At 39.8% G+C, this 72,089-nt stretch overlaps 2 pseudogenes; both read right to left on the bottom strand.

Annotated features, from left to right (window-relative positions):
• Nucleotides 1–22,350: 22,350 nt before the first annotated feature.
• Nucleotides 22,351–23,352, bottom strand: LOC100455784 (G protein pathway suppressor 2-like; annotated as a pseudogene).
• Nucleotides 23,353–46,412: 23,060 nt separating this feature from the next.
• On the bottom strand, nt 46,413–46,902 carry LOC100455417 (ATP synthase subunit d, mitochondrial-like; annotated as a pseudogene).
• Nucleotides 46,903–72,089: the final 25,187 nt, after the last annotated feature.

Raw genomic sequence — 72,089 nt, 5'->3', positions numbered from 1 at the left:
TTCAGAAAAAGATCCATCTGCTGGCAATTGAAGGCTGGACAATGTGTACTGAAGAGGCAAGGGTGGGGATTCGGACAGTCTACTGGCAGGATCCACTACAGGATTATTAACAGTGGATTATTTCAGTTTCCTCAGCAGACCAGACCAATGTGCTGATAGTAGGGAGTGAAAAGATAGAACAGATTTTATGAGCTTGTATAAAGGAATATTTTCAGGGATTGGTCTTAAAGACCCTTGTCTTATAAGGCAACCAGGGATTTTGGCCATTTAATGACTTCGGAGTTAGCCTCAAAAGAAATGTTATCCCACATGCATTATTCTTAATACAGTAGGGAAAATAAGTATTCACAAGATCAATCTTTTTAAAAAAAGGATCTGGGGAAAGGTGGAATAAACACACTAATGGAATAGTAGTGTAACGTACAGTCATGGGCCATATAATGCCATTTTAATCAACAACCGTCCACATATACAACAGTGGTTCTACAAAATTATAATGGAGCTAAAAATTCCTGTCACCTAGTGATGTCATTGCAGTCATAATGTCATAGCACAATTACTTAAAAAATTAATGTAACCTAAGTGTACAGTGTTTATAAAGTCTACAGCAGTATACCATAGTGTCCTAGGCCTTTCCATTCACTCACTCAGTGAGTCACCCACAGCAATTTCCAGTCTCGCACTCAATTCATGGTAAGTGCCCTAGGCAGGAGTACTATTTTTTATCTTTTGTATCATATTTTTACTGTACCTTTTCTGTTTACATATGTTTAAATACACATATACTGACCATTGTGTTACAATTGCCTACAGTTATGTAGCACAATAACATGCTGTACTGGTGTGTAGCCTAGGAGCAACAGGCCATACCATATAGCTTAGGTGTATAGTAGGCTGTACCACGTAGGTTTGTGTAAGTGCACCCTGTGATGTCCACACAATGATGAAACACATTTCTTTCTTTCTTTTTTTTTTTTTGAGACGGAATGTCTCACTCTTTTGCCCAGGTTGGAGTGCAGTGGCGCGATCTAGGCTCACTGCAGGCTCCTCCTCCCGGGTTCACGCCATTCTCCTGCCTCAGCCTCCCAAGTAGCTGGGACTATAGGCGCCTGCCACCATGCCCGACTAATTTTTTGTATTTTTAGTAGAGATGGGGTTTCACCATATTAGACAGGATGGTCTCGATCTCCTGACCTCGTGATCCGCCCGCCTCGGCCTCCCAAAGTGTTGGGATAACAGGCGTGAGCCACCGTGGCCAGCTGAAAGACATTTCTAACAACACATTTCTCAGAATGTATCCTTGTCTACACAACTGTACCTCAAACTCCAGACTTGCTCGTTTTAGCCATTCTGTCCTTTTCATAGAGATGAAACAAAAAATAAGAAATAATGAAAATCAAGAAACATTACCTAGGAATAAATGAAAAAAAATTAAAAGTACATTCTAACAGTTTGTTCAAATATTTCCAGCAGGAGCTTTTGAGAAAATCTCCCCCAAGTCTGATAATCAAAAAATAGAAGCATGAGCAAATAATATACTGAGGCATTAATTCAGTCTCATTCTCATAGCTGTAACAAAAAGAATGAGAGGTATTTTCCCTTTTCTTCACCCCTTGGCTCATCAGCAAGACAGAACAGACTTTAAAAGAAAAGAATATAAAAGAAAGAAAAAGGAAAGCCGGGCTCCTTGAAGAATGGACCTGAGATGTCCAAGAGGGAAAGCATTCCAGGTGTCAGGGAGCAGTGCAGGTGGTGATGGGACTGCAGTGGAGGTGGAAGTGGGGGTCGGTGGGCAGGACTCCCGCAATGTAGGGGAACACAAGGTGGAGCAGAAGGGAATGCCTCTGAGGGTCCAAAGGGCTTGGGGAATGAGCATTTCTTTGACAATCACAACGAACTAAAGATTAAAGACTCTGTCCCTTGATTTTTTTTCTGGCAGTTAAAGCCCTGTGGGACTCTTCATGATGTATGAGAGAGGGAGGGACTTCTAGAGACACTACTGAAAATATTCCACCACCTCTAGTGGGTGGCAGCTTAGCCAAATCTTTTCAATTTAGAAAAAAAAAAAAAGCTGATTCTTGCAGCAAATTCATACCTGCAACAGAAGGAATAACTAAGACATACCCTATACTTAAAAAAAAACCCCGCTTTTTTGCAATTATGTGCTGAGAAGCACCACACCTGGGAGGGCAATGAGTGATATTTTGCCAGGTTTATGGCTGGAATCATCCTCCCCATGACTATTCTCAGACTTTGTCCATCAGTGTAGGTGCCTAGACATTCTCAGCAACCTAAGAAGATTTGATTTTCCCCACTCTTCTTCTGAATTATTTTCTATCCTCTAGAAATTGACACGTGAACAAGAATGGGTACACATGACCAAGGAGAATGGAGATCTTTTAAAGGTATATATTTGAAAATAATGAGAAAGGATGAAGAGAAAGCAAAGCACAAAGGTCAAGAAGATAAAACAGAAGAGGAGGATGAGAAGAGTAGAAAAGGGAAGTGGAGGAAAAGGTGAAGAGTAGAAAGGCAGAGGAAGAAGAGAGGGAAGAGAGGCTAGGCCAGGTGCTGTGGCTCATGCCTGTAATCCCAGCACTTCAGGAGGCTGAGGTTGGAGAATCACTTGAGGCCAGGAGTTCAAGACCAGCCTGGGCAACATAGCGAGACCCCACCCATCTCTACAAAAAAAATTTAAAAGATTATCCAGGTGTGGTGGTGCATGCCAATAGTCACAGATTCTTGGGAGGCTGAGGCAGCAGGATCACTTGAGCCCAGTTTGAGGCTACATTAAGCTATAATTGTGCCACTCCATTCCAGCCTGGGCGACAGAACAAGACCCTGTCTCAAAGAATGAAAGGAAAGGAGGGGAGGAGAGGGGAGGGGAGGGGAGGGGAGGTGAGGGGAGAAGGAAGGAAGGAAGAGAGAAAGGGAGGAAGGGAAGGAGCGAAGGAGGAAGGGAGACAGTCTCAGTAAATACTATATATGCTTGAATATACAGAGCTCCTCTCTTCCATTAGTTGAAGAAGCCCCAGTAGTATATTTGGGCCAATTTGGTTAACTAAATTTTTATAGACATAAGTGAACTAGCCATATGTCTCCTTATAATATTAATTTATGTAGTGACACAGACACATTTAAAATCACTTTAAAAATAATATACAAATTTATAAATATTGCTTGCTCTTACTTTGACATTTCATTTAGTAAACTTTGTACATTCAATTTTGATAGAAGTATCTTTGTTATCAATAGAGCCACTTTTTGAGTCATCCTATGCTATTTTCAGGAAGGACATTCAACATTAAGGTTTATAACTCGGGAATGATGCTTTGATGCCATAAGCAGCAGAGAAACCTGCCATAGCTCAGAACATACCTGAGAATCATCCAGTGACCCTCACAGGCCAGGAGAGTCCAGGTGGGACAGATCTCACAACAGGCACAGTAAAACAAAGTCCATCTAACAGGTAGATTGGGATCTCATCATGGCAGGAAATATGAGTCTTTTATTTAACAAGCATTTGATTGCTCCATGACTGGCAATTTTTTTTAGACACTAGGGAAACTTTAATAAGAAGCAAAGATGACAATCTCTATACTCATGGAGATTGTGTTCTAACAAGAGGAAGAAAACAACAAAAATTAATAAGTAAAGCACATAAAAATTTAGATAGTGATAAATACTATGGAGAAAAATAAAGGAAGGGCCACACAGTCTCTGGGCCCTTGAAAGAAGCAAGAGAATGCAGAATGCGCCATGTTAGTAACTGGAGGAACAGTATTTTAGGCAGAGGGAACAGCAAGTGCAGATGTCCCGAGGCAGAGCCATGCTTTGTTTGAAGAACAGCAAGAAGGCCAGTATTGTTGGTGAGGGTAAGTGGAGAAGGAGATGGGTTTAGGGGGTTATCTGCGAGCCTGATTACAGTGTCTTGGATACTGCGAAGACTTCTATTTTTTTCTCTGAAGGAAAGGGATTGTGAGCAGAGAGTGGGTACGATCTAACTTATGGTTTTACAGGATCATTCTGGATGCCATGTGGGGAATGAACTTAGTGGGGAAAATGTGGAAGAAGGTAGACCAGTTAGGAGACTCTTTCAATAATCTGAGAAAAAGGGCTGGTAGCTTGGACCAAGAAGTGGGCAGTGGAAGTTGTAAAAAGCAGTAAAGAAGGTGGGGAAAAGTAGCAGAGCCCACATGCAGAGCCAGAATCAGAATTGTAACTGTTGAGTCGGGGCAACTTGACCAAAATATGAAAGAAAACTCAGGGTCAGTGTGTCAGAAACCCTGGGAATCCACTAACATCAACATCAACTGAAGCCTGCAGATAGCACGCCCCACTCACAACCCTGCAGCCCTGATATCTCTTTATACACCTTGTATTTGAAATGATCCAGGCATTATAAAAAATGAAAATGCTATTTTGAGGGAAGAGGGACCTTTACCATTATTGAAGACTTGAGAATTGGAATTCAAGTTGCCAATCACTGTCTTCTGCTAAACATTTCTAAAAAGGAGACAAAAATGTGATTCCACAGAACACTGAGCATTATCATTCATTGAATCTGTGAGATTTGTGAATTGACAAAACTAAACACATGCAGTGGACGGAAATGGGGAAGAGCTATGCGCTGATACTTTTAAATGCCACTGTGTTTTGCTATGAATGTTTCTAATTACAAGACAAACAGAAGTGTGCACCGGAGGAGGAGCATCAGCCACCAGATGGCACTATTTCCCTGAAATACCCAATGGTACCCAAAATCACCAGGATGACATACTCTCCAGGATTCTGCAATACTCTCCAGGCTAGAAAGGAGAGTCTTTCATTATTATTAACATCTCTTCTAAAGACAGGGCCTAGAACCACAGAGGCGAAGCTTCTGTCTATTCTGAGGCAATTTGGTTCCCCTGGCACAGGATGGCCTGAAGGATTCTGTTTTTCCCAACAAAGCTCTTAAACGAGTTTAATGCAGGAGCTCTTAATCCCTATGGCAGTCTGGTGAGACTTCTGAACTCCTTCTCAGCATTGTGATTTTAAATGCAAAAAATAGGATGCATAGGATTGCAATGGAAGCCACTTATATTGAAATGCAGCTACTGGAATATTTAAGCAAATGCAAGACATAGTAATATATGTGCTTCTTTATTAATGCAGTAAATAATAAAAGCCAGAGGCAGGCCTCCTATCCATTGTAATTTTGAAATAGCAATAAGCAAAAACAATATTTCAAAATATCTTCAACAACTATAATGTGATGTTGTGGCTTACAATCATATTTTATAAACTTTAATTTTACTTAAAAGTTAGTAAAAAATAAAGGTGTATTTTCTTTTCTCTTCTCTCTTTCTCTTTCCCTTCCTCCCTTCTTTCATTCCTTTAAAAAATATTTTCACCGGCCAGGCATGGTGACTCACGCCTATAGTCCTAGCACTTTGGGAGGCCAAGGTGGGTGGATCACCTGAAGTCAGGAGTTCGAAACCAGCCTGGCCAACATGGCGAAACCCCGTCCCTACTAAAAATACAAAAAATTGGCCAGGCACAGTGGTGGGCGCCTGTCATCTCAGCTACTTGGGAGGCTGAGGCAGGAGAATCACTTGCACCTGGGAGGCAGAGGTTGCAGTGAGCCAAGATCGTGCCATTGCACTCCAGCCTGGGCAACAGAGAGAGACTCTGTCTCAAAAAAAACAAAACAAAACAAACAAACAAAAAAAAATTATATATATAATGTTTATAATAATATATGTATTATATATTTAGAATATATATATTCTATATATATATATTCTAAATATATGTATATATTTAGAAATGGTTTCTGTCCATGAACCTCTTGATTTCTGTCCATGAATCTCTTGAATATTGGAAGACCTCATGTTAATAACCTTTGGTTCAGTGCCTTTTTAATGACTGTATCATACATTTTTGCCAGCTGAAGAAAGTAAAGCCTCCCTCAAGCTGGCCACACTCAAAGAAGAAATGAGTTAATTAAAGAGATCTTTTTTTTTTAAGTTACATTTTTTTTAAAAAAAGGTCAGGTGCAGTGGCCCACACCTGTAATCCCAGTGCTTTGGGAGGCTAAGGTGGGAGGATCACCTGAGGCCAGGAGTTTGAGAGCAGCCTGGCCAATATAGCCAGACCCTGTTTCTACAAAATATTAAAAAATTAACCTGGTACGGTGTCTCATGCCTGTAGTTCCAGCTACTCGAAGGGCTGAGGCACAAGGGTTGCTTAAGTCCGGGAGATCGAGATTACAGTGAGCCATGATCACACCACTGCACTCCATCCAGCCTGGGCAACAGAGTGGGACCCTGTATCTAAAACAAAATAAAAAACAACCTCCAACCCCACAAAACCATCTGCATTTTATACTGTCTCTCTACAAAATGTTTGTTGTGGGTCATGAGTAAATTTTTATTGCTATCAAATAGAATACACATATTTATATATATATGTAGCTAAATATTTATATATATATAGCTAAATACTCTAGAAACTGGGATAAACTATAAATATAAATATATGAGGAAGAGAAGAATACGTGTTAACTAACTTTCAATAGTACAAATGAAAGTAATTTTGTTATTAATAATTTCTTTGTAAATTGTCTTACTTTCTCATCATGAACAACATGGGTAAGAATATTAATCATTTTACCTTTGTGTCTCATGGCCCAGGCAAATCAAAGTTGTAGTTTACTGAGATAATATGCAAATGAGATCATGGAACTGCTGCTAGTGGGACTTTTTTAACCTCATGAGTAACAAGATACTGCAAGCAAGAACTTCACATCCTTTACATTTTCTAAGATGGGAAGAAAATAAACTCTACAAACTGCAGATTGGGGAACTCAGTCTTCGTTCCCAAGAGTGTACGAACCTGGAGAAACTGTTAAGAGACGCTGATGCCAGTAGGTGGCGCCAGCAAGCAGTCACCGAGGACAAATCCCAGCACAGTCACTCCACTCTTTTTCTGGAGCTTACTAGACTGGAGTGGCATATTAAGAGGATGTGTGAGTCCTCTGAAAGCTGTCTGAGGATCTTGTTAACGGTATACTTTCTCACAAGTGAAGAGATGTATGCTAAGCACAAATTAGGTGAATTCAGAACATTTAAAAATAAATGACCGGCCATTCTTGTATCTTACTAGTTTGTAAGATCTGCCATCCTCTCCTTTTTTCTGTGGGAAACCAGTCTTCTAGACTCACACTGGCATATGAACTTGTTTTCATCAAATGAGTTAATAGGAATGAGAGAGTTGATTTAGGAAATTTTTGGCTACATTGAGGGAAGAAGTTGAATGTCTTCAATGAAAGAGATGATGCATTTACTCTCTTCTGGGTGAGGCAAACCAACCTGGAAAGTTGTACTCTGTTTGGAAAATCACATTTTAAAATTAGATACAGACAAATTGGAACACCTCAAGCAGAGAGTTAAGGATGCTGACGATTCGGGATATGTATAGGAAATAGTACAGAGGATTTGAGATGTTTCAACGTGAGAAGGAGCATGGGTCATGACAGGGAGGGGGATAAAGCGTGTTGCTCACAGGTTGAGGCTGAGACATAGAAGACTGTACAGTTTAGACAGTAAGTGCAGTCACTAGTCTAAGACCACAAATGAAGGGGAAATAATTAGGTTCAACAGCAGAAGAGCATTCAGTCACAAATGTTCTGAGAGGAAGATATGTTAGCATCTCTAGTGGTGAGTTCTAATTCACCAGAAGTATGCAAGCATAGGCAAGCCCCAGTTACACCTTTTATGAATTTGGGGAAGAAGATTCAAGTATTGGATTAGTGGTAGGTAAGGTCAAAGTTTCTCATACACCAACTAGTCTAGGGATTGATGGTAGTTTATTTAAAAATTTTTACTGGCTGGGCACGGTGGCTCACGCCTGTAATCCCAGCAATTTGGGAGGCCGAGGTGGGTGGATCACCCGAGGTCAGTAGTTCAAGACCAGCCTGACCAAGATGGTGAAACCCCGTCTCTACTAAAAATACAAAAAATTAGCTGGGCGTGGTGGTGGGAGCCTGCAATCCCAGCTACTCGGGAGGCTGAGGCAGGAGAATTGCTTGAACCCAGGAGGTGGAGGTTGCAGTTGGCCAAGATCGCACCATTGCACTCCAGCCTGGGCGACAACAGCAAAACTCCGTCTCAAAAAAAAAAAAACTTTTTTTTTTTTTTTTTTTACTATGTCCCTGGAAAGAAATAGGCAGCATGGTTCATAAATCTAAATTTATTCAATGTAAACGGCTATCATTTATTCTAAAATTATTTACTTCTTACTTTGTGAGGGTGACACGCCTTTTCTTTGTATGAAATAATCGTCGGTGATAGATTGTAGTATGTTTGTAAATATACCTTACCTGTTGGAATGAAGTTTGGAAATACTCTATTGAACTCCCTAATTTTTATTGAAATATAATAATAAAAATTGAAATGTAAAAAATTAAAAGATCACTTATCTTAGTGATCTTTAGGGTCCTTTTGGTCCTGAGATGCTGTGATTCTAGACACTAATTATTCAGCATCCTTAAGGAGTGAGAGTCTGTTCCATTTGATTTGTCTTCCCAGTCAGCCTGGAGTGGGGCTGGCACATGTTAGGCCCTGCCTTCCTTGCTCACTCCTTCTATGCTCATCACTGTCTGGCTTCTCTTCACACTTTTACCACATAAATGTGTATCCCTAAATACTATCATTTATGCTTTGTGTGTATTTGGCCTTTATAAGAACAAAATCATAGAAAACGTGTCCTTTTGTTTCTGTTCTCTTTTGCCCAACACTTGAAAAAAGAAGATCGATCTGGATTGTCGTGGATAGCTTTTATTTTGTGGCGAAATATAGCCAGAATATAGCACATTTATCAATTTTACTTTGATGGACACCTCTTCTACTTTTGGCTATTTTGAATAATGCTTCTCCAACATTCTTATTCATATCCCCTGATGCAGAGTAGAGAAGACTTGATAAGTAGAATATTTTATATTAAATATAACCTTTGTGAAAATCAAGTATCCTTTCCATGCACAACCACTGACCCAATCCTTATTGCCCAAAAGGGACCCATGATGGAAATTCTTTCAGCCTGTTCACAAAACCAGGGAACACATATCCAAAAGTATCAAATGTATTGTTTGAAATATGAAGAGGTCAATTTGCTGATTTTCCCCCTACTTCAGATATGTCTGCCTGAATTGGGTCAGCCTCTCTCTCTCTTTTGTTTTCAGGGTTCAGTTTTTTTTCTTTTAATTCTTATTTGGAAAATGACTAGCATATACAAAAAAGGTACAAAAATATACAGCTTACTGAATTAGTGTAAGGTGACCATCTGGGTAACTACTGTTCATGTCAAGAAATAAACAACATTTTCGGCACCCTAAAAGTCCCCACGGGAGTCTCCTGGCTGTTCTTTGCTCTTTACTTTTGTATTGAATCTTCAACAATTAAACATAGATTTATCTGGTTTCATTCTTTTCTCTCCTTCCTCTTCCCCCTAACTGCTTGCTACTAGGAAGTCTTTATCTAAATTTATTTTATAACAGCATACTTGCTTATGTAATTCCTGTTAGTTTCTTTCAGGCTCAAAAAATCTGGTATTATAAAAAAATTATTCTCTCAAATTTTTTCAGTAAAAAATGTTTTTTTCTACATATTTAATAGGGTAGAAAAGAGAACGGAGAATAAATGAACTTAATGGATCATTCAAAGTAACTTTACATGTCATGTGAATTTAAACAAGATGATTAAACCAGCAGAGCGCCAGAGTGCCACCATGCCTTCAGCTTTATCACAGCTATGCCAGTCTCGTTATTGGTACTGGTCACCTCCTCTTTCTCTCCTCCCAAAGTTTCCTCCCCTATTTGGTCATATTTGGCCTCTTTTCTGTATATACCAAGTACACTCATTCCTTTTCTTCTAAGTTTTCTATCAAGTCCCCATTTCAGATACTACACTAAAATCTGTATCAGTGATAAGACCCACAACTCTTCCAATGATACTTGCATTTAAATAATTATCAAAAACATCCAACAGAATTTTATAAGCTCTAAATAGTATTTATATGCAGGTTTTATATAAAAATATTGATGTAACTTACCATTAAGAAAAATGGGGTAAATTTTGCAGAAGAGAGACCTATCCCATGAGTCAACCTTTAGGAATGCTACACTGAAATATACAAGCTGAGCATCCCCAAGGAAATCTTGATAGGTACAAAGAATATGGAGATTAATCATTTTATTCTCTCAAACAATGTCCCAAAAGACAAGAGAGAAATCTGTTAAACATAAGAAATCACACCAGGCCTAGTGGTAAAGAAACTTTAAATATAAATCATATTAATACACTTGATATTGTAAACATTTCTAACAACAGGGAGGCAGGAGTGTGATATGGCTTGGATCTGTGTCCCTGCCCAAATCTCATGTCAAATTGTAATCTCTAATGTTGGCGGGGCGGGAGGCGGGGGGGCGCTGGTGGGAGGTGGTTGGATCACGGTGGTGGATTTCTCATGAATGGTTTAGCACCATCCCCTTGGTGCTGTTTTTGTTATAGTGAGTGAGTTTTTTCAAGACCACGTCGTTTAAAACTGTGTGGTACATTCCCCCTTACTTTTTCTTGCTCTGGCTCCTGCCACGTAAGATACCTGCTTCCCCTTTGACTTCTGCCATGACTGAAAGCTTCCTGAGGACTTCTCCAAAAGGAGAAGCTGCTATGATTCCTGTACAGCCTGTAGAAATGTGAGCCAATTAAGCCTCTTTCCTTTATAAGTTACCCAGTCTCAGGTATTTCTTTATAGCAATGCAAGAACAAATGAATACAGAGTGGGAAGGATCTACACAGGGAAGATTTGATTAATGATATATTGATGATATCAAGAGCAACATGTATAAAGAAAATGTGGTAAATATACACCAAATGGAATACTACGCAGCCATAAAAAAGAATGAGATCATGTCCTTTGCAGGAACATTGATGGCACTGGAGGCCATTATCCCTGGCAAACTAACACAGGAACATAAAACTAAATACTGCATTCTCACTTATAAGTGAGAGCTAAATGATGAGAACACATGGACACATAGAGGGGAACAACACACACTGGGGCCTCTTGGAAGGTAGAGGATGGGAGGAGGAAGAGGACTGGGAAAGATAACTAATGGGTACTAGGCTTAATACCTGGGTGAAGAAATAACCTGTACAACAAACCCCCATGACACAGTTTACCTATGTAACAAACCTGCACTTCTTCCCCTGAACTTAAAAGTTAAACGAGAAGTTACATAAAAAAAGAGCGACACGTAAAGCTAGTAACCAGGAATCTCAGAGCTGCTGCTTCTTGATTAGAAGTCCCTTCTAAATTCATCAGATCTATGTAGTGGGTTCTTGTAATCAACTTAATCACCTTGGGTATCCTTATCAATTGGAACTTTTCCCCTCTGGCTCCTTCCTAAAAAAATCTAAATAAAATGATAAAGATTTATGGAAGGAAGCCTAGGCACCAGCTTGAGATGGACTAGAGGAAGCAAGATTCTTCCTGGTATCGTGGAAGCCATACCCCATCGACCCTACTTCTGAGGGCTGCTCTGCCTTACCCCTTCTGTTTGGCCCATGTGTTTGGCCACTGTGTTTGGCCATGTGTTTGGCCACTGATGCTGGTCTGGCCCATCTTTTACCAGGTCCTTCACGTAAATTTGCAGGTCAATACATTTCATTAAGAGGAGGTTGAGTTTCATTTGGAAAACTGGAGAAAATATATTTTACAGATGATCTTTCCATTTTAAATGTTAAAGCCTACATCTGCTCACTATTCTGTGTTACTTGCACAAGACCTCTCTACCCATCATCATCCACCTGCTCCAGAGTTGCTGAAAAACTGGATTTTAGAAATTAAACAAAACATTAACTACTCAATTATTAAGGAAAGTTTCATAGTATTTCAGGAAATGGTTGTCAGACTTTCAGCCCAAGAAATTCATGGCCAGTGTGCTAGTGAATAGAGCTACAAAAGCTTTATTAAAAATTTTTAGCTTTGAACTACATCTGACTGCTGGTAACCAGAGACCTGATCTGAGAGGCTTAAACAGATAAGGGGTATGTGTTTTGATATTAAAAAAAATAACAACAGAGGTAGACAGGATAAGGCTTGTATGGTGACCACTGCCATTAGGAATGCAGACATCCTCCTCCTTTCTGCCTCATCATCCAGAAGGCAGCCACTCTTCTTGCAGTTTAGCAAAGCCTGAACAATGTGAACAGTTACAGTGAGTTCCAGAGTGGGAGGATGGAGAGGCTTTGCCTTTGAGGGCAACAGGAGAGAAGAGTTAAGGAATATTTCCCCTGAAAGAGAAGAGGTTGGAAGTCAATGGATGCCACATATTTTTGTGCATATTTCTGTGTAGATTTCTGGATGATTAGTGGATCAAAAGGATCTTGATTCATATTTTAAAATTGCTCTCCAGGGAGGTTGTACACCAGCAGTCCATGAGAGCATCTACCTCACTGCCGCTCCTTGGTGATGCTTGCCCTCATCTCCCTATGTACCTCGTGCACTCATGCCTTCTCTCCTGTTTTCTATCAAGCCTCAGTTTCATGTATTACACTAAAATCTGATCACTGATAAAAACTGTAACTCTTTTAATGGTATTTGGATTTCAACAGTTGTCGAAGACATCCAAAATTGACCATTGTAATTGCTTTACCTCTTTTCCAGTTTGGGATTAAAAACAATATTTCATTGCTTTATTTTATTTTAATGTATTACTAGTAAGTGGATTTTAAAAATATTTATTGGACTTTTGCATTTCTGCTGGAAATTCTTGCCCATATCCTTTGCATATTTAAAATGTGTAGTGTTAGGGTTTTGTTTTATTTCCAATTTGCGCAGGGTCTTCATGTATTAAAGATATCAGTCTATTGTCTACCATATTTGTTACATACTGATCTTCCAACTCACTGATTCATTCTTCAGTTATATTCATCCTATTATTTATTCCATCTCTCGTGTTCTCTATTTAGAATAGTATAGCTTTCACTTGGTTCCTTTTTGATTTCTTGCTCTTGTTTCATATATCTAACACCTTCTCTAATCTTAAACTTTTTTTTTTTTTTTTTTTGAGATGGATTCTCGCACTGTCCCCTGGGCTGGAGTGCAATGGCGCCATCTCGGCTCACTGCAACCTCTGCCTCCTGGGTTCAAGCGATTCTCCTGCCTCAGCCTCCCAAGTAACTGGGATTACAGGCCCCCACCACCACGCCTGGCTAATTTTTTTTTTTTTTTTGTATTTTTTGAAACCCCATCAGACAGGGTTTCACTATGGTGGCCAGGCTGGTCTTGAACTCCTGACCTAATGATCTGCCTGCCTCGGCCTCCCAAAGTGCTGCGATTATAGGCATGAGCCACCGCACCCGGCCAAGCTTTTTTAACATTCATTTTTTATTCTTATTTCCACAATTCTGCTTTAGATGAAATAGGAAGGGTGCATCTGTGTGAGTTCAGGTTAGTCAGAGGAGAGGGGAGGGATGAGCCCCAGATGGAGCCCTGTGTACCCACAGAACCACTGTTGATCTTTGCCATTTGCTGCCAACTCACTATGCAGCTCCTCTGGTCAGGGTTGCACCATTAAAAACATAGGAAGAAGGGGCCCTACGGGAAGGGAGACTCCGCTCTTGGTTGTCAGCAATAGCTCTGGGATTGAAGGAGAGCAGAGGATTACTCAGCCTTGTGTCTCTTTTCATTCAATGTCCTGTTCCTACAAGGCTTAGTGCCTGCATCCAAACCATCCTGTGGACACTGGCAGAGGAAGTGTGGACAATTGCAGGATTTTTTGCAGTAAAGAGTCAGTTGCTCTCACACAGTGTCTAATTTACATTAAACATAATGGACACATAGTTCTTTTTAAAGTGAAAAGATGATAGAAAGTAGAACAAATAAAATATAAAAAGAAAAAGAAAAAGAGTCAATTGGTGGTTGCCCCAAGTAACCTAGGAAGGAGGCCTGTGCAGAATTTAATCAGCTTTTCTGCAACTCCTCTTTTCACTATTGCCTCGGGTCACCCTTCCTCTCAGCTGTAGCCACCCATCTATCCTAGCACAAAACAAGACAACCTTGTCTATTTAGGGACACCTTGAATTTTTTTCAATCACTAGTTTCCAGAATTCTTGTTTCCTCTTGGTTCTGGGGTTTCTCCAGGATTGATTTTGGAGGAAGGAGACAGCAGCCTGGGTAGTTGGTCATTTTATTAGTTTCCTAGGGCTGCTAGGAAATTGCCACAAACTGAGTGGGTTCACAACTGAATTGTATTCTCTCACAGATCGAGAGGCCAGAAGTCCAAAATCCAGGTGTTGGCAGCATTGGTTCCTTCTGGGGGCTCTAAGGGAGAATCTGTCCCATGCCTTTGCCTCATTTCTGGTGTTTGCTGGCAATCCTTGGTGCTCCTTGGCTTGCAGATGCATTGCCCCAATCTCTGCTTCCATCTTCACATTGCCTCTTCCGCTGTGTCTATGTCTTCTCTTCATATAAGGACATTTGTTGTTGGATTTATGGCCCACCCAGATAATCCAAGATGATCTCATCTTGAGGTCCTTAACTATACATCTGCAAATATTCTTTTTCCAAATAAGTTCACCTTTACAGTTTCTGGTGGGCATAGCTTTTTCCCCCCCCATTTATTTATTTATTTATTTTTAGCTTTTTTTTTTTTTTTTTTTTGAGACGGAGTCTCGCTCTGTCTCCAGGCTGAAGTGCAGTGGCGAGATTTCGGCTCATTGCAACTTCCACCTGCCAGGTTCAAGCAATTTCCCTGCCTCGCCTCTCAAGTAGCTGGGACTCAGGCATGTGCCACCACACCCAGCTAACTTTTTTGTATTTTTTAGTAGACACAGGGTTTCACCATGTTGGCCAGGATGGTCTCAAGCTCCTGACCTTGTGATCCACCCTCTCTGCCTCCCAAAGTGCTGGGATTACAGGCTTGAGCCACCGCACCTGGCCTAACTTTTATTTTAGGTTCTGGGGTGCATGTGCAGGTTTGTTATATAGGTAAATTGCATGTCGCAGGGTTTTGGTGTACATATTATTTTGTTACCCGGATAATAAGCATAGTACCGCATAGGTAGTTTTTCAATCCTCATCCTCCTCCCACCCTCTGTCCTCACGTAAGCCCTCATGTCTGTTGTTTCCTTCTTTGAGTCCTTATATACTCAGTGTTTACCTCCCACTTATAAGTGAGAACATGCAGTATTTGGTTTTCTGTTCCTCTGTTAGACATAGCTTTTTGGGGGTGGCTACTGAATCCACTGTTGTTGAGCTGAAAATTCCAAGGGCAGCTGGTTCACCTGTACTTGTTTTCATTAATTCATCCCAGCAGGGCATCTGTGTTACCTGATATACTACCTTTGCCTCTTGTGAGACATGCATTCCTGAGCTTTGGAGCCAAATTCCCCTAGAATCCACCAAAAGGGCCTTCTTTCTCTCTTGAGTCTCCAGGAGGTCATAAGAACTCTTATTAAGAAGACATTTCTCAGTCTGGCTTGGAGGAAAGCCGTGCATTTGTTCCAGGCCCTTTGACCTTCTCTATCCTCTGTCAACCATAATAGAGACTTAATAGACATGACTAGCAGGGCCAGACTATATAAAAATCTATAAGCCATTAACCATAGCTATATTAAACTAATAAGAATCAATTCCCACACTTGCTTTCAAAGCATGCTGGGCTTCAGAAGTGACCTGAAAAGTGACAGTCTGCATCTGGGCTGTGATCAGAGGGGTCTGGCCTGGAGCAGTCAGCTCCTCAGAGTTTACAAATTGTCTGACCCTCAGGAGAAGGCTCTTGGCATAACCTTAGGAGGATGATTCATCAGGAGTCGAGAAGTCCATTCCTTAACATGGACAAGAAATGAAGGGCCCAGGAAAGATTGAAAAGGGAATTAGCAATGGCCAAGCTCCTGAAGTCACTGGGCTTTGAAAACCCTGAGTTTTGCTTTGCCGAACAGCTCTGGGTTGCATTATGCCTATTGATCTTCCTGAGCTTTTGCAGCCTGTAAATGATGAGCCTTTTAGCGCACTCCATGACTGAAGGGCACACAACTGTGAGAACAGCTCATTTCATTTTTTTTCGATTTATACAAAAGATGCTGTGGCCCAAGCCCTCTAGGCACCCATCTCAATACATAAATATGCCAATTAAGCTAAATGGAGATCCTGCAGGTTAAAAGTGCCTCATAAAAGAAGGAGGCTTTTTCAAAGCCAGAAAGTTTATCCACAGAAGAAACACCAAATCAACAAAAGTGGATCCATGCCAAGCCATGAAGGTCAGAAAAACAAGGCTTCTGGGATCCAAAAAAGAAGAAAAACAACCATTATTTGTTCCCCTAGAAAACTGGGGAAAAAATACCTTTAAGCTGCGACTTCAGGATTCCAATCAGATGCTACTATTATTATTATTTTTTTGATTGCATTTTCCTGGGCAGGGTTGATGGTTGGGGTGGGTGAGTGGGAGAGGGAGGAAATCAGTCCTTAAGCTGAACTGACATAAAAGTGTCTGAGTTACCCACCAAATGTCACAAGGGCAGGTGTGGGCAAATCAGTGTTAGTTAGATATGCTATAGCCTTGCCGCTCAAGGATGGCCCATCACACTCATGCCTGGCAGCCACAGCAGCTGCATCAGCTGGGAGATGGCTAAAAGTAGGGAATGCAGGCCCCGTCCCACATTATGTTAGCAAGAGACTGCATTTGGCCAAGAACCCCTGATGATTTTCCTGCATATTAAAATGCCAGAAGCCTTGACCTACACTAAATGGCCAGCCTGATACTCACCATTCCATCCCTGGAGAGCTTATACTCTTTCTGCCTACCCTACAGCACTGAGGGAATGGAGGTCAGGATCCAGGGAATGGGCTGAGGGAAAAAGATAGACAAATGGGTTTTTGTCCAGCTTTTAGTCAACTTCAACTGAGTGTAAGAATCTCAGGAGATGCTTCTGAATGGATTTATATACTCAGACTTGCCCATCATACATCTCCAAATCTTTGATGATCAGCTTCCAATCAAAAACTAGGTTTCTTGGGTCATCTTTAACACCTTATTTGGGGTCTGATACTATTGGAGGGCACTGAGGAAAAGTTTGGCAGTTTAGAGAGCAACAGATGGTAGCAGGTGAAAGGATTTTTACTTTATATTCTTGGCCCTTGGATGTGCTTTTGTGTGAGCCAAGAATGTTGTATAGTTCTTCCAATGTTTCTCCCACTACTAATACTAAAAAGGCTTAGAAATGCCACAGACCCAACAACGTCACCAATGTTATCAAAACCATTTCATGAAACCCCAAGCATCTTTGCTCACTCACTCAGTTACTCCCTCAGCCATTGACTCTGTGAGCATTTATCCATTATCTACTTGTCATAAACCCGTTGCTCTGGGATTGCTGCCCTCTCGTCTACTTTCTTTTCCTGCCAAAATTTACCCATAGTCATCAATGACTGCCTTCATTTCCTGAGACCTTGCTGTCTTTATTTCTCTGCCATCTGTCTCTATCCCCATGTCTCTATAGAAAAAGCCTTGAAAATCCCTTGTATCTCTTTGCCAAATGCAAGACAGAAATTCTTGACCATCCAATCGGAAACAAGAACTAAGGGTTGTACTCTCTCTATGGCTTCCACGATACTGCATTTTATCTGCTCTCTTAATCCTGTAACTTCTCTCTATCTTTGCTGTCTCTATTTCCTCTCATTATTCATCTTCTCCAAGTTGAAAGAGCAATCACAAAGTTTTCAATTTCCATCTACAGTCTCATAGAGTAGATAGGCAGTCAGGCAAGCACTCTACTACACATTTAACTTACATTTTCAGTTAAAGTCACAGCATGCCATCAAGTAATAGTTCTCATTACTATTTTATTTTGTTTATTTTTTAAATAGAGACAGGGTCTCGCTCGGTCGCCCAGGCTGGAGTACCATGGCATGATCATAGCTCACTGCAGCTTTGATCTCCTGTAACTTCCTCTCACCTCAGCCTCCTGAGTAGCTGGGACTACAAGGCACACAACACTATGCCTGGCTAATATTTTTGTTTTAAAATTTTTTGTAGAGATGGGGTTTCACTATGTTGCTCAGGCTGGCCTCTTAAACTCCTGGCCTCAAGTGATCCTCCCACCTCAGCCTCCCAAAGTGCTGGGATTACAGGCCTGGCCCATTATTTTAAAGACAATAAACTCAAGGCTCAAAGGAAGTAAGTAATTTACTCAAGGTTATAGAGCTTGTTAGTGGGGAGCCCAAGCCCATCACATCCAAAATATAACCAGCAGGAATCCATTGCCCTCTGAGGGAATCTAGAATAATGGGAGCTGAAAGTACTGACCAAACTGTTAGGGCAATAGAAATCCTGGATGGATGGAGGGCTTGGTATGAGGGCTGGAGGGAAACTGGGCCATAGAAGGAGTCACATAAAAGAGTTCTAGTCAGAACTGACTGAGGCTGGTGGAGCAAGCTGGGAAGGGGGCTGCTTTATGGGAGCTAATGCTGAGATAAGGAAATCAGTCACTTCAATGGAGGAGAAGCTTGGGTCTAGAGACAATCTTAGCTGTTTCACCTATATGCTCTTGAACCCACTTTACCAGTTTCCATGTAGGCATTATCACAAATTAATTCAATCCGGTGAACGCTATTGTGGGCTTTTTCTGTGCCTCATGGTGTCTAGTTGGCAAAAGGGGAAAGACCACATTGATTTAACTACCCTAAACCTCAAAATCAGAGAGACATGGTGTCCAAGCCAAGCTCTACCACACAGTTGCTATAAGGCACTGTACAAGTTATATATCTCTCTAAACCTGTTTTCTTATCTGTAAGTGGGGATGATAATAGTTTGTTACTCATTCAACTGATGCAATGTCTAAATAGATTATGCTCAAGAAGCACTTATTACATAGAAATACTCCCTGAAATGTCTGATAGACTGGAGGCTGGCGGGGAGAGGAATAAGACACAGTCTTTGCTCTCAAGGGCTTATAATGGGGTGGGAGAGGGTAGGGAAAAGGCCTTGAACTGGGCAGTTTAAACATTTACCCATATTTGTCTTATGGAATTTTCATGGGGAAGCATTTGTTGGGTAAACGTATGAGATGACAGATTCTGTCTTTATCACACTGAACAGCAGAATGAGAAAAAGGGACGGAAATGGTGGAGAACCAGATTCTTCCAGCTCATCAGAAGTAATAACCTTCTAACAATAAGAATTGTCAAACAGCAATGAAAGAGTGAGTTTTCCAACACTGCGATTGTATAAGTCAAAGATGGATGGCCCTTAGTAGGAAATGTTTTAAAAAGGCATTCACAGAAACGAAAGACTGAATTTATGTTGTTTTGCTCCTCCCCATCTAGCTGGCCTTTATGTATGAGAGACTCTCAAGGTCAGGGCACCCTCCTCCTCCTCCTCTTCTCTTTCATCTGCTCCTACTGGCCACTCTTTCACTTCTGTCTTTGTCTGAGGTCTCTCTTCTGAGCTCCAGACACATGAATCCTATTGCTGATTGAACTTAGAAGGCTCCAATTCCCCAAGACCCAAAAGGAACCTATGATCTTCCCCCACAAAACCTGGTCCTTCTCCAATCTGTGAACCAGAACTCAAAGGCATTTCACAGGCATGTCACTTTCAAAGGACTTCCCTGCTGTGTTGCAAGGGAAAAGTGAGAGAAGATACTGTCAGTAGAGGGAGATGTCAGATAAGAAAAGAACCTCACAGGCTCTGTCAACACACTTTTCAATCGTGGATTTTTTTTAACTAAAAAAAAAAAAAAAAAAAAAAAGATTTTAAAATCTGCTATTTTTTGAGCTTTGAAAAAAATTAATGTTTCTGTTTTATAACCTCTGACCAGGTTTTATTCTATAGTTGGACAGGTTCTTTCTGTTAATTTGCCTTATGCAATTGAAGCAATTTTTGTATTTGCGTTTTAACGTATATGATACTCACAAACACACCCATTTAGCCCAACTTCCCCCCAGACTTCCCCATAGTGCTACCCATTGCATATGCCACCCACAAAGCCCAACTGGGTGTGACTGAGTCTAAGCAAGACATAATCATAGAGGCAGATCTGGAGAGGAAGCACATGCCACAGGCCAGAACAGGTTCAGCAAGATTCTCACTCTAGTTATGTGTATCACTGTTTCTCACTGTCACAGGCAGTTCCTTAGACAAGCACACAATCCAGCCATAGTAACCGTGTGTGGCCAGCCCCATTCCTGGCTTCATTTTGTCCCCATCCTTGTGTTTCTGTGTAATTTTGCCTAATTATAGTTTATACTATATTATTACATACACTTTATGGAACGAGCTCAAATCCTTTTGGAAAAAGGCAGGATAGATGAATAGATGGGTGGGTGGGTAGATAGGTAGGCACTCTTTACAGCCACCTAGGAAAAGGGCTATTGATAAATCTTTACTGTTTCCATCGATTGATTTCCACTTAGAATTCCCCTCTCTTCTTCCTCTAATTCAGTTTCTCTTTGCACTCATCTTCCTCTCTTGCCTCCATCCCTGTTTCTCACCTCATCTCTGGGCCAAGATGGGGTTTGGGCTGACTACAGGCTTAACACTATTAGAACTTTCCAGAGAGAGTCCCTCAACCATGTTCCAGAAGTGCTAAGCCAGTATTAATTTCCTTGGCTACTTTCCTGCCTTGTTTCATTTCCTTATTCCCCCCGATCTTCATTCCAGAAAGATCATTTCCCACTTGTATCCCGCCCAGGTTGGCATGAGTCTGCTTTTCTCTAAGATTGAGATCAATTTTCTCTTGAGGCATTTGGGCATAACTGTCATAAAATAGATAAGAATTCTGGAGGATGGGGAGTCTTGAGACAAGAACTGTCAGAAAAGAAAGAATCCCAAGTGCTTTCTTCTGGTAGAAGGGACACATACTGGGAATGTCCTGTAGTTCTGGAATATATAATGCCCATGCGTGCCCATGTGCACACACACACACACACACACCCCACACACAATCAGATTCATCACATTTTAGCCATGCCATGAACCCTCACACATTCCCACATATTTACTCTCAAAGGGAAGAATTGTCTTCAACTATTCAGCTCTCTCTTTCTCATCAGGACATGGCTTCATACTGGATTAGTTCATGCAAGATAAAGCTGAATGAATCAGCCACTTCAAAAGTGGAGCCTCACAATCCTCTAAGAAAGAGAACTTTCAGTCAGAAAACATGTAATGAGTACCTACTGCATGCAAGGAAACCTAATAGGCAAATGCAGTGAGGGTGGAGGTAGACACATAAAGATGTGTGCAAGTCAGTCCCTTAAGACTCTTCAGGGAAAGCACCAAAAGCAAAATATTTATTCAAGATTGGCGATTTAGAATCAGCAGATGTGACGGATTATGATTGTTCTTGGCATTCATTGCCACCACATTAATCAAGCCAGATTCTTTCACAATTTACATGGATATATTGTTGCCTTTGAGATAAGAGACAACTATGAATACCGACTCTCCAGGAAAGGCAGTTATCATCAGTCAAGTCCATTACTGAGTCACCAACAGCTAGGAAAATGTTTATTCCCAAACCGCTGGAAGAAGGAGCAGACCAGACAGGGAACCAGTAAGCATTTTTTTTTTTTTCAGGGAAAAAAGGAAAGAAGCAACAAATTGGGGTATCAGTGCAGACAAACTTAAGGCAACTATCCCCAAGATTGTGGCCCTCAATGATACTGGGCAGAAAAGCCTAAAATATACTGCTTATTTTCTTTTGGTTTAGCTGCAGTTGCTATATTTTAATACAAAGCTATGTATTATCTATACTATAAATAAAAGAACCAAAAACCTACTCTGGCCACACAGTTGTTCACTAGCCCTCAATCTTGAACATTTTGTGATAGGTCCTCATTTGGGTTTAACCCTCTTCCCACGATGTGTCTCTCTCAAATTCTTGAATTGGAATATTTTCATTTCAGCCTCTCTGAGTTTGGCATTGATAATACTTCTTCTTTTGTGCTTAGCTCTGTGGTCTGCTTTGATATTCTCCTTTCTAAGAACCTGTTTCCTCCCTGTTTCTAAGATTAGGCAGTAAAATAATACACTTTTTTTCTCTGCTTGGAGCCACCATCACCCCCTAATGTATTATGACAGTATACATAAAAGTGCTTCATAAAGAGTAATGCAATGCACAAATGTTAATTGACAAGATTATAAGTAGCTGTTGTTAAGTATCTCAAGTTGACTTCCAATGGCAATTTCTGTTACTAGGTCAAACATAAAATAAAATTGCCCTCCTTGCTTCTCTGATGACTGAACCAATCAGGCACAATGCTATTGTACCCGCACCCACGGTGGGATGGGAGGGCATGGTGTTGAAGATATAATCTGATGGTCACCTGTGGTAGAATCACAGGTTCTGGCTGTGTTGGATGAAGGGGAGCCAAGGGCCAGGTTGGCTGGCAGCTGCAAAGCCCGACTTTCCTGCTGGTTGCATCTGCACAGGGAGCTGCGGGGAAGCAAGGAGTCCCGGGGCTGGATGCAGAGCCTGGGGGTGCATGGGACGCAAAGACGATGAGTCGGAGAAGCCAGTCTGCTGGTTAGTGTGTTCCATCTGCTTTTGCAAGGATAGGGAACCACCAGGCAGGAAATCTGTCTCAGTGGGCTGAAAGTGGCTGTGCAGGACACAGGGCTGTGGCTGTGGCTGAGATAGGTACTGCACTGCAGGGAAGGACGAAGGAGCTCTGAGCTGCTGGCTAGGACTATAAGCTGGCTGTGTGTGCCCATAGTGAGGTGGGGGTTAAGCAGTCCCACAGGCACCACCAGGACTGCCTTGGAATTGTCCATGCTCTGGTGTCTCTGCAAAAGCAGTTGCTGGGCCAATGTAGTGCCGGGTCGTAAGCACTTTGGGTCCAAACATTTGTTTGGCTCTGTCAGCTGCCATGAGGGTGCCTGGGTGATTGTGTCCTCCAGGGCTCCCCTGCATGCCGAGGAGTAATGTTCCTGTGTGAATAGTCAGGCTTTGCTGGTATGCAGCTGATGTCAGGGTGGTCAGGTCACTCTGTTCCTTTCGCCTCCGTTTTTCTTCCTCATGTAAAACTTTCTTGAGCTGCAGGAAAAGCTGGTGCTTCTCTTCCTGTAGGGCCAAAAGCTTCTCCTGCAACTTCAGAATTTGTTCCTTGGTCTCCTCTAGTGACATTCTCTCCTCCATCTCCTTTTTCTTCCTTCTCTCCTGTTCTTCCTTCATCTTCTGTTCTGTCATCTTGTCCACCTCTTCTTCCTCCTGTTGCTTATGCTCCTGCTCCATCACAATGTCCTTGGTGCAGTGTTCTGGCCATGGCGTTGGAAAGCTTGGGGTGCTCCAAGACTGCAGGCATGGTGCTGCCGTGGGCGCTTGGGCCTTGGGCGCCTGACTCTGTCTCTGACTCCAGACCTCAGACAGGGACCGCCTTCTCTGCGCTTTCTCCGTGTCTCCTGCGCGCCCTGGCCTCTGTGTCACATCCGGTGGCTGGGCTGAATCCTTCTGGAGTCCCACAGTGCTATTATAACAGCCGGGAATCATTTGAAAATGAGCTTCTCTTCACTTGGCGTGTCAGGTGGTCATTTTAAAAACCGGGCTCTATGTTTTTATATATTGGAATTGGTTCATATTTAAAAGGCACATGCCCCCTGCTTGGAGAGGGACTCAGGCAAGCAGTGGGGAGTGGGTATCAAACTAGGATCATGGGGACCTGGTTCCACGGTAAATCCTGATGGAAGTATCGCAAGAATGGCCAGCCAAGAGGGAGGCGTTTTGCAATACAAGGCTAATTTTGACAAGGGACAGGTGGTGATTCTGGCAGCTGATTAACTTAAGAGAGAGCCAACCAAGGACCTGAGCCAGCCAAGGGTGTGCTGGCAGGAGGAAAGGGCTTTCCCAGAAGTTCTGGAAGGGAGGGGATGATAGCAGGTGGATACATCAGTGATGGCAAGGTTCCATGACATCCCTGGGAACTTGTGTCAGAATTCTTAGGCACAAATGTCACATCTCCTATATTTATTCTCCCAGGTCTCTTCTGCCTCCTCATAGGTCAGCTGTATTCAACAGACATGCCAGACACATGGGAACTCAAGTTAGACTCTACTTACCATGCTTACTACCTAAGAAATAACTGCTTTTCTAAAAAAAAAAATATGAATTCAGAAGCTGTTAGTGGATTTGCAAAAACCTACTTCTTTCAACGTTGGCAGATTTCTGGCTTTGTAGATGCAAAATAGTATGTGGGTAAAACGCCACTTGTGTCAAAAGGTGGAGGGTGGGAAGAATGTGCATGTATGTATGGAAGAATGACAAGAAAGTAATAACATTAGTTTCTTTGGGGGAAGTGAACTGGAAGGTAGGAAACAGTGATCAGATGGAGATATCATTATGCATCCTTTTTACATTTTGAATTTTGAACGGTCTGAATCTATTGTATTTATTTGAATTTATTGTATTTAACAACTCAAAAGTTAAATTTAAATAATCCCCAGCATTGTGATCATCTGTCACCTTGATGGCTGATGAGGTGAGAGCTGTGACTTTCTCACCATCACACTCATCTTGAGGGGCATGTTTTTGGGGGATCCAACATTATCATTGGCTGCCATCAAGTGCATAGACCCTTTCTGAGTTTGTGAAGAACAGATTTATTTATTTACTCTTTCTCTTTTTGTTCATGTCTCTCCTGAGCATGTGGTTTACTATTACTTTATATGGAGATTCTGACAGGGAAAAATTTGTTCTCGGAGTGGTCTGTCTGGCAGGTGTATATTCCCAGTCTTGGGGATAGGATTCAGAAGAAGATTCAAGCCCATATGGAGTCTACAAATACCAAGCTGGGGGCCCAAGTCTAACCAAAATTGGAGGGCATGAGATGTTATACATGTTGTCAAGGCAGAGGTTCAGATACAGGGACCCTACTCCTACTCCATTTTTTTCTGCTGTTCTTCCCATTGAAACTCCTGGGAAAAGCTGTCTAGATTCTCTACTTGGTCACATCCCCTTCAGTCTTCACTCCTGAAATGGCTCTTATCAGGGTCACTGATAACTACCATGCTAGGTATTCTAATGGCCAAATCTCTCTTTTCATCATATTTGAACTTATAGCCACATTTGACACAAATTGTCATCTTTCTTTCTTGAAGCAATTTTTTTCATGTTACTGCATGCCTCATACCTTACTGGGTAAAGCTCTCAGTCTGCCTGATGACCCTTTCTTCTCTGTCCAACTTTTAAATGTTCAAATTCTCTGCTCTTGCCTCTCATCTCTATGCTATCTTCAAACGGTCCTATGCTTTATCATCTGCATGCTCCCTGATTTTCCCGATCCTGTCTCCAGATAAGGTTTCTCCTGAGTTCCAGATGCACGTGTCTAACTGCCAGCCCAATAGCTCCACTCGACTGCAAGTGGCCATCTCAAACCTAATATGCTGACAACCAAACTCTCGATTTTCCCTCCCAAACCTGTTCCTGACCTCTCCTTTACCATTTTACTAAATGGCACTGAGTTGCTCAGACCAAAAACCTGGGAGATGACCTTTGATTCTTCTTTCCCTCTGCTACCGACAGCCAATCTGTCAGCAAGTTCTGTAACTGCTGTCTCCAGAATAGATCCTGAGTCAGGTCACTTTTCAGCAACTTCACTACTAAAAGCCTAGTCTTAATGTGCCATCTCTCATTTGTTCTATTACAATAGCCTGCTGACTGATTTTCTTGCTTCCTTTCTTGCTCACATACAGTCTGCTTATCAAAAGTAACTAGAGTGAACAGTACACACGATCAATCCAATCTGCTTCAAACCTTCAGACTTCTGTTCCGTCTGCCAGAGTTCCTTTCTCTAAATCTTTATATGGCTACGCCTCATCAGCTCAACTACTAGCACTTCTGTGAGGAGTCTCTGAGCACTGCTGTGTAAGCAGCAACCTCCAAGTCACTCTGCATCCAGTTTCCCAGTATAATTTTCTTCATGGCACTCATCATTTTCTAATATTTTACATATTTGTTTGCTTATATGTTTATTGCACATATTCCTCCTACTGACATGTAAAAGGGAGGTGCTTGGGATGATGCTGTATTAGCTAGGGTAGGCTTGGTCATTCTACAATAAGAAAAACTCTCAATCCTCAGTGGTTTTAAACAACAGAGGCTTATTTTTTGCTCAAACTACATGTATAACATAGGCTGACAGGACAGATTCTCACCTCACATATATTCAGAGGCTCAGGCTGAAGGAGGCCATACCATGTCATGACACTGTCAACACAACAGGGCTCCTACAATTACTAAGGAGGAAGAAGAGGTACAAAGAATCTCACACCATCTCTCAAATGCTTCCACATGGAGGTGACACACATCACTTCTGCTCACAGTAGATGGGTCATGGAAATCATAAGGCCTTGTCTCATTTCAAAGGACCTAGGAAATAAAATCCTCATATGTTCCCAGAAAGAGAAGAAAACTGGGAATATTGGCAGGTAGCACTTATACCTACCACGATGCCTAGCTGAGAGTAAGTACTCCATAAATATTTATTATAAATGGAATGGGAAAGAAAGAGACCCAGTTCTCAGACACGGGTTCAAAGTGGAAACCTGGATTTCATGCACAATGCAGAAGTTTATGAAAACTGGAGCACCAGGTGAGAGCAGGGCAAGCAGCAAGGCTAAGTCGGTGCAGAGTCACCACGTGCATTGGACGAGGGCTCCTTATACTCCCTAACTAGGAATAGAGTAGGTTTCAGAGGCAGAACAGAAAAAAAAAGAACGCTTGGGAGAATAAGACTTATTTCCCCTGAGAAGTCACTGGAAATGAGAGAAGGGACTCGGCTTTACTAAAGAACCCGAGGCCACCAGGCAGGTCTGCTAATATGAAACCATGATTTACAGAGGGGTATAGCTCCACAAGAGCCAGGTGCCTCTTAGTGGTTTAGGTTCCTGAGAGTCCCTGAAAAACCTTATTCTGAGTGCTTTCCTTTGTCGGAACAGCCATGGCCTCAGACCATAGACTAAGATTTTCCCTTTTGAAACTCTGTCTGTTCATGTGTCTGTTTCTGTACCACAACCTAATAGAACTAAAAGGAAACGATTACAACTATTCACCAACTAGTGATTACTAGGGACTTTACATTTATTTCATTTCACATTGAATTAAATCTTTGAGATATGTGTTAGTATCCATATTCCACATCTGAGAAAACTGAGACTTAGAAAGGTTAACAAGGTTTCAATGGTTTTGGTCTTCCCTGTTTTGGTCTTATTGATATAAGAATATCAATAGAGGGCACTCAATAAATGATTACTGGTGAATGGTCACTGGTGGTGTTTTATTCCTTTGAGGGTAGGGGCGAAGTCTTCTGTGTGCTCCCAGGGCTTGGACCAGTGAAGAGCACTGAGCACCCAGTGATGTGCTAATGGATACAATGATGTGTCAAACCTGATAAAAAATGTGTGCCTATTTTTTTTCTGAAATTACAGCACTAGTGCTCAGGATTAAGAATATGGCAGTGCTTTGAGGAAAAGGAAAGAGAACAAGGGAGCAGCTTCAAAAGAAGAAGGTGGAGAGGTTGCAATGGCAGTCACAACAGGAGAGTTAAACAGAATATATCTCCTTGCTACTCAAAGTGTGACCCATGACCAGCAGTGTTGGCATCTCCAGGGAGTTTATTAGAAGTACAGAATCTCAAGCCATACTCCAGACTATCGAACCAGACTCTGCATTTTAACAAGATCTCCAGGTGATCCAGGTGATTCATGTTCACATTTAAGTTTGAAGAGTAGCACTCTAGAGACCACCTGCATCTCTATCTCCTGCTCTAGCCCAGCACCAACTTCTCTAACTGACTGTTAGGGGCCAAGGAGGCCATGGAGCATTGCACCTGCTCCTCATTTGACCATCCATCACTCAGTGGGCCTGGCAGTGCAATCCTAAGTACTCAGAACAGCCTTCTACAGGTGTCATCAATTCAATCCCCAAATCTCCCACTCTTTACATACATGCAAATCTGGTGTGTCTGACTCAAAGTTCATAGTCTTAACCCTTCCATTGTTGGAAGAACATGGTTCTGGAGCTTCTGTCTTAATGAATACTTTCTTCTATTCTAATTTCTAGGTATTTCCAAATATCTGGAAAACACCGCCATCCACTTTTGGTGCTTCCAATATATAAGTGCTTCTGTTGTTCCCCCCAAAATCACTTATATCCTAACAAGTAATCTATAAGTGAGATTTCCAAAAATTTTCTTCCTTATTACATTATTATAACAATGACAAATTAACTTTTCAGTAAGGACAATATACTACAAATATTAAAAGAATGTATTTTTATTTCGCCTTTAAATGACCATACTTCAGTTCTTCCTTTATATAGAATTTTTGACCCAGGGTAATAGAGGATGAAAGAATGAAGGAATGAATAAATGATTGAGATTGTTTCTTTAGCAAGACAGTACGTTTAAAATTAAGCTATGGACAGAAAGTGGATTTTTCTGAATTTTCACATATTCTGGACTCAGAAGTTTCTTCTGTAAAGTGGATAAGCTGCCACTCCATATCTGACAGCTAGATCACAAGGCTGTTGCCTTCAGGTAGAAGAATAAGATTATAAAGTAGGGGAAGGAATAAGTAGCCATTCCTTCTGCTCTGAAAGAGTGTGGGTTGCAGAGGGAGACAGGCCGATTGATATGGGTGGTCACGCACGTGTCCCTCTTTCCCTGTTTTGGAAGCACGGTGGTTTTTAGAAAGGGCATAAGCATGGAGCTGGGAAGGGAGACAAATAACCCATTCCATATGATAATAATAATAATAGCTATGGTTAATGAGTCAGGCACTGCGGTAAGTGCTTCATTTATCTCTTGGCGATCAAACTTCATAAGAACCCTGTTATAATTACTTTGCTTTAGTAGATAAGAAACTGAAACTTAGAGATGGCAAGTGACTGGCTCAAGTTTATACACTGCATAAATGGCAGAAGTAGAATTTGAATGGACGTATATCTAAGTAAAGAGCCCATGTCTTTAACCACCATGCTACAATGCCATTTTCAGTAATAGTTGATGTAGAATTGACTTGCTTTGCGTGCCTAAAGCTCTACTTCCTTGAATCCCTCCTTCATGCTGCCACCAAAGAGGTCCATCTATGATATAAACTGGATTGTGTTACTCTTCCCTTTGGCTCACACCTGTAATCCCAGCACTTTGGGAGGCAGAGGTGAGCAGATCATGAGGTCAGGAGACTGAGGCTGGTAGTATCACATTATGTTCAGTGGACAACTCTGCGGGGTCCTCTTGCCCATCTCCAATCCAGGTATTTAGAGGATACAATCTCTTGGGGGTTGTCACCTGTCGACTGTGGGTTGGAGCATTAGGCCCATGAAAATATGAGATTGACCCAGTCCACCCCAGCTGGGGCTTCATATCTTCTTTTTGAACTAAACCCTGCAATTTATCCTGGCCAACATGGTGAAACCCCATCTCTACTAGAATACAAAAAATTAGCTGGGCATGGTGGTGCATACCTGTAGTCCCAGCTACTTGGGAGGCTGAGGCAGGGGAATCGCTTGAACCCGGGAAGCTGAGATCTCACCACTGCACTCCAGCCTGGCGACAGAGTGAGATTCCATCTCAAAAAAAAACCCAAAAAAGTGCTAAATAGCTCCTTATTACCGGATAAAGTCCAAAGTCAACATAGCGTACACTGAGGGGAGAAATGACTAAATAAAGTCATGGGATGAATACTTGTGCGGTGAGCAGTTACCTCCCTTGTTGTCCAGTTTCTTCCACCATTCCATTAAATAAGTTATTCATTCAGTAAGCTTTTGGAATGTTAGCATTTCTTTTTGTGTGTGTGGCTTTTTTTTAGTTTTAATTTATTTGTTAAATTTCTTATTGATACATAATAGTTGTACATATTTTAGGGGTACATATGATAATTTGATATACTAATGTAATCACATCAGGGTAATTGGGACATCCATCACCTTAAATATTTATCTTTTGTTTAGGCTTGGAACATTTGAATTATTCTCCTTTAGCTATTTTGAAGTGTATAATAGATTAATGACTATAGTAACCCTACTGATCTATTGAATACCAGCTCTTAAGAAATAATAGTATATCTTTTAAAAAAAATTTTATTATTATTTTTTAAAGTTCCAGGGTACATGTGCAGGATGTGCAGGTTTGTTACATAGGTAAACATGTGCCATGGTGGTCTGCTGTACCTATCAACACATCGCCTAGGTATTAAGCCCAGCATGCATTAACAATTTTCCCTAGTGCTCTCCCCCTACCTCAACCTCCCCCAACAGGCCCCACTGTGTGTTGTTCCCTTACATGTGTCCATGTGTTCTCATTGTTCAGCTCCCACTTACAAGTGAGAACATGCAGTGTTTGGTTTTCTGTTCCTGCGTTAGTTTGCTGAGGATAACGGCTTTCAGCTCCATCCATGTCCCTGCAAAGGACATGATCTCATTCCTTTTTATGGCTATATAGTATTCCATGCTGTATATGTACCATATTTTCCTTATCCAGTCAATGATAGTATTTCTTAAAATGACATTTATCCTCTCCACAAATGAATATTCATTTTTTCTCTTTTTTTTTTGGAGGGGACACTATTCAACCCATTATGCTACATTAAAAAAATAAGAAAAACCAAACATTAAATTTCATTAATTCTAATGCTTTATTTAACTGAGAATATTCCATTTAAACAAGGCACTATACATGTATGGCCAGATCATGTGATCAGTATAATTAAACAGGGTCCCATGCTCAGAAGTGGTTGCGATTTAATGTGCTATGGTCATCATCTTGATGTCCTTAATAATTATATCTTTGGATTTGTGTTTTGTAAATAAAGTACAATGGGAAAATGGAGCATAAGCCAGGAATTTAAAGCCTCAGATCATGGTTGTCCTGCTTCACTGCTGCCTCTCTGGGATGGATTTTCATCCACGTACCAAACCTCAGCCCCCACCTAGCCTATTCTTCCCTACCCCTGCCCCTTGACTACTACAGCCACCAGGTCACATTGGTTGGGGGTTCTTCCCTTCCTGGGCACAGGCCAGGAAGGGTCATGCCCATAAATGTGTCCTGCTGCATCACAGGATGGGGCAAGGCAATGCCAGTCTCTGTTGGGAGCTGGTAGTATCACAATGTGCTCAGTGGACAACTCTGTGGGGCCCTCTTGCCCAACTCCAATCCAGGTATTTAGAGGTTACAATCTCTCGGGGGTTGTCACCTATCCACTGTGGATTGGAGCATTAGGCCCATGAAAATAGGAGATTGACCCAGTCCACCCCAGCTGGGGCTTCATATCTTCTTTTTGAACTAAACCCTGCAATTTATGTAGCCTATTCTGTCTATGGCTTTCTAATGTGTCTCTTTGAATATAATGTCTCTTGAATATAGCAGAAATGTCAAGTCATAAAAAAATTGCGACATTAATGTTACCTCTAAGGGTGCCAAGTGCAAGGCACTAACAATTTAATAAGTTTGGGCTTTTGCATGACCTACGTTAATATGTGATTTCTTGCTATTTTACATGGCAAGGGAAGTTTTTCAGAATTCATTTGATTGCAAGATCAATGTGAAAATGCATTACCTGCCTGCCTTGAGCATGGCCAACTGTTGACCTCTCCAATTAAGTAGAGTTGAGAATGAAAATTCAATTACAATGAACAAATGTTTCTTGAACACTTTCCATGTGTGAGGCCCTATGCCAGGCCTTGTGGAGAATATGCAGATCTATGAGATTTTTTTCCTATCTTTGGGATACTTGCAAGCAAGTTGAAGGAAGCACAGACACATGCACGGATGATCATGGTATCACATGCTATCTTAACTTATGAAAGCAGAGGAAATGGAGTTAGGGAAGCTGGACTTTTTGTAGGTAGCCCCTCATAGCAGGCATGGCTGGTTCCTTGCCATACGTTCATTCCCTTTCTATGAGACTAAAACCCTACTCCTATTTTTTAGGGACTCTTCGTTGGAAAAGAGGAGTCCATCTCCAGCTCAGTAACAAATCTTGATAGATTTATGCTTTTCATGGTAATTCCATGCCTCTTGTCAGTGATTAGTTAAGAGGTAGGCCTGTGACTCAGTTCTGGCCAGTGAAATATAAAGTCAAATCTCTGGGTTACTTTTGGAAAGGTTTTCTTGTAGTAGAAAGAGTTTCACAGTTAAGAGCACAGATTATGAAGTGAACCACCTGGTTTATAATCCTGGATCCACTGCTTACTAGCTGTGTGTCATTATAAGTCACTTAACGTTTCTGCCTCCACTTTCTCATCTGTTAAATGAGATTAATATGTACCTAATGGGGTTGTTGTGAGTATCACATTAGTGAATATTTTGTAAATAGACCAAGCCTACAACTCATTGGCATTCCTGAGAGAGAAGGAGAGAGAAAATATATTTGAGGACACAGTCTTTGAAAATTTCCCTAATCTCACTGGAGAAGGTAACATGAAAATTTGAGAAATACAGAGGTCCCCTACTAGATACTATACAAGATGATCATCCCCAAGGCACACAGTCATCAGATTCACCAAGGTCAATGTGAAAGAAAAAATCTTAAAGGCAGCTACAGAGAAGGGTCAGGTTACATACAAAGGGAACCCCAACAGGCTAGTGGCAGACCTCTCAGCAGAAACCTTACAAGCTAGAAGAGATTGGGGACCTATTTTCAGCGTCTTTAAAGAAAAGAAACTCCAACCAAGAATTTCATTTCCTAGCACACTAAGCTTCACAAACAAAGGAAAAGTAAAATCCTTCTCACACAAGTAAATGCTGAAGAAATTCATTATAACTAGACCAGCCTTACAAGAGCCCCATAAGGGAGTGATAAACATGGAAAAAAAATGATGACACCTGTTACCACAAAAACACACTTGAGGACATAACCCACAGACACCATAAAGGAACTATACAATCAAGTCTAGAAAGCAACCAGTTAACAATAACAGGATCAAAATCTCACATATGAGTATGAAAGGGGCTAAATGCCCCCACTTAAAAGACAGAGTGGCAAGCTGGATGAAAAGGACTCAATTGCCTGCTGTCTTCAAGAGACCCATCTCACATGCAGTGATACTCACCAGCTCAAAGTAAAGGGATGGAGAAAGATCTACCATGCAAATAGAAAACAACAAAAAAAACCGGAGTCACTATTTTTATAACAGATAAAACAGAGTTTAAACCAACAACAATAAGGACAGAGAAAAACATCCCATGAGGATAAGGGGTACAATTCAACAAGATTTACCTATTCTAAGTATATATGTACCCAACATTGGGACACCTAGATTCATAAAACAGGTCCTTCTTGACCTAGGAAAATACTTAGCACACGATAATAGTGGGAGAATATAACACCCCACTGACAACATTAGATTATCAACACAGAAAACTAACAAAGAAATTCTGGAATAAAACTCAATGCTTGACCAGTTGAACCTAATAGACACCTACCACAGAATATACATTCTTCTCATCCACACTGGAATATATTCTAAGACTGGCAATGTGCTTAGTCATAAAGAAAGTCTCAATAAATTCAAAGAAACCAAATCATACCACGCACAATCTTGGACAACAGTGCAACAAAACAGAAATCAATATCAAGAAAATCTCTCAAAGCTACATAAATACATAGAAAGCAAACAACTTCCTCCTGAATAACTCCGGGTGAACAATGAAATCAAAGCAGAAATGGAAAAATTTGAAATTAATGAAGATAGAAACATGACTTACAAAAATCTCCGGGATACAGCTAAAGCAGTGTTAACAGCAAAGTTTATAGTGCTAAACACCTTCATCGAGAAGTTAGAAAAATCTCAAATTAACAATATAACTTTGCACCTAGAAGAACTAGAAAATAAAGAATAAACCAACCCCAAAGCTAGCAGAAGAAAAGAAATAACTAAAATTGTAGAAGAACCAAACCAAAAGATCAATGAAACCAAGAGTTGATTTTTAGAAAGAATAAACAAGATTGACAGACTGTTAGCTAGATTAACAAAGAAAAAGAGTAGATCCAAATACCATCAGAAATGACAGAGATGACATTACAACGAATTCCACAGAAACACAAAAGATCCTCAGAGATTATTATGAACAACTCTATGCACACAAGTTGAAAAATCTAGAGGAAATGGATAAATTCTTGGAAACACACAACCTCTAAAGATTAAACCAGGAAGAAAGTGAAAACTTGAATAGACCAATAACAAGTTCCGAACTTGCATCAGTAATAAAAGACCTAACAACCAATGAAAAAAAAAAGCCCTAGATCAGATGGATTCTCAGCCAAATTCTACCAGACAAACAAAGAACTGTTATCAGTCATATTGAAACTATTCCAAAAAATCAAGGAGGGGCTTCTTCTTAACTCATTCTATAAAGCCAGCATCAGCCTGATACTAAAATCTGGCAGAGACACAACAAAAAAAGAAAACTGCAGGCCAACATTTCTGGTGAACACAAATGCAAAAATCCTTAACTAAATACTACCAAACTAAATCCAGTAGCACATCAAAAAATTAAAACAACATGATCAAGTAGGCTTATTCCTGAGATGCAGGGTTGGTTCAACACATGCAAATCAGTAAATGTCATTCACCACATAAACTGAATTAAAAGCAAAAGCCATCTGATTATCTCAATAGATGTAGAAAAAGCTTTTGGTAAAATCCAACATCCCTTCATGATAAAAACCCTCAACAAACTAGGCATTAAATGAAAATACTTCAAAATAATAAGAGCAATCTATGACAAACCCACAGCTAACATCGTACTGAATGGGAAAATGCTGAAACCATTCCCCTTGAGAACTGGAACAAGACAAGGATCCCCACTCTCACCACTCCTATTCAACATAGAGCTGGAAGTCCTAGTGAGAGCAATCAGGCAAAAGAAAGAAATAAAAGGAATCCAAATAGGAGAAGAAGAAGTCAAACTATCTCTCTTCACTGATGATATGATTCTATATCTAGAAAACCCTAAGGACTCTGCCAAAATGACTTTAGTGAATTACTAATTAGAAATTAGAAATTTACTAATTTACTAAATTACTAAATTAGAAATTTACTAATTTACTAAATTACTAAATTAGAAATTTACTAATTTACTAAATTACTAAATTAGAAATTTACTAAATTAGAATTAGTCAATTAGAAATACTAAATGACTTTAGTACAGTTTCAGGATACAAAATCAATGTACAAAAATCAGTAGAATTTCTATACATCAATAACATTCAAGCTGAGAGTCAAATAAAGAACATGATCCAATTTACAATAGCCATACACCAAGAAGTTGAAAGATCTCTATAAGGAGAACTACAAAATACTGGTGAAAAAAAATCAGAGATGACACAAGTAAATGAAAACACATTCCTTGTTCATGGATTAGAATAATCGCTATTGTTTGAATGGCCATATTGCCCAAAGCAATTTACAGATTCAACACTGTTTCTGTCAAACTTTCAATGTCATTTTTCACAGAATTAGAAAAAACTATTATAAAATTCATATGGAACCAAAAAAAGAGCCTGAATAGCTAAAGCAATCCTAACCAAGAACAAAGCCAGAGGCATTACACTACCCAACTTCAAACTATACTATAAGGCTGCAGTAACCAAAACAACATGGTACTGGTACAAAAATAAACACATAGAATAGAACCCAGAAATAAAGCTGCACACCTACAACCATCTGATCTTTGACAAAGTCAACAATAATAAGAAATGAGGAAAGGACTCCCTATTCAATAAATAGGGCTGGGATAACTGAGTAGTCATTGCAGAAGAATGAAACTGGACCCCCTTTCACCATATACAAAAATTAACTCAAGGTGGATTAAAGATTTAAATGTAAGACAAAATTATAAAAACACTAGAAGAAAACTTAGGAAATACCCTTCTCAACATTGGCCTTGCCAAAAATTATTTTGCTAAGTCCCCAAAAGCAATTGCAACAGAAGCAAAAATTGACAATTAGGACCTAATTAAATTGAAGGGCTTCTGCACAGCAAAAGAAATTATCTATAATCAGACAAACTCCAGAATGGGGGAAATATTCACAAGCTATGCATTTGACAAAGGTCTAGTATCCAGAATCTATAAGAAAATTATACAAATAAACAAAAATAAACAAACTCATTAAAAAATGGGCAAAGGACTTGAGCAGACACTTCTCAAAAGATGACATACACGTTTTCAACAAACATATGAAAAATGCTCATCAGTAATCATCAGATAAATGCAAATCAAAACCACAATGAGATACCATCTCATACCAGTCAGAATGGCTGTTATTAAAAATTCAAAAAACAACAGCTGCTGGTGAGGCTGTGGAGAAAAGGGAACTGGATAAAGAAAATATGGTACAAATACACCATGGAATACTACCCAGCCATAAAAAATGAAATCATGTCCTTTGTAGCAACATGGATGCAGTTGGAGGTCAGAATCCTACGAGAATTAATGCAGGAACAGAAAACCAGATACCTTATGTCCTCACTTATAAGTGGACACTAAACACTGAGTACACATGAACATAAAGATGGGAACAATAGACACTGTGGATTACTAGAGTAGGGAGGGAGAAAGGGGGCTGTGGGTTGAAAAACTGCTTATTGAGGATTATGCTCACTACCTTAGTGATGGGATCTGTACCCCAAACCTCAGCATCAGGTAATATACTTATGTAACAAATCTGCACATGTATCCCTGAATCTAAAATAAAAGTTGAAATTATAAAATAATAATAAAAGTGCTTTTTCTTTTTTTAAGACAGGGTCTCACTCTGTCACCCAGGCTGGTGCAGTGACATGATCATGGTTCTCTGCAGCCTCTACCTCCTGGGCTCAAGTGATCCTCCCACCTCAGTCTCCCCAGTAGCGGGGAACACAGGCTTGTGCCACCACACCCGGCTATTTTTTAAATTTTTTGTAGAGATAGGGTCTCTCTCTGAAATCTGGTCCTCAAGAGGTCATCCCATCTCAGCCTCACAAAGTGTTGGGATTATAGGTGTGAGCCACCATGCCTGGCCAAAGTACATTTCTTTGCCAAATGCTTAACAGAGGGTCATAGCTTTGCTTTGCATAATGATTCTTTTTATTGAAGCTTTGCATTTTCATGTCCAGACAACAATTAAATGAACTAATTATGGTAAAAAAAATAGTTATATTTATAAAGCATTTAGAATAGTGCCTGGGACATAAGAAGTGTTAAATGTCATTATCATAATTTTAAGAGGAAAATTATGATAACAAAAATGATAGAGTTTTGCCGATGACTATCAACAAAAGTGATAGTCTCTTTTAATGACTCTGAGTGTTAGGGTGTCTGGATGTGACCTCTGGAACTTTCATGGTCACCTTGTGCCTATAATGGGGGCTGGATGCAGAGCAAAAAAAGGAAAGAACTTCAGTCCTTGATGAAATCACAGAGTCACTGAGTCATCAATCCTAGAGCCCACTGTACCTCCGGACTTCTTGCAATACAATATGATAAATTTCTTTGTTTAATGTATTTTCAGTCGGGGTTTTGTGTTCTTGGCAAAGGCACATCTTAACTTCCATAGCAATTTACTGGTGTGTGTCCTGGAGTTCCTCAGCCCATGTGTTTTCCACGTCCTCCTATGCATGTCCCAGCTGCATACTCCAAGATGTGAGCTGCCTCAGAGCAGTTCGCAGTTCCTCACATCAGTCATCATCAGTTCCTGCTATAATTCTTCATAGTTTTGGCCTTATTTTAATTATGACTGGTTCATGAAAGACTGAGATTTCCAAGGTGTCCTTAAGTCCAAAGCTACTCTTGATATTCACAAGTGTATTAGTCAGGATTCTTTAGAGAAACAGAACCAACAGTATGTGTATGTGTGTGTATGTGTGTGTGTGTATATATATATGCGTGTGTGTATATATATGTGTGTGTGTGTGTATATATATATATATGGTTGGATCTGTGTCCAATTCATTTTATATGTATATATATATAAAGGTATATATATATAAAGATATATATATATAAAGATATATATATGTATATATATATATAAAGAGATTATGAGAAACTGGCACACACAATCATGGAGGCTGAGAAGTCCCTCAAATCTACTGTCAGCAAGCTGGAGGCCCAGGAAAGCCCAGTGGTGTGATTCAAGTTCAATTCCCAAGGCTTGAGAACCAGGGGAACCTATGGTGTAAATCCCAGGCCAAGGGCAGGAGAAGACCATGTCCCAGTTCAAGCAGGCAGGAAGAAGTTCCTTCTTCCTCTACCTTTTTGTTCTTTCAAGCTCTCAACAGATTGGATTATTCCCACCCACACTGGGGAGGGCAATTTACTTTATTAAATTCAACTGATTCAAATGCTAATCTCATCTGGAAATATACTTGTAGACACATCCAGAAATAAAGTATACTCTGACACCCCTAGTGCAGTCAAGTTGACACATAAAATTAACCATCTCAATGAAGGACATGCTTTGAGGTCCTTTCTAATTTACAAATACTAAAGTTACTTAATTTCCCCCACAAAATGCAATAAATGAACACTTTAATAAGCTCCATTCATTCTTTAATAATTCTGTAGATACAAATTGGAATAATTAGTAAAGTTACAAAATTCCTTAACTGGAATAAACACAACCCTACATTACATCATTTTTATAGTAACATTTACTTAAGCACTTACTTACATTTTCAAAACTAAGGTGAAGATGATGAATAGCAATTTTTAATATGAGGGGAGTTGTTGCTTGCACGGAGGTGCATCCTCTGAGTGATTGATTAAAAAGTCAGTTATTTCCCCACCTTGTAGAATATATCTGTAACAAATTTTTGCTTCAGCAAAATTAGAAATTCATAAACCTCACAGATCTTCATGACTGTTCAAAGATAGGAAATAATAGCAATCTGTGGATCTTTAAAAGTCCTAAGTTTAATCTCTTATACACACTTTTATATATTGATAATGGCTTCCTAGAACATGGCTCTGAGAAGGATGGCAAGGCCTCATCAAGGCTCAGCAGGAAAGAGTGCTAGGATAGACTATGCACGTCTGCTCTCAGTGTGGGTGGAGCAGAAGCCATCATGTATTTTTGCAACCTAGGGTTTATATTTTCTGCCTACCATGCTTGAAAGGCAATTAGAACATTGTCATGTCTGATTCTATAATTCTAGTTACTCTTAGGATCAATTTATTTATTTAAGCGATGTACATGTATTGAGTACTTTCATTGTATGAGACATACAGTTAGGCAACTTGGGTAATAAAAAATGAATTAGACACAGATCCAACCAGTAAAGAACTTAAGTCTGATAGATGAGAAAGATGTGTGCATGCTAAAATGCTGCAAGACAGGACTAGATAAGGGGAGGGACTGCAGGATATGCCAAAGGTGGGAAAGGTAACTTTAGTGAGTGTGGAAGGAATCAGCAAGGCATACTGGGGAAGGTTTATTAGAAGTGAGCCTTGTAGTGATGTAAGATTATTCATGTGGATAGAAGGGGAAGACTATTTCAGACTGAGTGGCCAGAATGAGCAAAAGCACCAGAGTGAAAAGCTGAAAGCTCTAGGTGACTGCCTGACTGATGAGAATATGTAGCTGCTATTTATTCCAGTTCTCCCTACAGAGTGAGCAGGTTGCCTGGTGGGCTTCATTAGACTGGTGTGCTGATGTGACATCCATTTTTATAAGAGTTGTTTGGGCCAGGGAAAAACCTACTCTTTAGAAAGATCATCTCTCGTGACCATTTGACATGTGACATATAAGAAATGTCTTAAAGAAAAGGAGAGCCCTCACTGTGGTCTCACACTGTACATTTTTATTGTAAACCTAAGAGAACTGACAAAGGCTGCATCTTTATTCTCTTAACTACATACAGACTCATCAACTATTGCCAGCGAAGAACATTCCTGACATCATATTATTCAATAACATGAATAAAAGGTAAAAAATTCTTAACACATTGCTGAGCTAGAAACTAGCTGATTTGTTGAAAATATTTGCAAAAATAGATTGAAATTGCAAATAGAGGATCACTCCTAACATGCTCTTATCTCAGTCATATATATTGCATACATATAAACACGAGGTAGGGTTTTGTTAAATTTCTTTTTTCTTTTTTTTATTATTATACTTTAAGTTTTAGGGTACATGTGCACAGTGGGCAGGTTTGTTACATATGTATACATGTGCCATGTTGGTGTACTGCACCCATTAACACGTCATTTAGCGTTACGTGTATCTCCTAACGCTATCCCTCCCCCCTACCCCCACCCACAACAGTCCTCAGAGTGTGATGTTCCCCTTCCTGTGTCCATGTGTTCTCATTGTTCAATTCCCATCTATGAGTGAGAATATGCGGTGTTTGGTTTTTTGTCCTTGTGATAGTTTGCTGAGAATGATGGTTTCCATTTTCATCCATGTCCCTACAAAGGACATGAACTCTTCATTTTTTATGGCTGCATAGTATTCCATGGTGTATATGTGCCACACTTTCTTAATCCGGTCTATCATTGTTGGACATTTGGGTTGGTTCCAAGTCTTTGCTATTGTGAATAGTGCCGCAATAAACATACGTGTGCATGTGTCTTTATAACAGCATGATTTATAATCCTTTGGGTACATACCCAGTAATGGGATGGCTGGGTCAAATGGTATTTCTAGTTCTAGATCCCTGAGGAATCGCCACACTGACTTCCACAAGGGTTGAACTAGTTTACAGTCCCACCAACAGTGTAAAAGTGTTGCTGTTTCTCCACATCCTCTCCAGCACCTGCTGTTTCCTGACTTTTTAATGATCGCCATTCTAACTGATGTGAGATGGTATCTCATTGTGGTTTTGATTTGCATTTCTCTGATGGCCAGTAATGATGAGCATTTTTTCATGTGTTTTCTGCCTGCATAAATGTCTTCTTTTGAGAAGTGTCCGTTCATATCCTTTGCCACTTTTTGATGGGGTTGTTTGTTTTTTTCTTGTCAATTTGTTGGAGTTCATTGTAGATTCTGGATATTAGCCCTTTGTCAGATGAGTAGGTTGTGAAAATTTTCTCCCATTTTGTAAGTTGCCTGTTCACACTGATGGTAGTTTCTTTTGCTGTGCAGAAGCTCTTTAGTTTAATCAGATCCCATTTGTCAATTTTGGCATTTGTTGCCATTGCTTTTGCTGTTTTAGACATGAAGTCCTTGCCCATGCCTATGTCCTGAATGGTATTGCCTAGGTTTTCTTCTAGGGTTTTTATGGCTTTAGGTCTAACATTTAAGTCTGTCATCCATCTTGAATTAATTTTTGTATAACGTGTAAGGAAGGGATCCAGTTTCAGCTTTCTACATATGGCCAGCCAGTTTTCCCACCACCATTTATTAAATAGGGAATCCTTTCCCCATTGCTTGTTTTTCTCAGGTTTGTCAAAGATCAGATGGTTGTAGATAGGTGGCATTATTTCTGAGGGCTCTGTTCTGTTCCATTGATCTATATCTCTGTTTTGGTACCAGTACCATGATGTTTTGGTTACTGTAGCCTTGTAGTATAGTTTGAAGTCAGGTAGCGTGATGCCTCCAGCTTTGTTCTTTTGGCTTAGGATTGACTTGGTGACGCAGGCTCTTTTTTGGTTCCATATGAACTTGAAAGTAGTTTTTTCCAATTCTGTGAAGAAAGTCATTGGTAGCTTGATGGGGATGGCATTGAATCTATAAATTACCTTGGGCAGTATGGCCATTTTCACGATATTGATTCTTCCTACCCATGAGCATGGAATGTTCTTCCATTTGTTTGTATCCTCTTTTCTTTCATTGAGCCGTGGTTTGTAGTTCTTCTTGAAGAGGTCCTTCACATCCCTTGTAAGTTGTATTCCTAGGTATTTTATTCTCTTTGAAGAAATTGTGAATGGGAGTTCACTCATGATTTGGCTCTCTGTTTGTCTGTTATTGGTGTATAAGAATGCTTGTGATTTTTGTACATTGATTTTGTATCCTGAGACTTTGCTGAAGTTGCTTATCAGCTTAAGGAGATTTTGGGCTGAGACGATGGGGTTTTCTAGATATACAATCATGTCATCTGCAAACAGGGACAATTTGACTTCCTCTTTTCCTAATTGAATACCCTTTATTTCCTTCTCCTCCCTAATTGCCCTGGCCAGAACTTCCAACAGTATGTTGAATAGGAGTGGTGAGAGAGGGCATCCCTGTCTTGTGCCAGTTTTCAAAGGGAATGCTTCCAGTTTTTGCCCATTCAGCATGATATTGGCCATGGGTTTGTCATAGATAGCTCTTATTATTTTGAGATATGTCCCATCGATACCTAATTTATTGAGAGTTTTTAGCATGAAGGGTTGTTGAGTTTTGTCAAAGGCCTTTTCTGCATCTATTGAGATAATCATGTGGTTTTTGTCTTTGGTTCTGTTTATATTCTGGATTACATTTATTGATTTGTGTATGTTGAACCAGCCTTGCATCCCAGGGATGAAGCCCACTTGATCATGGTGGATAAGCTTTTTGATGTGCTGCTGGATTCGGTTTGCCAGTATTTTATTGAGGATTTTTGCATCAATGTTCATCAAGAATATTGGTCTAAAATTTTCTTTTTTGGTTCTGTCTCTGCCAGGCTTTGGTATCAGGATGATGCTGGCCTCATAAAATGAGTTAGGGAGGATTCCCTGCTTTTCTATTGATTGGAATAGTTTCAGAAGGAATGGTACCAGTTCCTCCTTGTACCTCTGGTAGAATTTGGCTGTGAATCCATCTGGTCCTGGACTTTTTTTGGTTGATCAATTATAATCAATAAGCTACTGATTATTGACACAATTTCAAAGCCTGTTATTGGTCTATTCAGAGATTCAACTTCTGCCAGGTTTAGTCTTGGGAGGGTGTATGTGTCGAAGAATTTATCCATTTCTTCTAGATTTTCTAGTTTATTTGTGTAGAGATGTTTGTTGTATTCTCTGATGGTAGTTTGTATTTCTGTGGGATCGGTGGTGATATCCCCTTTATCATTTTTTATTCCATCTATTTGATTCTTCTCTCTTTTCTTCTTTGTTAGTCTTGCTAGCAGTCAATTGATTTTGTTGATCTTTTCAAAAAACCAGCTCCTGGATTCATTAATTTTTTGAAGGGTTTTTTTTGTCTCTATTTCCTTCAGTTCTGCTCTGATTTTAGTTATTTCTTGCCTTCTGCTAGCTTTTGAATGTGTTTGCTCTTGCTTTTCTAGTTCTTTTAATTGTGACGTGAGGGTGTCGATTTTGGATCTTTCCTGCTTTCTCTTGTGGGCATTTAGTGCTATAAATTTCCCTCTACACACTGCTCTGAATGTGTCCCAGAGATTCTGGTATGTTGTGTCTTTTTTCTCGTTGGTTTTTAAGAACATCTTTATTTCTGCCTTCATTTCATTATGTATCCAGTAGTCATTCAGGAGCAGGTTGTTCAGTTTCCATGTAGTTGAGCAGTTTTCAGTGAGTTTCTTAGTCCTGAGCTCTAGTTTGATTGCACTGTGGTCTGAGAGACAGTTTGTTATAATTTCTGTTCTTTTACATTTGCTGAGGAGTGCTTTACTTCCAAGTATGTGGTCAATTTTGGAATAGGTGTGGTATGGTGCTGAAAAAAATGTATATTCTGTTGATTTGGGGTGGAGATGTAGATCCACATCTGTAGATGTCTATTAGGTCCGTTTGCTGCAGAGCTGAGTTCAATTCCTGGGTATCCTTGTTAACTTTCTGTCTCGTTGATCTGTCTAATGTTGACAGTGGGGTGTTAAAATCTGCCGTTATTATTGTGTGGGAGTCTAAGTCTCTTTGTAGGTCACTAAGGACTTGCTTTATGAATCTGGGTGCTCCTGTATTGGGTGCATATATATTTAGGATAGTTAGCTCTTCTTGTTGAATTGATCCCTTTACCATTATGTAATGGCCTTCTTTGTCTCTTCTGATCTTTGTTGGTTTAAAGTCTGTTTTAACAGAGACTAGGATTGCAACCCCTGCCTTTTTCTGTTTTCCATTTGCTTGGTAGATCTTCCTCCATCCCTTTATTTTGAGCCTATGTGTGTCTCTGCACGTGAGATGTGTTTCCTGAATACAGCACACTGATGGGTCTTGACTCTTTATCCAATTTGCCAGTCTGTGTCTTTTAATTGGAGCATTTAGCCCATTTACATTTAAAGTTAATATTGTTATGTGTGTATTTGGTCCTGTCATTATGATGCTAGCTGGTTATTTTGCTAGTTAGTTGATGTAGTTTTCTTCCTAGCCTTGATGGTCTTTTCATTTTGGCATGTTTTTGCAGTGGCTGGTACCGGTTGTTCCTTTCCATGTTTAGTGCTTCCTTCAAGAGCTCTTTTAGGGCAGGCCTGGTGGTGACAAAATCTCTCAGCATTTGCTTGTCTGTAAAGGATTTTATTTCTCCTTCACCTATGAAGCTTAGTTTGGCTGGATATGAAATTCTGGGTTGAAAATTCTTTTCTTTAAGAATGTTGAGTATCAGCCCCCACTCTCTTCTGGCTTGTAGAGTTTCTGCCAAGAGATCCGCTGTTAGTCTGATGGGCTTCCCTTTGTGGGTAACCCGACCTTTCTCTCTGGCTGCCCTTAACATTTTTTCCTTCATTTCAACTTTGGTGAATCTGACAATTATGTGTCTTGGAGTTGCTCTTCTTGAGGAGTATCTATGTGGCGTTCTCTGTATTTCCTCAAAGTGAATGTTGGCCTGCCTTGCTAGATTGGGTAAGTTCTCCTGGATAATATCCTGCAGAGTGTTTTCCAACTTGGTTCCATTCTCCCCGTCACTTTCAGGTACACCAATCAGACGTAGATTTGGTCTTTCCCATAGTCCCATATTTCTTGGAGGCTTTGTTTGTTTCTTTTTATTCTTTTTTCTCTAAACTTACCTTCTTGCTTCATTTCATTCACTTCATCTTCCATCACTAATACCCTTTCTTCCAGTTGATTGCATCAGCTCCTGAGGCTTCTGCATTCTTCATGTAGTTCTCGAGCCTTGGCTTTCAGCTCCATCAGCTCCTTTAAGGACTTCTCTGCATTGGTTATTCTAGTTATCCATTCATGTAATTTTTTTTCAAAGTTTTTAACTTCTTTGCCTTTGGTTTGAATTTCCTCCTGTAGCTCGGAGTAGTTTGATCATCTGAAGCCTTCTTCTCTCAGCTTGTCAAAGTCATTCTCCATCCAGCTTTGTTCCATTGCTGGTGAGGAGCTGCGTTCCTTTGGAGGAGGAGAGGCGCTCTGCTTTTTAGAGTTTCCAGTTTTTCTGTTCTGTTTTTTCCCCATCTTTGTGGCTTTATCTACTTTTGGTCTTTGATGATAGTGACGTACAGAAGGGTTTTTGGTGTGGACGTCCTTTCTGTTTGTTAGTTTTCCTTCTGACAGTCAGGACCCTCAGCTGCAGGTCTGTTGGAGTTTGCTAGAGGTCCACTCCAGACCCTGTTTGCCTGGGTATCAGCAGCCATGGCTGCAGAACAGCGGTGGCTGTAGAAGAGCAGTGGCTGTAGAACAGCGGATCTTGGTGAACAACAAATGCTGCTGCCTGATCGTTGCTCTGGAAGTTTTGTTTCAGAGGAGTACCCTGCCGTGTGAGGTGTCAGTCTGCCCCTACTGGGGGGTGCCTTCCAGTTAGGCTGCTCAGGGGTCAAGGACCCGCTTGAGGAGGCTGTCTGCCCATTCTCAGATCTCCAGCTGCGTGCTGGGAGAACCACTACTCTCTTCAAAGCTTTCAGACAGGGACATTTAAGTCTGCAGAGGTTACTGCTGTCTTTTTGTTTGTCTGTGCCCTGCCCCCAGAGGTGGAGCCTACAGAGGCAGGCAGGCCTCCTTGAGCTGTGGTGGGCTCCACCCAGTTCGAGCTTCCCGGCTGCTTTGTTTGCCTAATCAAGCCTGGGCAATGGCAGGCGCCCCTCCCTCAGCCTCACTGCCACCTTGTAGTTTGATCTCAGACTGCTGTGCTAGCAATCAGGGAGACTCCGTGGGCGTAGGAACCTCTGAGCCAGGCACGGGATATAGTCTCCTGGTGTGCTGTTTTTTAAGCCCATTGGAAAAGTGCAGTATTAGGGTGGGAGTGACCCAATTTTCCAGGTGCCGTCTGTCACCGCTTTCTTTGACTAGGAAAGGGAACTCCCTGACCCCTTGTGCTTCCTGAGTGAGGTAATGCCTCACCCTGCTTCGGCTCGCACACGGTGCACTGCACCCACTGTCCTGCACCCACTGTCTGGCACTCCCTAGAGAGATGAACCCAGTACCTCAGATGGAAATGTAGAAATCACCTGTCTTCTGCGTCGCTCATGTTGAGAGCTGTAGACAGGAGCTGTTCCTATTCAGCCATCTTGGCTCCACGCAAATTTCTTTTTTTTAACTGTATAATTATTTTATTTTTAATATCCAGAATGTGTAATATAAGGGCCAGATCTTCCTCCTGGACTCAATTGTATAAATCCTTGATTGGTTGGTGAGGTCATTAGGGATACTTTTTCTTGTCTAATTTGGTTTCTGGGAAAGTTTTTTTTCAAGTCCTCAATGGTCATCTGATCAAATGGAATTAAGTTCTTTATTTTCTCCTTCTGTTTCTCATATTCTACAATCCCGGCCTTTGAGAGAGACACCCACTCAGCACAAGATTTGACATCTTCTTTTTCTTCAGCATCCAGCTGGGCAGTATATTTATCCTCTGGCACAGGAAACTTCAGGGCATTAAACTTCTCAAAGTCATCCACCAAGCCTGCCTTGGCTACATGGGCCTTGTAGTAAGCCCAGTCGATAGCTGGTGGATTCTCAGGTAAAGTAGCCAAGCTGGAGGTGAGGGTCTCATTCCAGGATTTCAGGGAATTAGCAATGGCCTTTTAGTTCTGGGGTATGATCTCTGCAAAAGCTACACAGTCAGTGGTTTTTAGAGCAAGTTTTCACCCAACCATCTTGGGATCCTTCACCAACCCTGGCTGCCCATGGTCCACAGCCTAAATTTCTTTAAAAATACTTCTAAAATTAAAGTAATGCTGTTTGTTTTGCTATAATAATAACAAAGAGAAACCCAAAATTAAAAGAAATTTAATCTTCAGGCCCATGCAGAAAATTATAAAGAGCTCGTCTAAGAATCACCAATAGACTTTTCATAAAGTTAGTATGCAAATTTTAGAGTTAGAAAAAAAATTAAATAAACTGAAACACCCTTGTAAAGTTTAGAATGCATAGATCTTGAAGTATGAACTTGGATGCTGACAAACTTCACAGGCCTTCATTTTACTTATTGCTTGACTTGTTACTGTCTTCTAAGCAAATCTAAAACAGAGAAAGTGATTCTATGATACTGAAGTGGTTAAGTTCTAGCCAGATCCAAAGCTATAAGCAAGCAAGTTTTGTTTTCATGTCCTCTCCTTCTCCTCCTTTCCCCTTTCGCCTTTCCTATTCTCACTCCCGTGCCTTTCCCTGGAGTTTTTAGGGGCAGCCTTAAATCTGTATTTACCCACTATATTCAGTATGTTTGATTATGCGCAGCCTGAATTCAGATCCAAGACGATGATCCAGATTTTTGTTCATCAAGAGAACTTTTTTTCTTTTCTGTAGATTTATAGCAGAGCCTAAGCACTGACTTATTTTTCTGCTACTCAATAGGCTCATCTTGCCTGGGGCCCTTGCCCTTACTTCTGTCTTCTGGAAGGCTTTTCTTGTGCATCTGCCCATGCTGGCTCCTTTTTTGACATTTAGGCCTCTACCCAGGTGCCACCTCTTAGGACAGATCTCCTCCACTAATCCTCCAATCCTTCTGTCCTGGCCTTGACACTTTCTAGCTTATCATTCCTTTTTCACTTTCCTATAATTCCTTTATGTAATCATCTTTAAATAAGTTTTTATGTAATTAGAAAAATTTACATACAGTAAAATTCACTGTTTTTAATGTATAGTTCTTTGAGTTTTGACAAAGCATATAGCTATGTGTTGCCACCACTACAATCACGATATGGAAAAGTTCCATTGCTCACCCCTAAAATTTTCCCATACCTCTTCAGAGACAACCCTTCTCAGAACCCCAGCTCTGTTGTTTTTGTTTGTTTTTGAAACAGGCTCTTGCTCTGTCACTCAGGCTGCAGTGCAGTGGCACAATTTCAGCTCATTGCAACCTCCACCTCCCAGGCTCAAGTGATCCTCCAGCCTCAGCACCCTGAGTAGTTGGGACTACAGTTGCACACCACCATGCCCAGCTAATTTTTATATTTTTTATAGAGATGGGGTTTTGCCATGTAGCTCTGATCTGTTTTCTTATCCATAATGTTGCTTTTTCCACAGTGGCATATAAATAGAATCTAATAGTAGGTAGCCTTTTGAATCTGGCTTCTTTCACTGAATATAATGTAGTGATATTGTTACACATATCAGTACTCCATTCCTTATTATTATTATTATTAATCCATTGTATGAATGAACTATAGTTTGTTTGTTTATTCTCTATTTAAGAGACATTTTAGTTGTTTCCAGGTTTGGTGATTACAAATAAAGCTGCAATAAACACTCAAATATAGTTTTCACTGTTAATGCAAGTTTTCATTTCACTAAGGTAAATATCAAGGAGTGAGATTGCCAGGTCACATGGTAAATGAATGCTTAACTATATCAGAAGCTGTGAAATGGTTTTCCTAAGTGATAGTGCCATTTTGTATTCCCACCAGCAATAAATGAGAATTCCAGTAGTTCTACATATTTGTCAGCACTTAGCATTGTCAGATTCTTACATTTTAGCCACCTAATAGTTGTGTAGTGGTATCTCATCATGGTTTTAAATTTCCCTAATGATTAATGATGCCAAACATCTTTTCATGTGCTTATTTGCTATTATATGGTACTTTTTTTTTTGGTAAAGTAGTTGTTCAAATCTTTTGCCTTTATCATTATTTTTTAAATTGAGTTTTCTTATTACTGGGCTTTTAGACAGAATAATATCACAAGTTCTTTTAATATTCTATATTTTTTTTTCAAGTTTGTGATTTCCAAATAGTTTCACCCAGTGTGTGACTTGTCTTTTCATTTTCTTAGTGTGTCTTTCCAAGGTTATGAGTTCTTAAAGTATTATTTATCATTTTTCTCTTTGGGTTTTTGCGATCATATGTAAGAAATCTTTGTCTAACTCGAGGCCACAAAGATTTTCTTTGATTTTTTTCCTAGAAATTTTACGCTTTTAGGTTTTACATTTTAATCTATGATTTCTTTTAATTTTTGTAGATACTATGAGATATGGATTAAAGTTTATTTTTTAAAATCGCATACTGATATCCAATGATTCCAGCATTTTTGAAAGACTAACTCTTCTCCATTGAATTATCTGCAACTGCCAAAAACCAATTGACCATTTATGTTAGGGTCTGTTTTTGATCTCATCCATCCTATTGACCTACACATCTACCCTTTCATGAGTACTGCACAGCATCAATTACTGTAGTTTCATAGTAAGTAATGAAATCAGGTAGCTATTACCCTTCAACCTTTTCAGAAAACTTACCACCATCTGAAATTATCCTATGTGCTTAGCTTCTTTTTTTTTTTTTAAATTCCTTTTTGAGATAGGGACTTGCTTTGCCACCCAGGCTGGAGTGCAGTGGTATGATCAGGGCTCACTGCAGCCTCAATCTCCCAGGCTCAAGTGATTTTCCTGCCTCAGCCTCTTGAGTAGCTGGGACTACAAGTATGCACCACTATGCCTGGCAGGGTTTTTGTTTGTTTGTTTTTTGTTTTGGTAGAGATGGGGTCTTGCCATGTTGCCCAGGCTGGTTTCAAACTCCTGAAATCAAGCGATTCTCCCACCTTGGCATCCCAAAATGCCGGAATTACAGTCATCAGCCACCTTGCCCAGCCTACTTTTTAAAAAAATTTCTGTTGAGACACATCAAACCATGAGACTCTCTAGAACCATGGGACCAGGGAGTTTGTACCTATCTCATTCTCTGTTCTACTCCAGCACCAAGAACAGTACCTGACACACCATAATTGTTTAATAAATTGGTTGAAAGAAAGAAGGGAAGTTAAGAAATACTTAAGTTGAGGAAATTAAGGGAACTTAATATTTTGGAAAAGGAAGGATCAAATTGTTTTGTGAGAGCTATTAATACAATAATAGAGGTTTGCTGTGGTGCTAGCCTGGAAGATTAAATGCTCTTTTGGCCATGATATTTTGATCATAAGCTTACTTCTTTTAGGACCCACGAGGAGCTCTTTGGGGCCACATTCATTCACTCATTCACCAAACATTCATCCAGCACCTTTGTGTAACACTGTGTTACAAAGGGCAGTAGACAAGGTCTTGTGCTCAAAGTATTAGGGGTCCCAGACAAGTTAAACAATAACTGAGACCAACCTCATCCAGATGCCATAAAAGTGATGTTTGTGCAGGGGTCTTTGAGTGATGTGGGAGAGGCATCTAACTCAGCCTTGGGAAAAGCTTTGCAGAAGAGGCCATGCTTGATGAAGTTTTCAAGTTTCAATAGGAAACTTTGAGCCCCACCTTCTCTTAAAATGGGTCACTCTGTAACAATGTACCACAGGTTTCTTCTTGTGTTCTAAAGCACCTCCAGCTGTTTCTGGATTTGGGTCACTGGGGGTGGTTGTTTTACAGATTAACTCTGCAACTCTGCTCTAGGTCTCCCACTAAATGGTCCCTTAGCACCCTTTCCCTCTCCTTCATATCACTTATTGCAATTATGATAATTAATTATGCATCAAGCTATTTGATGCCTACTTCCCTCCCACTAAGATATGAGTTTCCTGGAGGCAGGGATTGAATCTGTCCCAATCTGCTGCATTTCTGCTGCCTGACATAGTGAGTGACCCAGCCACTGAATGATGAAGCACTAGTCTCAAAGCTCTTGTAAAATCTGCCAGGTTACCTGAGAGCTTGTCCTCTCTGATGAAGTGTTTTTGTCCTCTTGCTCAGTTTTAGGAACAACTGTTAGCTTTTATTTTAAAATCACTTTAAAATAATTAATTTTCAAAATAAAGTTTTCCACCCCACCAAGGAAAAATAGAAATTTTCACATTATATGCAATGGTGGATGTTTGTGCCTTTAGTAATAAATTCGCTGATCTTGAAATGTTTCTGGTACGTCAATGATGCCCAGATGGTATGCTCTTGCATATCAGTAGTGTTTATAGTGTCTTAAAAATGGTAGAACAAAAAACAAATGGAGAAAAATTTATTTTGGTGCTAAATTACCAACAATTCCTCTGGGTAACACAATTTATTTTAGTTCTTCCTAACACAGACACATGCTTCCTCTCAGATGCTGTAATAGCAAATTGGCATTGAACTGGGGGTGGGAGTGGTCTGGAGAAGGGCATTACCATTGTTGAACACTTAATTGAGCACCTATTGTATGCTAAGCACTTTTGTAATATTCTGTCATTTAGTCCCCATCTCCACTGAGGATGCTGAGGTCTAGACATCAGGAAAGGGATGGTGAAGAAATATAGTCAAGATCTGGAATTCTCAGGGAATTAAGCACCCTCCTCTGCTTCTGTCTGTTAGCTGCTGAGTAAGAGGCAAAGGAAAAGGAAAGTCATGTGCCCTTCACTCAACAGCCAGTCTGTTTTGACTGAGCTGCGGCCATCCTGAATTATCCTCAGACCTTACAATCTCTCACTATGACCTTATGGTCACTGTTTGTGCCTTCACACAAGGCAGGTGTTGGCCCTGGCCAGGATCTCTCTGGGTGGTTTTTTGGTAAAAGCCTTGTTCTTGTAAGAGAAAGCAGAGGTGGAACTCAAGAGTTAGTAGTTTACATGTATTTAAAAGGTGAGTTTTCTAAAACCTTCTAAGTAGTCATATTCTTTTTCAAATCCCAAATGATTCTGTTTGGAATAAACTACAAATCATCATCTATTTACTACATTGAGAGAGTTGGAAAGCAGAGAACAGGAAGAAAAGGGAGGAAGAAAGAAAATTAGCATTTATTGAGCGTTAATTCTGTGAACTGTTAGGTAATTGAGCATATTATGTAAATTCTTGCAATCCTAGTGAGGTATATGCTTTTTAGCTCATTATACAGATAAAAACACTGAGGCCTACATAGGTTAAATAATTTGCCTCAAATTGGTCTGCATGTTAGTGAGTAGTCAGCTTGTTCTGAGGCCCAAACCTGTGCTCTTTGCTTTACATGGCATGATTGTGTTAAGGACGGATGAAAGCAAGGTCACCTCCCTTCCCTCAGAATTAAAGACAGGATCTGTATCTCTAATGGGCAATGAGTTTCAAAGATTCATGCCATATGTGACAACTGGCATGCAATATATTACATTGTAGCTATGCCCTTTTTTTTTTCTCTCCTGCTTCAAGGTAAAAATCTCTCATTTTCTTATCTCTGCTAAAGAATTATTGGTTTGGTTTCCTGAGTTTCCTCTTTGCTTCAAGTTTTTCAATACTACAGATATGATGCTTTGAATAATAGCCTTTGGGAGACATTACAATATGAGGAAAAAGCCTCTTTTTAATAAGGAAATCAAGAGTAGCAGTGTCCAGTGGTTTTATTTGTGTGGCTGATTTCATGTGTGGATTTTTAATTGGCTCATATTTGAACAGGTGTCCAAGGATGGGGAGTTTTTTTCTGGAAACATTTGTTGTATTCATCTCATTGTAGCAAGTTCCTTGTATCAGATGAAATCTGCATAGCTCTTAAAGAGAGGAATGTCCTGACTTATGTGAGCTACACATCCGATGAGTCTCAAAAAATGTAACTTAAATGAATTCATGTTTTAGGAGTATTGAAATAACTGCTACGCAAAGTGAATGAAAGCCAGATTATCTTTGAATCCCACATTTTACAGATAAGAAAACCAAATGCCAGGGAAAGAAACTGGCTTTGCCTGAGGTTACACAGCTCATTATAGCTCAGCTGGAGGACTGAGCTCACTTGGAACTGGAGGACATGATAGCTCACTTTGTAGGACTCTCTAGTGCCTTTGTTTCAGTATCAGATTGTTATGTATTGAATTCTATTTAAGGGATCATAAAACATTCAACTCCATACACGCACCAAGTCTTCTCAGAGAGGAAGAGAACTAGTAGATACTTTCTTTTCCTCTTAGGAAATATAGAGTTATTCTGCACCTCTTTACCTGGTCATGGAGTGATTGAGATTTTATAAACATAGGTGTAAAATGCATGGGAAGATTTCTTACCTAAAGAAAGGATTCTTTAAGACGAGGATGTTCTCAGATCTGAAGCCTGTTTGGTTCACCAACGCCACGATCTGAATGTCACAGCTCTGTCTGCATTACAGAGAAAAACACGTCTCACAAGACTGGTCAGCTACTCATGTACATATAAGGCATCTTTCATATACACCTACTTCATAAGGGCTTTGAGAGTAGGTGTTTGGTATCTTATATATGTACATGTGCATTTATTTGGAAGCCATTAATATTTGTAGAGGCAATTCAAAGTCTTGTTATTCATTAGAAGAGTTTGATAGCTGTAATTTCTTGATCTAAAAATTACAAAGGTAATGGTACTTCTGGTTGATCAAAGCACATTTTTGTGAGGGGGTGGAGTAGGGAAGCTTTATCAACATCAATGACAGAAAATGGCTTTAAGTAACAGAGATGCTTTATATGTCATCATTGAAGTTCCAAAACAATCTCAATCATGGAAGGATTGGGTGGGCTAAAATTTCAAACTGATGTAAAACAGCTAACAGCAAACAGATGTGATTGATTTTAAGAGGCCTCAGATGAAGGCTCATGCAATTACAGTAAGAGGAATTGGCTGTTAAGAATAAATAACATTCTTGGTGACTAATCTGAAGGAGTTATGTTTGTAGGATTTTATTAGTCATTCTTAATTATATATTTCTGCTGATTATAAAAATGTTACATATTCACTGTAGAAAAATTGAAAAACAGAGAAAACTATAAGGAAAATAAAATAATCCATAATAATAGATTCTTTCAGCTATTTTATTTTCCTATTTTTCTCTCTGTATACTTACAGATGTAAATGTTTAAGAAAATGATGCTTAAGTGTTGCTTTATATATTCCTTCTTTTATTTGACATAAGCAAGTGTTTATCCTATATCATAATTCTTGAAAATGTATTTTTCAATTATATGAATTACATAATTATATGTAATTATGTAATTATATGAATATATAGCTCTATTTAATAACTTCCCATTGTTGAATATTTATATTTTTATAATATGTTATTACTTATAATAACAAACACTGAATTTTTTACAGAAATGTGGTAAAGGACATTCTTGCAATATATCTTTATGTCCTACCTACAATTATTTACTGGAATAAATTAGAGGTAGACTCACCAGGCTAAAGCATATCAATATATTTAAAATTCCCAAAACTAATTGCTAAAATATCTTCCAGAAAGTGTACCAAATTACTTCCTCACCTACAAAGCATGTAAGTGGTATTTTTTTTTTAAGAGACAGCTTTCACTCTTGCTTAGGCTGGAGTGCAGTGTCATGATCACAGCTCACTGCAGTCTCAAACTCCTGGGCTCACGTTATCTTCCCGCCTAACCTGCCCAATAGATAGGACTATAGGCACTTGCCACCATGTCTGGTTAATTTTTATTATGTTTTGTAGAGACAGGTCTACCCATGTTGCCCAGGCTGGTTTTGAACTCCTGGCCTCAAGCAATCCTCTTGCCTAGGTTCCCCAAAACATTGGGACTACAGGTGTGAGACATCATGCCCGATGTAAAAGTGCTAATTTTATTATGCCTTTCCAAATCCTTAATATTTAAATATTTGGAGTTAAAATATTAAGGATTTTTAATTTCCTTGATTATTAAGCTTCTTTTTTAAATTTCAGAAATTAATGAGTGATATAAAGTCCTCTATCCCCACTTCCACACTGTCATTGCCAATAGAAGCCTGAGTAGCCTTAAATATAATGTCATATCCTGTAAAACCAATAACTCAAGTTCTGGATTTTATTGGGCCAGGCAAACTAGAAAGAAAATATAGCTACAACATGTTTAAAAAGCAAGACTATATCCTTTGATCCTTTTTTAACTCAGCTAATTGGCTCAGAACATTGTTTCAAAAATTTTCTTCCATGATAGCTACATCCAATACTTCACTACATTTGTGATACCTGAAGGTAGATTCAAGGGGAACTAGATATTGTGACAATGAGCTCCTTAGGAGAGGTTCAAACCTTGCTGGAATCATAGAAAGACTGAGATATCAGCCTGGTAAATAAGTCAGGGAGAGACACATCTACACTTTTTGCCAAATGAAAGACATCTTAATAATGTCTGAAGTAATTAACATAGAACTCCAAGTAGGAATTGAGTACTCTGACGTATGAGTGGATGTGGGTATTTGTGGATGTGGGTATTTATGGATGCACATACGAACCAGGTTAGTCACAAGAACTGCATGGTTCTTGTTGTGGTTGGGATGAACAGTCAACAGATTTTTGTTATGGGGTCTTCAGCAAGGCTCTTTTTCAGAACAGGATGTATGATAATGTAGCTACTTCACACTCACTTTTTACAACCCACTCCTCTTTGCCCACTGTCAAAATCCTACCTTCTCTGATGGAAAGAAAAAGAGGGAGCAGTTTGGGGTCAGTCTGGGTAGTGAAAAGCTGAGATTTGTGGTTAAAACCCTTCAGTGTGTGGCAGGGGAGAAAGAGCAGTGCAGTGAAAGAATAGTCAGGTACACTGATTTGATAGTGATTCACCTGACCAAGGAGAATGTGTCCTCATTTAAAATTTTGGGAAAATAATATACTGTAGTAGTAGTGTCATGCTAATGCCAAGATACCCAGAAGGTTAACTCCAAACTCAACAATTAAAGTGCAATGTTTATGGAATGTTTCTAAAGCAACCAATAAAGAATAATCTAAGACTGTGTCTACAGAACTTTTAATAACTATTAGTTTTTTTGAACTAGTTATTTGGCAATGTGCATTTTTAAAAATCCTAGTTCTTTGCCACACTTAGTTATTTTAAACTGTATAGAGACAGAACAGGTGGGTTAAGTGGGAACATATCTTAGTTCAAGGATTGAATACAAAACCATCACTTTGTATATCAGCATTTCTTTTGCAATATCCAAGAATAAATTGGAAACTTGGGAACAACATATGCAGAACATGTCTTTCCAGAGAGTATGGTAATTCATGATAATTTCCTCTTACAGAAAACAGAAGATGAAATAGTGGGATAGGCTTAGTTCTGACCATCAAAGAATAATGGGATAGAGAAATAAGTGGCAGGAAGCTTGGGAAAAAATTACCCAAGTCACCGAGGATTCAATGATACATAAAGAAATGAAAGCCTCTGCAGGCATGGACTCTAGACCAGTGTTCTTCAGAGGGGTTGAGTTTCCCCCCAGAGAGAACATGGGATGACACATTGGAGTGTGGAAGAAAATGCTGAACCATTATTTTAAAATTTTTTATTAGTTATGGTGGATTGAATTGTGACCTTCCAAAACATATGCTCAGGGCCTAACTACCAGTAGCTATGAATGTTATCTCGTTTGGAAATAGGGTTTGGCACCTGTAATCAAGTTCACATGAGGCCATACTGAATTTGAGTAGATTCCAAATTCCATGACTGTCCTCATAAGAAGAGGAGAGGACACAGAGATGCATGCAGGGAAGACAGCCATGTGAAGACAGAAGCAGAGACTGGAGCCATGCAACTCCAAGGAATCCCAGGGACTGCAAGGCACCATAAGAAGCTGAAAAGCAAAGCGCAGCTTCTTCCTTTCAGCTTTCAGAGGAAATGTGGCCCTGCTGACACTTTACAGTATTTCTGTCAAAAATTCAGTGTTTATTATTATAAGTAATAAAACATTATAAAAATATGAATATTCAACAATGGGAAATTATTAAATAGTGCTATATATTCATATAATGCCATTGAAAACTACATTTTCAAGAATTATGATATAGGATAGACACTTGCTTATGTCAAATAAAAGAAGGAATATATGAAGCAATACTTAAGCATCATTTTGTTAAATATTTACATCTATAAGTACACAGAGAAAAAACAGAATATAACAGCTGAAATAATATATTATCATTATGGTTAGATTCAATAAGACTCTAATCACATTTAAAATAATATGGTGCAACATTAGTGAGTAAATACCAGCCATGTGATGGGCACACGGGTCAGAGCTAGAAGAACATGAGTAACATTGTAGAGCAAAAAACGTCACCTAAAGCTGCACTAGCACATTCTATTACTTCACTGTGCTGAGTAATGCGCAACAGTTTCTTCCATAATTACTTCTGATGCAGATGAACACATATATAACTATGGAGAGGTTTTATTTTATGTGATGTCTAAGGTAAAGCAGTTTAACAGTGACCATTAGAAATAGCAATGATTGCAATGATACTTCCTATGCTTTAATTCTTCGATCAGCATTTCTTCTAGGTATATAAACTACAAAGCTCATCAAACTCTCTCCAAACCAAATCCCTTGGCAAATCTGGGTATAGCAGGCCTTCACAGGGATCCAAAAATTTTAAATAATGTTTCAAAATATTTTGGTACAAGTGGCTGAGCTAGATCCAACAATCAGCCTATATTTATTTTTCAATGCATCCTTTTGATTTCTATTTTTGTATGTCTTACAAAACATATATGAGTTTCTATATATGCATATGTTCACATAGATCTGTCTATGCATCTGTGTATATATATATATGTGGATAGGTATATATAGCATGTCCGTATACATATCTGTGTGTGTGTGTGTGTGTAGCTAGAGAGAAACTACTTAGTTCTGGACTTTCTATTATTATTACTGTAGTACATGCACATAATTAAAAGATAAATATTGGTATGCTTGGGGAAGACATACATAAAGTGTTTTTATTCATAAGTGCAGATGATCAAAAACTTTAAAGACCACTTCTACGAACTTTCAGGATATAAATTTCATAAAGTTAATGAAAACATCCGGTTCTATTTTATTGCCAGGGCAATAAAATGAATGACAGCTCCAGAATGATGGGAGACTGTCAAAAATAAAATGTTAACAGTACAATAAAAAATGGGCCTGATGGGGAAGAAAAGGGCAGTTATTGTCACACCTGTGAGGTTGCATAGGGAGCTCTCCTAGGAGTTCAGAGTTTAAAACAATATTTGACAATAAGGGAGGGGGAGAGTCTATCCAAAGAAGTACAAAGGGACAGCACCTTACTGAAAAGGAATGAAAACACTGACATTCATGAAGTGCAGAGGCTTTTAGAAAATACCAAGGAAAACAAGGATTTCAAACCCAAAATATCTGAAGAGATACATTAAGAATAAGGATGAGAATAAGGGAAGAGGAATTGGAATTAAGATACTGTGGGTTTACTGTGTGTTAATCACAAATACTATCTTCTCTCTTTTAATATTTGTATAAGTCTGGTGAGATGATGATTACAAATACTACTTCATAGGTGATTGATGAGGTGAGGAAACTGGGATGCTAGATCCATTAACTTGCCCAAGATCACTCCAGTACCAACCAGTATATAGAAGAGACTGAACAGAACCAGGACACAGCAGACTCCAAACCCTGGTCTCTTTACTACATAAGGGTGCTAACCTAATAAGATTAAAAACTTCCTCCCTTCCTTTATTCCTTTGCAAAGCATTACATGGCCATATTTTAGCTGCTTCATTCAATTGTGCTAGACTAAGTTCTTAATGAGAGGCGGATATCAGCTCATGACACCTTCACTCAGTAATTCCACAATATTTCTGGGTCTCTGAAATACATTAGGTAAAGAGGGATACACCATAGAATAAGACTCAGTCTCTCTTCTCAGGCAGCTTACATATAGCAAATTACAGCAATAAATGGGTGCTCTACAGAGGTACTACAGGGCTGTAGGAGCTGTGGGCAGGTGTGTGAAGTAGATGGTTTGCCTCCTTCTTACCTATTAGGGGAAATGAAGGAAAGAAGGGTAGAAAAAATATTACCCATAAGGATGAAACACAAGGTGTGTCAGAAAAAAAGTAACGGAAGAATAAGATGATTTAAATTCACTCACAAAATTATACACTAAGAAACTGTAAAAATATAAATATCTGAAAGAAAAAGAATGTTATCCTGGTTTGCAAAAAGCAGAAAAGGCAAAGTCCAAAATTCCAGGCAGATGATGGCTATTGCTCCTTTGCACTTTTCTTTTTTTAATTTTTCTTTTTTCTTTTTTAGAACTGGTCATTAAACAGATGGTTTATAAGGATTTAGAAAGAAAGTAGTAACTTTCAGGATGAACATGGCATAAGTCAGCATTTTCCACTTTTCCTTCTGGAAGCTATCCAAAAACAAGAAGAATCGAAATATTCTGCAGATGGCAAACCTCATTTTCTGTAACACTAGGAGAAGGAGATAATCTGCAGCCTTTGACATATGTGTAAGGGTTGTAAAAGCAGTCAAGACTGGTTATTAGTCATGTGGGAAAAAGTACAAAAGAAGTGCAAAGAGGGACAAAAGAGCCCAGGGGCAGCACATCTTAGCACCTGAAGATGAGAAGCATTTTTCTGAAATGCAAAAGGTATATTCCTTGTTTGTAACATCTTGTGCAGAAATTGGGGTGAGCAGAACTTTGGGCAGAAATGCTCCTGGAACTGGAGCATGGTGGAACTACCTAAACAATACAAGAGGGGCCATTCTTGCAGGAAGCAGTGTGATTCTGTGGCAACCTAGAAGGAGAAAAAGTTTTAGTTGAGAAAAACCGATAGCATGAAAACTGTTACATCTTCTTCTGCCACAGAAACTTCCTCCTGTAAATAGCTGCCCAGGAAAGTCCTATAATTTGATGAACAACAATAACATCAAAACAACAAGCGAGAGAGGTGATCAGGAACAAAAGTAGAAAAAAAGTAGTAAAATTTACAAACACATGAAAAACATGTATCAGTAAAATGATGCCATGGCACATGTAAAAAAGGTGAGCAAATATTTTGTCACAATTTTTAAAACACAATGAAGCCTTCACCTCTATGGAGGAAGGAATAACTTTCATGAAGGAAGATCATGATGCAGACGGAAGAGAACAAGAAGGATCTTGATGGGCAGATATGGAAATGTCTTTGAGAGGTATTGTTAAGTGAAAAAGGACATAGAAAACACATACAGAATGTTACTAGTTAGGTATAAAAGCAGTGAGGGGGAAATAAATAAGAAAGTAGATTCTTACCTTTACAGTGTTTTGTAATTTTATATCTAAAATGAAACTCTGAGAGGATATGCAAGAAATAATAACAGAGGCTACATGATGGGGGAAAGGGAGGGGCACAAGTGAGGTTAAGGAGATAGAAAGTCATGATAATTAGAGATCTAGCTCAGTTTCACTATAATAAAAGCCATGTCCAATTAGTTTCATTTCCTTTTTATTGGCAGAGTTATTGGACTGAGCTATGAGAGTAAAGTCAGAAATTAAGCTTATTTAGATATCATATTGTGAAAAGGTCATATCATATTTCGTTCTGGCCTAGATGGAGACATGTGGGCTGGGAATGAATACAAGGAGTGGATTTTGAGCTACTTCCATGACCAAAGCCAAAAGGCGTAAAGAAAGCTGGATAGCAAACTTTGAAGGAAGATTACATCCTTGGCCTTTTTCTACTTAATATTTTTTAAATAAAAATTTGCCTATTAAATCTACAAAAGATAAAATGGTAGGAATCACTAATATGCTAAAAAAAATTAAAAGAAATAATCCACTGGCTCTAGTAAAGATCCAAAAACAGTAGATAATTTAATGAGTGGAATAAATACAAAAACCTGTACCAAAGTTGAAAAAGACCTGCTGCATACTAGGAAAAGGGAGAAATGTGATTTAAAAGTCAATCATGCAAAAATACACTTCTTGTGTTTAATTGACTATACACTCAAGTAAAATGGATCCCAAACTTAAAAATATATTATTATGATTCAAAACAGAAATAGTTACTATTGCTCTGATCCCAGCATTTATCAGAACACATATGCTGTTGTCCTGTAATTAGTTCTGAAGAAATGTTTTAAAAGGGGACATTGATTACCAGGGTATTTCAGAGGGGAGAACTTAGAATTTCAAACTATTTCAAAATCACTCTTATAGGGGGAAGGAGTTGAGGATGTTAGCTTAAAGACAGGTAGGCTAGAAGGACATTTGGTAAAACTCTCCAAATATTTGAACAATTGCTATTTAGAGGTTAGAGCCAACCTACCTTGTTTGAGTTCAGAAACACAACTAAGATCAATAAGTAGAATTTATAGAAAGTAAGATATAGAGAATCAACAGCAAGGATAATTTTTTAATAATTGGAGATGTTGAAAATGGGAGACATTAATAGCCAAGGACCATATGAAGAGTGACTTAACCTTACCAAAAATTAAATACAAACCAAATAACAAGATGCTACTGTAAAAAAATATTTTTGGGTCTATCAGACTGACACAAACCATAGAGATGGATAACATGAAGTTTAGGAAAAGATGTAGAGAAATGAACATGCTTATTTCTTGCTGGCGCCTTGGGAAATTGGTGCAACCATTGAGAAAAGTAGTATCTACCAGAGCATAACATGCACATACTCTGTGATTCAGCATTTCCATTTCTAGGCATCTCATTTGAAAACACTCATGTCACTGTGCACACTGTGTGTTTCAAGATGTTTACTGCAGAATTTTTTGCAATGCCGAAATAATTGAAAGCAACCTGAATCAGTCAATCAGAGATTTTTTTAAAAAAACATTATAGTATATCCATGCTCTGGACTATTATGCATGTATTAAAAAGAACAAAAAAGATCTATCTGTGCAGATTCAGGACTTATTACTAAGTAAAAATTAAGTTGCAGACTTCTAGTATAACTTGTACAAACAAGCCCCACCATGATGTTATTTGTTGGCACATCACAGAAAAATCACCTGAAAGTATACAAATCAAACTGTCACATCAGAGGTGTGGGGTGAGGTGTGCGAGTGGAAAAGGACTCTATACACTTTTGTAGTTTTGAATTATATGTGAGTATGTTAGGTTTTTGTAATTAAAGAAATAAAGACTTTAAAAATGAAAGGGTCAATTTGTGAGGTGGTGAGCTCTTTGTCACAGGAGTATTCAAGCACAGGCCTTTTTCTGCTTAACAGTTTTGAAATAAAAATTTGACTATTACATCTGCAAAAGATAAAATAGAAGGAAGAGTGTGAGGTAGTGAGGAAAGAAAGCTGAATAAGATGACCTCTGAGTACCCTTGATACCCTGAAGGTCTTGGAACCACTTCTCTACTCTTCTATCCTCTAATTCACACAGCAGAGTTCCAACAAGGTGAAATAGGACATTGAAAAAATGACAGATAAATCAAGGTAAATCTTGCAGATAACTCATGAAATCCAATACCACAGAGTCCTTCCTGATATTATATACTGCCTCTGGAATGCTTTTTCTCCCCTGTATACAGATCAATTTTATTGTACTAAATTTGGGTGTATGTGGCCAGACCTATGTAAGTCAGTCCAGGAAGCTGACACAAGGTTTAAACACCTGATCATTCAAGCCTTGACAAGTGCTCCTGTGAGCTGCTGGATTTCCTTCCTTTCTCCCTGGTCAGCTGGAGAACACTGCCCTTAAGCTATCTGAAGCTCCTCTTCGTTACCACACACACTGCTCCGGCAGGCCTCTGGAAAGCCTGCTGTCCATTTGTAGGTGCTGGAGTCTCAGGGGCCTGCCAGCTTCCTCCTGCTCCCAGACCTCAATGCCCAGGAAACAGAGGTGAAAGCACATCTGTACTTTCCTGCTTACCGTTTATTGGCTACAAACAGCACTTTCCCTGACAGTGTCTCCCCTTCCTTGGCAAAGAGAGGAGTCTGCAGGAGGCACCGCACCTGGTACCAATGAGTCAGAGGCTCAGTTGGGGCTGTTGACAGCCAAACCGTTACTCTGTAGGGCAAGAAAAGAGATAAAAGCCAATCACATGCCAGACCCACATTAATGGGTTGGATTGGAGACTAAGGTTGATAGTGGTTTTTGTTCTTTTGACTCATAGAGCCCTTTGATGAGAAGGATAGCTCAATTTATGGAGCAGGTCGGACGCGGTGGTTCACGGCTGTATAATCCCAGCACTTTGGGAGCCCAAGGTGGGCGAATCACAAGGTCAGGAGATCGAGACCAGCCTGGCCAATACAGTGAAACCCCATCTCTACTAAAAATACAAAAATTAGATGGGCATGGTGGCAGGCCCCTGTAGTCCCCACTACTTGGGAGACTGAGGCAGGAGAATAGCTTGAACCCAGGAGGCAGAGGTTGCAGGGACTAAGATTACACCACTGCACTCCAGCCTGGGCGACAGAGCAAGACTCCATCTCAAAAAAATAAAATAAAATGATGGAGAAAGTACCACATGTTGAGTACTGAATTAAGAGTTTATGTATATAATTTTAGTAAATCTATACAATCATCCTATGAAGTATGCCCAGAGAGGTTAAACAATTTGCCCGACATCACACATGACAACTGGAGAGCCATGCTTGAAACTCATAGACTTGGCCACCATGGCAACCTGTATTTCTGAATCAAAGCTCATTAGAGGCCCAATAAGTAACAAGGTTAAATCAGAAGCTGATTTGCTTGAATAGTGTAGCAAAGGGAGATGTCTGGAGTCTGGTCTCTTACTGACTCATGCCAACCTGTTTAGGGGTCTTGAAGGGGCTTCTGGAAGCAAGAAAAACTGCTAGAGCAGATGACCTCTACTATGCTTCCAGCCCAGACATCCTGTGTGTGTCTGCCTGAGTGTTAAATTGAGTTTCCTCAATTCATATGAAAAAGTGAGAAAGTCTTGCTGTGCTTCTACACCAAGGTCACCTGTTCAGTGGTTGTGCAGTGGTTGCTGGCTGGAGGGGAGCAAGGGGCACATTAAGCATGGGGAAAATTCCTAGAGGGTTAATTTTGACTAGAAGATTTGGGGAAAAATGTTATGTAATTTAGCTGCCTAAGAATATAAATTACTTTTATATCAAAATATACTGAGATGTAATATAGAATAAAATGCAAATCTTCCTTCCCCTTCTTCTTCTTTTTTTTTGAAACAGGGTAGAAACCCTGTTTTGAAGCCTGTTTTTCTGTTGCCCAGGGGCTCAAGTGATCCTCCCACCTCAGCCTCCCGAGTAGCTGGGACTACAGGCATTCACCACCACACCCAGCTAATTTTAAAAAACGTTTTGTGAGATAGGGTCTCGCTACGTTGCCCAAGCTGGCCCACAAATTTTCTCTATATATTTTTTTAAAAGATAAAGCATTTAACTTCAAAGACACTTCCCCCTTGAGCTAGGCCACTTCAAGCTTGTTTCTCTCACCCTTGCAGGACCAAATTCATTTACATGGGTTATTACAGAGAGGAGCAAATGTATGTATTCTTTGAACAAACATGTTCATATGGAGTTAAGATGATTTGTGCCTCATTTTATTTTTCTCAGATTGTCAGCTCTGACAAGGTTTCCAGGGGTCCCCTGAGTCTTCCCCCAGTCCCCCAAGCTGTATTACAGCCCCAAGGGCATTTCTTTCTAAGCAGGTACAATGATAAGCCTGGGCATTCTCACAAGGAAAGGAGGTGAGTACACGGTAAACATTTTCCTCCACTTGGGCATGTGACCCAGACCAGATCTCTTTGCTAGTTGGAACATACTAGAAAGCCTGGGAAGAGAGTAGGGCAGTCAGGAAGAGAACAGAGATTTGGTGGCCATGGAGTGGTGCAGCCCACACGAGGAACACCACACAGTGACAGTCAACGTGTAGGTAGTCTTTCCCCTCTTTTCCCTGCAACTTTCAAACCTGTTCAGTAGGAAGGTGCACAGATGGTGAATTTTCCTAATGTTGCAACTAGCATTAGTAATACATACCTGCCTGATCATCAAAGGACTCCACAGTATAAGCCAAAATCAGGAAAAGTATAATTCAAGGTATCACCCAGATACAAGAGATTGTATAACCAGGTGTGTCAGAAACAAAAGCAAAGGCTTAGGGTACCACCTCATCGATTCTATTAAAGACCAAGAAGGTTCAAAAAGCACAAACCCTCTCTCACTCCTCCAAAGCTCAATTCATTTGGCTTAAGAGGCTTTGCATAGTTTAGTTCGAGTTGATATGACACACAGAAAAGCATCTCATTTTCACTTTTTCCTAAAATCTAAAATTAACATTAACATCTGTGTTTATTTCCCTGAAAATTGGAGAAACAAGAATTAGTGTCATTGAAATCAATTATTAAACACTTTAAAATTGTGATTACAAATAGTAGATAGCATGGGGTAGAGAAGATTGAGAAAATGTTGGTGGGGGGTATACATACAGAGATCCAACAAATGCCACATCAAACCAGAACACCAGGCCATGGATGAGCCCAGACTGTGCCATCTGAAACACAAAGGGAATTTCTACTCTGTAAGGATAAAAAAGATGAAAGACTTGAAATTATTTTGTTGTTGTTGACAGATGTATTAGATACATTTGTGAGGTCAGTAGGAATATTTTCTTTCTCTCTTGGGCACTTTTGCCTTGGCAGCCAAGTTCTCTCAGTGTGTGATTAATGCTTGGGTGATGCTGCACATTTGAGAAGCTTACTTCTTGACAAAACCCTTCAAGAACCACGCTACTCTGCTGCAATGACCTGGAACTGCATAGGGTGAATGTAACATCTGGAGCTGGGTTTGACTAGAGAAGAGGAGGATGACTCAGGACACAGAGGGCAGCCATCCTTCAAGAAGCCAAAGCATGGGCAGGGACAGTTCCCCTACACAGCTGCTCAAAGGGAAAGGTTGTTCAGGCCTCTAAAAATGGACTGGAGCACAAAGGAAACATCGAGCTCAGAAGGTCATCCTTATAGTTAATTTCTTTTTGTGGGAGGCAATTTAACTTCCAGTAGGCTATAACAAGAGTCATGCAGAAGTAGCTATGGTTTATGACAACTGCAGAATAAGCAGGAATAGAAAGAATATTGGGAAATACACAATGCAATCTAGATGCTGGACCTATTTTAGCTGTGGAACCTTGAAAGGTCACTTAAATTCCCTGAAACTTGGTATCTGCATTTGTTGAAGGGCGACAAAATCTCTCTCCTACTTTCCTCATAAGGTTCTTCTGTATGTTGAATGGAAAAACATGTATATAAGAGTTCTTTGCAAACTTTAGAGTGATTCATAATTAAAAGGTGATATTATTGGCTCATTGCTGGGGCTGTATCATTCCAAGGAGTTGGATTTTCTGAAGTGCTTTAGAAGTTTTCAAATAAGGTTGTATGTTATCTGTATTCATGGTGTCCCCAAAGACTTAACTTCCTTCACTCTGCTGAAAATAAAATATTTCTAGAGTGTTCCATTGTACTTGGCACAGTGAATTTATTGGTCTTGACTGTTATTATTTCTTCTCATGTTTTGCATCTCCCTAGATAAACTATGAGCTCCTGAAGAATAGAGACTTTAAAAATTACTTTCCACACATGTGCTAGCACCACACCACAGTACCTGGCACATAGTAGGATCTCAATAAACATTTGCTGAATGGATGCACAGATGAATGAATGACATCAGTGGAAAACCCACATAGACATAATTTTCAAAATATTCCCTAGGATTCAGGAGGTAGTTCAGAGCAATAAATAAAGCTAATCAAAGTCGATTTTGTCTGGATCTTTGATAGTTATTAAAGTCGTTTGCAAATGCCATTTCTCTTGCTGTAAGCATATGGTAGGATTGCAGTTTTCCACCCACTTGAGCTCAGGTACTGCCACATGATTTGCTTCAACTGATCAAATGTGAACGGAACTGACTTGTGCCGTTTCCAGGCAGAAGCTTTCATTGTCCTTGCATACTTTGACATACTCGTTCTTTCTCCTCAGTGACCAGCATCATTTCAGATAGAAGCTGCTGCACTGGCCCACTTACTAGTGTGGGTAATGCATGGTAGAGATAAAGCTGGTGCATGATGGATACATTGTGTAGAAAACAAGACACCGATGTTATTAGAAGCTGCTGAGGTTTCTTTTTGTTACTGCAGCATGTTCTAGCCTATCCTAACATCCAGGATACCCTTTGTGCATCATGATATCAAGATGGATGATTTTTTCATTAGCCAGATGCACCTTCTAAATTCTCACCCTTGCTTCCTCAGTAGCTCCAGGCAAACCACCACCTGGCTAAGTCTTAACTTTCTTGTCCAGAAAACAAATATGACTATTAATCTTCTAAGGGAGAAAAAGACAAAATATTAGTGAAAGATCACCCCAGAGGGATTCATACCACTATCTAAAAAAATGGAGCCAAGTCAAGGTAGGAATCCTCATTTCAGAGTCTTTTAAAGTGGAGGGGAAGAGGACACAAATGAACATTTATTGAGTGCCCTCTTTAGAAATGAGCTGGTGCCTCTAAAACACTTAACACAGTACCTAGTAAGTAGAAAGCACTTAACAAGTTGTCGTTCTTTGCTTGTCCTTAATACATTCACTGGCCTAAGTGCATTCACATATATGCTGTCACTTTAGAGGCACAAAGCAGAGTGGCTAAAAGCACAGACTTTGGAGCCTTCTGAAAGGTTTAAATCCTAGTTCTAATATACTTTTTAATTCTGTGACTTTATGCAACATATCATTCCACTTTGCCTCGTATGTGTCATCTATAAAATGGGGATAATATCCTAGGAAGGAGACATCGTTATCTTTATTTAGCAATAAATGAAGCTAATATTGACACATCATTCCCATATGTGACCAATATCTAAAATCTCTCCCCGTGTGAGTAGCAAAAGTCTGCAATGAAGTTTTGTGGGTGGGAGATGTAGAGGGAAGATTTTAAATATCAAGAGCAACACTGATTTGCACAAACCTGTGTAGATCTTCCTCTTCTGCATCCATAAAGTTTACTGTGTATTTGACTGTTTGAGCCATCAAAATCCTAACATCAAATGTGTCCTTGGGGGAAAAAATCAAAGATGTTACCTTTCTGCCAAGATAAACTGAGCTCAAGGAAATTCACAGTTTAGCTTTTCTCCTGTAATTTTAAGTCATCAGGAGTTGGGATTTAGAAAGCATGAGCTTAACGAGAATAATGTTAACAATAAAAACGTTTATGAGTACCTACTATGTTAAGCACTGAGTGCTTTTCGTGCTTTACTAAGTGCTAACGGCTTTACTAGGATATATCATTTACTCTTTAAAAAATGTCTGGAGCAGGCATTTGGGGTGTGTGTGTGTGTGTGTGTGTGTGTGTGTGTTTTCTGACTATCCAGAATTTATTTAGCAGTGCGGATTTATCTCTTCTCCACATTCTGTCCAAAAAGTTCCATGTGAACTTAGTCTACCCTCAGTAACAGGTGTGCCATATGACCCCAGATTGGCAAGTCAGAGCACTACTTTTCCCCTGAAGACAGCGATTGGTCCATAGATGAGCACATAATCCAAGGTAGGATAACCTAACTAAACTACCTAAACTAAATCTGGAGCTTTTGGCTTAAGTTATTAGGAAAAGGCAGGCTTTCCTGTGGAATTTAGAGTTGTAAGAATCAGAGGCTGGAGTTTCTGTAGCCATCTTGCTACCACAAAGGGAAAGCCTGTCTAGGAAAAGAGTTAAATCAGAGGAAGTGGAGACAAGTGACGAGGATAGAAAAATCACGTCCTGGTGACATTTTTGGAGCCCCTGCAACAGGTCCCAGAAGCAAACTCTGTCTCCAGGCTTTGTAATTTTTGAAAGACAGTCATTCAATTTTAGCTTAAGCCAATTTGATTTTTCTTCCACTTACAACTGAAAGAATTTCAAATGATGCAAACTTAAAGTTTTCCAAGGTTATACAGCAAAATGGGGCCATGGCTGAAATTTAAATCTGATTAACGGCAAAGCTCCTGTTCTAAGCTGTTGTATAATGCTTGCTCTTCTGTTATGTTTTGGGCCACGAGAATGAATGGGAGGACGTGAATTATTGAACAAATGTAAGGGCTGAGTTGTGTATGGGGTGGGTCAGGGCAGTGGGGAACTAGAAGTTACTTACTGAAAGGTAGTTTAAAAATTCCCTTGCTTTCAATAGTATCATTGTCTGATGATTTTCTTAATTGATGGAGGAGATTAGAACTGGAAGACTTGAAAACATGGTGCTCTAGGGAACTCTTTCTCCTATTCTGTGATGGCATAGCACAGAACCTGGCAGCACAGTGCATGCCAGTGAATGAGCGAGTGAATGAATGAATCAATATATAAACATGGCAGAAAGCCTGCAAAGAGAGCACACTTAATACTGTTGGCTGCCTGAAGTATTCATCCACTGCGGCACCCTGGAGACTGGACAGATTGACCCCATAGAAACATTGCTGGTACTTAAAATAGCACAAAAAATCACCATGCATCTTGTCTGTCATCTGAGTCCCCAGGCCTCCCATAGCAGTTATATGCTTCGAGGCTGCCTCATGGGTCCTCTGCGTTAGCCCTGGGGAGAATGTTTGCACATGTGAAGGGCAGCTGGTCTATAGGGTGTGGCAGGAAATTCTCTCTAGAAAATTTGCAGACCTGTATTTGACCTGGGGTGGGGAGAGAAAGAAGGGGAAATGAAGTTGAGTTGAAATAAATTGGGCTCACCCCTGTAATCCCAGCACTTTGGGAGGCTGAGGCAGGAGGATCACTTGAGCTCAGGAGTTCGAGAAAAGCCTAGGCAACATGCTGAAACCTCATCTCTACTAAAATTACAAAAATTAGCCATGCGTGGTGGCAGGCACCTATAGTCCCAGCTACTTGGGAGGATGAGGCAGGAAAATTGCTTGAACCTGGGAGGCGGAGGTTGTAGTGAGCCAAGATCATGCCACTGCACTCCAGCATGGGTGACAGAGTGAGACCTTGTCTCTAAATAAGTAAATAAATAAATAAACTTGTAAGGAAATTATCAAGAAGGATATATGCTGGCAGGAAGGCCTTTGAGCTCCTACCCTTGATCTCCCCTGACAGGTGGTCCCCCAACTCTGTGCTGTGCTGTCCAAGTGCTGAAATGCAGTTTCCTTGGTCCTCTCACTATCCCCACCAAGACAACGACTTTAGAGCTCCAAAGCCGCTTGACACTCCTGCTGTTTGAGAAAATAGATTTTCCTTCTCTGTTCTTCCCTAGCCACTGGCTGGTGCCTTCATGATGGCATTTGTTGTGATACCTGACACCAGGCAGCAAGTCACAAGTGAGCAGGGGATGTATCAGGTGGTGATCTGCAGCCAGCTCATAACAGCTTATCAGAGCCCACTGTGCACATTTCTTCCCAATTCCATGGTCAGTGACATCTGAAGCATAGAAACTGACAAACATTACAAATCTTGTCTCCACCTCTCCCCCCACCCAGAGAGCCAGATATAACATGTTTACCAGCACACCACTGGCTCTGTTTTATTAGGCTCTTGGAAAAGTGATTGTGGCTTTTGCCATTAAAAGTAATAGCAAAAACTGCAATTACTTTTGCACCAGCCTAATACCTTTATGTATCCACTGCAATATAGACTGTGCCTGGAGCATAGCAGGTATTTCGTATCAGCTTGGCTAATGGCCTTGAAAATTTAGAAAAGCAATCTAGGCTGTGAAATCATTCTAGTTCTGCCACTGACTAGCTGTGTGATTCAGACAAGTCATTTGAACTCTGTGCCCCACTTTCCTTATCTCTAAAATGGACATAGTTATAAGCTTGCCTTATAGGGTTCTTATGAGGGTTAAGTGAGTTAATTTTTAAAAAGCACTTTGAATGATTCCTGGCATTTTGTTACTACTAGATAAGTGTTAGCTAGTATGCCCTGAATGTAACCTTCTCAGATCAGCACTGGGCACTAGGGAAGTGCTGTCCAATCTGACTGTGCTAAGGGTTTACTTGGGGGAACCTGCTAAGAATTCAGATTCCCAGGCCCAAACTCCAGAAAGGCTTGGCAACCTTATCACTAGAGGTTGAAAGCCTGTATCCCTCATTAAGATTCCCTAATAAGGGTGTGTTGTATATGTGCTATATAGTCTGTGAATCAAATGGGAACTCAATTCATCAGTCCTCACCCACCCCAAACCCAATACCCACCAGCCTGTAGAGAAGAAAGAAAAAAAACAAAGCACAGAAACATGGAATAAACAAAAAAAATTGGGGTGCAGTTAGATTTTGGTGAAAGGATCACCCAAAGTGAGGCTCTAAATCAAAAGTCAAAGCCTCAAATGCGCACACAGGCAGCAGTGAAGAGAGCAGCCCGGTGTTATTGGTCAGCAGCCAGTCCTCAACATACAAGCCAAACTTGAGCCCCATTGAACACTCACACATTCTTACAGGGATTGTACCATTTCCCACCTCTGAGCTTTTGGTTGTTTTCCCCTCTACCTGGAATGCCCCTTTTCGTTTTTTGCCCTGTTAATTCCTATTTAGTCTTTAAGATTCGGCTCACTGTTTGTCTGTTATTCGTGTATAGGAATGCTTGTGATTTTTGCACATTGATTTTGTTCCTGAGACTTTGCTGAAGTTGCTTATCAGCTTAAGGAGATTTTGGGCTGAAACAATGGGGTTTTCTAAATATACAATCACGTCATCTGCAAACAGAGACAATTTGACGTCCTCTTTTCCTAATTGAATACCCTTTAGTTCTTTCTCTTGCCTGATTGCCCTGGCCAGAACTTCCAATACTATGCTGAATAGGAGTGGTGAGAAAGGGCATTCTTGTCTTGTGCCAGTTTTCAAAGGAAATGGCCCATTCAGTATGGTATTGGCTGTGGGTTTGTCACAAATATCTCTTATTATTTTGAGATACGTTCCATCAACACCTAGTTTATTAAGAGTTTTTAGCATGAAGTGCTGTTGAATTTTGTCAAACTCCCATTCACAATTGCTACAAAGAGAATAAAATACCTAGAAATACAACTTATAAGGGATGTGAAGGACCTCCTCAAGGAGAACAACAAACCTCTGCTCAAGGAGATAAGAGAGGACACAAACAAATGGAAAAACATTCCATGCTCATGGATAGGAAAAGTCAGTATCGTGAAAATGGCCATGATGCCAAAAGTAATTTATAGACTCAGTGCTATCCCCATCAAACTACCATTGACTTTCTTCACAGAATTGGAAAAAACTACTTTAAATTTCATATGGAACCAAAAAGGAGCCCGCAT

This window comes from Pongo abelii, chromosome 13 (assembly GCF_028885655.2).
Source record: "Pongo abelii isolate AG06213 chromosome 13, NHGRI_mPonAbe1-v2.0_pri, whole genome shotgun sequence".
In the NCBI taxonomy this organism is placed as follows: Eukaryota; Metazoa; Chordata; class Mammalia; order Primates; family Hominidae; genus Pongo; species Pongo abelii.
This window is presented reverse-complemented; position numbering and strand designations above follow the sequence as displayed.